Source organism: Phacochoerus africanus, chromosome 8 (assembly GCF_016906955.1).
Source record: "Phacochoerus africanus isolate WHEZ1 chromosome 8, ROS_Pafr_v1, whole genome shotgun sequence".
NCBI classification, from domain to species: Eukaryota; Metazoa; Chordata; class Mammalia; order Artiodactyla; family Suidae; genus Phacochoerus; species Phacochoerus africanus.
In genome coordinates, this window is record NC_062551.1 from 95,034,216 (window position 1) to 95,086,710 (window position 52,495).

Below are 52,495 nucleotides of genomic sequence, written 5' to 3' on the forward strand. Positions count from 1 at the left end.
TGGGCCACACCCACAGCATATGGAGGTTCCCAGGCTAGGGGTGGAATCGGAGCTATAGCTGCCAGCCTACACCACAGCCACAGCAACGCATGATCTGAGCTGAGTCTTCAACCTACACCACAGCTCACGGCAATGCTGGATCCTTAACCCATGAGAGAGGCCAGAGATCGAACCCACAACCTCATGGTTCCTAGTTGGGTTCGCTAACCACTGAGCCACGATGGGAACTCCTGGTTCTAGCCCTTGACGCTCCTGGCCCGGAACGCCCTGCTCACTGATGGCCTCATGGATCCCTCCCTCCCTCTAGTGTCTGTTCAAACTGCTACCCCTGGCCTTCCCTGTCCATCCTTTACAAAACAGCACCTCTTCCCCATCACGCTCTGTCCCCTTAGCTACCTTATTCTTCTTTCTCATCAAGCATTTCATGTGTGTCTTTGTCCAGGTGTTTATTGTCTGTCTCCCTCATTGGAAACATCAGCTCCAGGAATCTGGGGTATGTTTTATCCACTGAATTCCAGCATCTAGATGAGTACCCAGCATATAGTCAGAGGTCCCTGAGTGTTTTTTGTTTTTTTAAAATGATTTTTATTTTTTCCATTATAGCTGGTTTATAGTGTTCTGTCAATTTTCTACTGGGTCAAATTGACCCAGTCACACATACATTCATACATTCCTTTTCTCACATTATCCTCCATCATGCTCCATCATAAGTGACTAGAAATAGTTCCCAGTGCTATAACAGCAGGATCTCATTGCTTATCCATTCCAGATGCAAGAGTTTTGCATCTATTAAGCCCATACTCCCAGTCCATCCCACCTCCTCCCCCTTGGCCACCACAATTCTGTTCTCCAAGGCCATGAGTTTCTTTTCTGTGGAAATGTTCATGTGTGCAGTATATTAAAAATATGGAATGTTTCATGAATTTGCGTGTCATCCTTGTGCAGGGGCCATGCTAATTTTCTCAGATTGTTCCAATTTTAGCATATGTGCTGAGTGTTCTTATGAAGGCAGGCAGAGCTGGTTTCTGTGTCCTGAAGGCTGGCTGAGTTGATACTGACAGGTCTGAGGCCAAAGCTTTGAGGTGTAAGCCAGAGCAGTTATGGAAGCCTGGGCGCCTCCTCTGACATCTGGAAGGGGTGACACAGAAGATATAGCACTTGGTAGGCTGTAGAACTGCAGGTAAGAGCTCTGCCACCTTTTTAGGCATATGGAAGTTCCCAGGCTAGGGATCAAATGGGAGCTGAAGGCCTACGTTATCGTCACAGCAACACCGGATCTGAGCTGCAACTGCGACCTACACCACAGTGTGTGGCAATGCCAGATCCTTAACCACTAAGTGAGGCTAGGGATCAAACCCACATCCTCATGGACACTGTGTTGGGTTTTTTACCCGCTGAGCTGCAACGGGAACTCAGGAGTTTCTTAAATAAGGTTTGACCTTGGCATTCATCTGGCAAAATCTTCTGCGGCTTCCACTGCCTACAGGCTGAAGCCCAAATTCTGCAAGGGGCTCGAGGCCTTCCGCATTTTTTTTTTTTTTTTTTACCTTCTCTAGGGCCACACCCACGGCATATGGAGCTTCCCAGGCTAGGGGTCGAATCAGAGCTGTAGCCACCGACCTATGCCACAGCCACAGCAATGTGGGATCCAAGCTGCGTCTGCTACCTACACCACAGCTCACAGCAACGCCGGATCCTTAACCCACTGAGCAAGGCCTGGGATCGAACTCGCAACCTCATGGTTTCTAGTCGGATTCGTTATCCACTGAGCCACAACTGGAACTCTGCCTTTCACAATTTGGATTCCATTAATGACACTAATGGCTAAGACCTGCTGAGTGTTTCATATGACCCAGGCATTGTACAAGGGCTTTATAGCATAATCCCATTCACTTGTTACCTAACCTCAGGAGACTGTGTCTTGGCTCAGTTTCCTTATTGTCAGATGGGGACATTCCAAGAAAAACATTTAGCACAGTGTCTGGTACATAGTTCCTGCTTGGCTAGAGTTGCTAGTACGGCATCATTCCTGCTCCAAAGATGAGAAGGTTGAGTTTCAGGGGTGTTAAGTAACTGGCCCAAAGCCACAGCTCTGATAAGTGAACAGAGATGGGTCCTGAACCCAGAATTTGACTTCAGGGCCCAGATTCACCTGACTTTCACTGTCACTGAAGACAGAGCTCACCAAGGCTGACAATCTAGAGCTGCCTTCAAGGAGGCTCCCTCCCAGTTAGATGGCCTCCCTCCTCCAGGAAGGGCTTCCTCCCAGTGCTCCCCTCCCCGTGACCCTCCCACCCGCAGGCAGAGGCAGATGCTCAGCCTTCTCAACATCTTATCTCTCCACTCTTGTCCCACCAAACTGTCACTCAGACAGAGGGTGCACCTACACCACAGCTCACAGCAACACCGGATCCTTAACCTACTGAGCGAGGCCAGGAATCGAACCTGCATCCTTATGGATACTAGTCAGATTTGTTTCTGCTGAGCCGCAACGGGAACTCCTCCTCGTCACTTCTGACTCTGCCATGCCTGGCCTGCATGCAGCAGCCTCTGCAACTGCTGGATTCTTTGCGGGCCAAATCCATCAGCAAGCTCAGGGCCAAGAGCAGAGAACAAGACCTTCTGGCAGGGATGGCCTGCCTGGTCTCAGCTGTCGGTATGTGCTCCAGAGCAAGCACGCTCGTGCTTTTCTTTGGCCAGAGTCCCTTCCCTATTTTCCAAAACTTCCAGTCCCCTGGCCCCAGCTCTCACTTTGCTCTCCAGCCACTAGCCCTCAATGATGGCCAGCCGGGGATTCACCTTTAGAGGGGCCTGCAACATCCACACAGGAGTCCAGAGGATTCCTCACCTTCCCCGGTTCATTTAATAAACAGATATTTACTGAACCCTGACTTTGAGCCAGGCACTGTGCTGGGCATTGGATACAAGGCGGAGAACAGACCAGGCATGGTCGCCTGGCCTCAGGGAGCTTATGCACTGGTGGGGGAGACAGTCAACCAACAAGTGAACACACAGATGCATGTGCAACAGAAATTTCCATACGAGAAAAAAAAAAGAGTAGAGGACTTTGAAATAAATTAACTAGTCAAGCACGACAGTCACAGAAGGCCTCTAGGATGAGGTAACACTTAAGCCAAGGCCTGAGGCTGAAGAGCTGAGCCTGCGAAAGGCAGAGGAAGAGCATTGGGCTAAGGGAACGGTATATGCAAAGTTCTGGAGGTGAGAATGAGGCTGGAATCTGGGGGAAATGAAAGGAGGCCAGGGTAGTAGAAGCACACGGAACAAGATTGGCAAGTGAGGTTGGGACCAGAAAAAGAAGAGCTTAGAATTTATCTTTAGAATAACAGGGTAGTAGAGTAAGGATTTTAAGCCACAGTTGATACGATACAGTTTGCGTGTCGAAAGCCCTCTCTGGTTGCATTGGGAACTGCTCAACAAAGCAAGGTGACTTTTGGAGGGCATCGATCGAGGAAGAGGTGATGTAGCCAGACCCGGGTGAAGGCAGTGGATTCAGAGAGAAGTGGACAGGCTCCAGAGTTCCTGTCGTGGCACAGTGGAAACAAATCCGACTAGGAACCGTGAGGTTGCAGGTTCGATTCCTGGCCTCACTCAGTGGGTTAAGGATCCGGCGTTGCCATGAGCTGTGGTGTAGGTCGCAGACACGGCTCGGATCTGGCATTGCTGTGGCTGTGATGTAGGCCAGACGCTACAGCTCCAATTCAGCCCCTAGCCTGGGAACCTCCATATGTCACAGGTGCGGTCCTAAAAAGATTAAAAAAAAAAAAAGACAGGAAGTATAATCTTGGAGTTCCCATTGTGGCTCAGTGGGTTAAGGACCCAATGTTGTCTCTGTGAGAATGCGAGTTCAATCCCTAGCCTTGCTCAGTGGGTTAAGGATCCAGAGCTGCTGCAAGGTATGGCATAGGTCACAGACACAGCATGGACCCATCACTGCTGTGGCTGTGGTGCAGGCCAGCAGCTACAGCTCTGATTCAACCCCTAGCCTGGGAACTTCCGTATGTCTTACAGGTGTGGCCGCAAAAAGAAAAAAAAAGAAAGAAAGAGAACCTTGCAGAGGTTTCCAGAAGAGTTAAAAAAAACTTTATTGAATATCTGCGACAACCCCAGCAAAAGGGTGGGAGTCAAGGAGCACCAGAGAGGCTTGGGAATATAAACAGATACGAGTCCTCAACCATGGAAACCAGTACATAGAGTTGTCTCCCCCCCCCCCCCCCGGCCCCGCCCCCCAACAATCTCTCAGGGAGAAAGAACCCAAGAGCAACTAAGTTGCTGAAAGTTCTGGGCCATTTTCACCTCATTCGATGGTGTCAAACTGGGTTTCTTTGGAGTTGGGTCTTTGAAACATGAAAATGTGTTTTCCACCGTCCCACCATGAATAAATGTTGGATTCTTGGGGTGGGAAGTCGCCAAGCTGCAGGACTGGAGCACTGACCTGGCATCCTGGGAGCAGTGGGCCACCACCCGAGGTGGTGAAGGAGGAGGAGGGGGGAGAGGGAAGAGGGAGGAGGAGGAGGAGGGGAGAGAAGGGAAAGAGAGGGAGGAGGAGTGGGGAGGAGGGGGGAAGGAGGGAAGAGGAGAGGGGAGGAAGGATGGGAAGAGAAGAAGGGGGAAGAGGAGAAAGGGAGGAGGAGGGAGAGGGAGGAGGAGGAGAAAGAAGGGGAAGGGGAGAGCTGTCTTCCCGCCCCCCACCCCCATGTGAGAAAGGTGAAGTTGATCTTTGCCTTTTGCCACCTTCCTCTGTTCCCCCTCCCAGCTCCTGGGAGCCTGCTGACTGCCCTGCCCTCCCTCTGTCTCTGGCACTCCTGGCCGGTGACCCACTGCCTGAAATGACACCTCTCTCCTCACTGCCGTTCATCATACACACGGGTCCAGGAGGACAGCAATATCTGATCCAGCTAACTCCCACTGAGAACTGAAAGAATGACTTTAGTTCTCTATCCCTCCTTGAGGAATTTCCTTCTCAAAAGAGTTTTCTGGGTCATTTAAATGATCTCTGCCCTCCTACCCACTTCTCTGAAAGAGCCCTCTTTCCCCAGGGCTTTTGCAAACTCTACTTTTCGAGTCCCTGGAGTCTCCTCAATTCAGCCTCTGGGGAGGGTAGTTCCATCAAAGGGGGTGGGGGGACTCTTCCAGGAGTGACGTTAGAAGCATTTAACAACCAGTGCAGAATAAGCACCAACAACGTGCCAGCCGGAGGACCCCACAGTCCTGGGTCTGCCAGACATTGACCAGCACGGGGTCCCGGGGGGAGAAGCCACGTGGTGGGGACACTCAGGAAAGCAGGTATTTGTCAACGAGCACACAAGTGTTTCTACATTTTAACCACCATCTGGCAACACAGTGCCAGCTGTGCATCAGTCTTGGTCTGCCCATCTTGCCCAGTCTCTGCTGTTTCGCTGGGAATGGTCTCTGGGCCATGTCTTCCCTCTGTCAGACGAAAAGTGGCCTGGGCTGGAGCCGGGTAATGCAATGGCCTTTGAGCAGAGCCAGCTGTGCGGAATCCCAGGTGGACAGGATCTCAGGCCCTCGACCCACTGCATGACCTTGAAGGGCCCAGCCGCCTCTGGCCGTCCTTCCTCTCGCTCCTTGCAGTTATTTTTGTCCAGCCTGACAGCCCTTGGCGGTCTCTGTAGTCTGGGCTCCGTGAGCCGGATGCAAACCAGGCAGCACAAACGTCTGGTCCTGAATCCCAGGAGGATTCCTCCCGGGGCGCCATCATGTGGGAACACGGCCTCCGCACTGTGTAGCCGACAGGACCACACGCCTGGAAGATCGTGACCGTGGGAGAGGCAGGGAGCTGGTTCTCTGTTGCCCGGGCCTGGCTCCTGTCTGGGGGCACTGTTCGAGGCCTGGTGGTGAGGACACCCTCTCCTGGAGCCTGAAACCTCCCAGCTGTGTGCTGGGAACTGTTGGTCGGCTGGAGGGTGGGTGTCTGCTGATGGGACAAGGGCAGAAACTGGCTGGGCTGGGCTCCCAATCCCCAGCCTTGGCTGTGGTGGACGGCAGGTCTGTTCTGGGGTTTACTGTGATGGGGTGGGTGGGAGATAGGGCTCCCTGGAGACTTCGTTGTGGCTTCCGCATAGTTACTCTCTTAGGAAGTGAGACAGACACTATGTTCCAGCCCCGTGGGCTTGGGAAGGCTGCAGCCAGGCAGTCACTGCTGCTGGCCAGGGTCTGTTTTCTAGGGAAGCAGCTTGCCTTAGGCCACTGAGCCTTTTAGGTGAAAGCATTGTTCCCAGACCTGAGTTTAGTACCTACTGTCCCCACACGTCCTGGGCCAAGAGAGGGGTCTGGGCACAGCCTTTGGAGGCTCTCCTGGGACTCTCTGCTCAGGAAAGAAACACGACCAAGCCGCTGAGATCAGAACAGCTCCAGGAGAAGCTAAGACAAGGAGTGGGGAGGGAAGATGGGCCAAAAGGGAAGGGGGGGGGGTCCGAGAGGTGAAGAAAACACCTTCATTTGTGAACCAGGCCAGGAAGCAGAGCAGAAAAGGCCATGCCATTTTTAGACCTCCTGGACTGGAAAAAAAAAAACTTCTCATTCCTGGAGGCAAAATCAGCTCAAAAAGCCCCAACTTCGGTGATTTCAGAGACCCAGGAGTGGCAGAGCACAGGTCCTGCTGGCCTCCCAGCTGGCCCCGGGGAGGGGGCTCTGGGGGCAGGAACAGCCCCGTAAGCAGGAGACCCCACAACCCCAATGGGGGCTGGGGAAGAAGATCGCAGGAGGGGTGCCATGGGGCCACTCCTGGCGGCCCTGCCGCTGGCAGCCACGGGCGGGGGGGCAGCCAACCTCTCCAGGGGGCGGGCCCTCCGGGTAGAGGATACCCCTCGACCAGGCAGCAAATTCCTCCGAGCTGGCAGGATGGTGGCAGCAGCTCTGCGCAAAGGAGCGGTTCGGAAGGCCGGGATGGGGTAAGCGAGAGAGGAGGCGCTGGGGAGGATAGGGCCGGGCACTCTTCCTAGGATGGCGAGCTGGCTGCTGGGGGCAGACAGCCCTGGGCAGCTATGGAAGAAGGACCAAGGCCAGGCAGGGAAGGCCAAGGGGCCAGCAGGCGTGGGTGAAGGCTCCATCTCGGCTGCATAGCTGTTGAGGTGGGAGAGAAGGCGAATCCGCACGGGGTCCGTACGGCTGCTGGGTCCTTCCAGGACCCCCAGGTACCTGATGACCTCGGTGAGGCACTCCCGAAAACCGATGCTCCGGAAGTCGACTGCCAGGGCTCGGGCATCAAAGAATCCTGCAAAGTGAGACACAATGAGGGCCTGCCAGGCGAGGGTCAGGCACTGAGCCTGGGGTCAGACTGTCTGAGTTCTGGACCTGGCTTTCCCACTCACCCGCTGTGTGACCCTGGGCATGTCACCTCACCTCTCTGATCCATCTTCACATCTATAAGGAGGAAATAATCCATCCCTATTGAAGGTAGAGGGGTTAGGCTCTGAGGATCAAATGAGTTCACTGAACTGCCAAGCATCATAAAATGTGAAGTATTGTTTTCATCATAATTCATGATTAACTCAAAGAAGAAACTCTGCGGCCAAGATAACTTCATTTAAGTAGACCCTTGCCAGGTGTGAAGGGACTACGCACCAGGAGGTGGTGTAGGACCACCCTGTCTGCCAAGGGGGGCAGAGGCTGGGAGGTGCCAATGGCAGCCATTGGAGCTGGGAGACTCTTCAGAGAGGGAAGCACAGTGTAGCAGCGAAGGACGAGGCCTTTGGAGACCAGTGGCTTGACCGTGGACCTAACTAGCTCCCTGACTATGGACAAGTCCCTCTCTCTCTCTCTCTCTCTCTCTCTTTTTTAGGGCCACGCCCACAGCATATAGGAATTCCTGGGCTGGGGTCAAATCAGAGCTTCAGCTGCTGGCCTATGCCACAGCCACCACAATGCTAGATCCAAGCTGCATCTTCAACCTACATGGCAGTTTGCAGCAACACCAGATCCTTAACCCACTGAGCGAGGCAAGGGGTAGAATCCACATTCTCATGGATACTAGTCAGGTTCTTAACCCACTGAGCCACAACGGGAACTCCTAGGGACAAGTCTTTTAATCTCTCCATGCTTCAATTACCTTAGCTGTGAAATGGGCATATAATAGTACCTGCTGCATAGAGTTGTGAAGGTGAAGCCCCCATAGGCATTCAGATTTGTTCCCTGCCCAAGGGGCAGTCTAGGACGCAGGACCCCACGCTGGTCCTTAGCAGCCGCCCTCAGGCCTGGGACCCTGTCCCTGGCTTGATTTTGGTGTGAGATGAGCAGGGCAACTGCCCACAGAGGTATTTACACTCTCACTGCCTTTCCACACTTGCCTTTCTCTCCATCACCTTCTGGGCAAAGAGAGAAGAGCCCCAGTGAGCACCGGCCTCATGATCATGGCAGTAATTATGGGGTCCCTGGTTCATGGCTGAGGCCCCCATAGGGGGACAGCTTGGCAGAGATGATGTTTGGAGCCAGGTCTCCATGGCAATGAAACCTGGCTCTGCTGTACACTTAGTTGCGCAACTTTGAGCAAATCCCAGCACCTTTCTCTGTTCACTTTCTCTGTTTAAATGTTTTAAGCTAACATTTGCTGAGTTCTTCCTAAGCACTTACTTTGCATTATCTAATTTAAATCTCATAAAAACCTGCCAATATTCCCATTTTCGAGCTGAGGACACTGAGGAATAAAGAAGTGAAATCATATGTCCAAGGTCTTAGGACAAGGTCTTTAGAGCTAGTCAGTAGTAAAACCAGGGTTTAGGAGTTCCCATCGTGGCACAGCAGAAATGAATCTGACTAGGAACCACGAGGTTGCAGGTTTGATCCCTGGCCTCGCTCAGTGGGTTAAGCATCTGGCATTGCTTGAGCTGTGCTGTAGGTTGCAGATGCAGCTCGGATCTGGCGTTGCTGTGGCTGTAGTATAGGCCAGTGGCTACAGCTCTGATTTGACCCCTCGCCTGGGAACCTCCATAGGCCGCGGGTGTGGCCCTAAAAAGACAAAAGACCAAACACAAACAAACAAACAAAAAAAAGCCAGGGTTCAAATCCAAAGCCAGTGCTCTAAACCCCAATTTTCTGCCCTCCTGTTACTCCTCAGCCATAAAACAGTAACGACAAACAACACCCACCTTCCAGGTTCTTGTGAGAATCAAACGAGATAGCATTAGAGAAAGCATTTTGAAAACTATAAAATGCTGCCCAAATATTAGTCACTATTTTTCTTTTAATTGAATAGATATAAATGTAGCTTGAAATAGCTCCTCCAGTGGCTGATTAGAGACAGAATTCATTTGGCAGAAGGTCTCAAAGCGACTCCCTGCATCGAGGTCATCAGCCATGCTCACTAAACTTGCAGGTTCCTAAACTCCCACTGAGACCTACTGCCTTGGGATCTCTGGGGAGTGACCCATGACACTGCCTAGCCCCGCGTGATAAGCCTTACTGCACACTGAGGCTTGAGAGGCACTAGACTGGGCCACTTAAAATGCAACTGTCCCCTTGAGGGGTAGCAAATTAAGGTTTCAGGACTTAAGTCTTTGTGGCCAAAGTCTAATGGAACTTTCAAGGTTTCCCAATTGTGAAATCACCAAAACACAAGGTGGCTTCACGCAGACAAAATTTCCATTTGTCTGCATATAGTCTTTTTTCTTTTCTTTCTTGGCTGCCATGCAGTAAATGGAGTTCCCCGGCCAGGGATCCAAGCCACAGCTGTGACCTGTGCCACGCTGCAGTGATGCTGATCCTTTAACCCACTGTGGAGGGGGTTGAAACCTGCGTCCTGGCGCTGCGGAGACACCAACGATCCTGTTGCGCCACAGTGGGAACTCCTGTCCAGAAGTCTTTTAAAAGCTACAGTTCCGTGACTTTATTGTAATGGGCCAGCTCAAAATAACAGAACGAGTCACATTTGCATTCTACTACAATCCCAGTCTGATCTACTGAGCTTCAGCTGCGAGCATGACCTATCCGCCAGCAGTGCCAAGGACACAACAACCCAGAAGCCTAGAGCAGGGGGTTAGCACACCAGGAAACTGCTGTGGCTAAAAATCTCGGGCTGGTCCCTCCCTCGGAGATCACCGTGAGAATGAGCTCATTCAGGCTAATGCTTCTCAAGGCCCTAGAGAGGGAACCCATAGTCTGTGGGTTTTTTGTTTTTGTTTTTGTTTTTTTTTGGTCTTTTTGTCTTTTTAGGGCCACACCCGTGGCATACAGAGGTTCCCAGGCTAGGGGTCCAATCCGAGCTGTAGCCGCCAGCCTACACCACAGCCACAGGAACTCAGGATCCAAGCTGCATTTGCCACCTACACCACAGCTCACGGCAACACCAGATCCTTAACCCACTGAGTGAGGCCAGGGATCGAACCTGCGTCCTCATGGATGCTGGTTGGGTTTGCTAACTGCTGAGTCACGGCAGGAACTCCAGTCTGTGAAGTCTTAAGCTCCTCCACCATCCAAGGCCAGAAGGAGTGGAGTTGAGGAAAGGGCTAGGACACACGGAGCCAGCGAAAGCAGAGACAGCAATGCTGAGAAGCAGGGCACGTTTTTCGAAGGGTCCCCCTGGATCTGCTTCAGCCCCTCTGCAGATTGTAAGCTCCATGAGGGCAGGGACCACATCCACTTTGCCGACCAGTGTATCCCCAGGGCCCCACCCCAAAATGTTGGCTGGGAGAGTAGAGCATCAGTACCTGTCCCGCCAGTGGCATGGAGCATTTTCAAGTGGTCTACCGTCATTTGCAGGACCTCGGCTTTCTCCAGCTTGGAGGAGCCCTGTGTGCACAGAAGACAGAAGAGTGAAGGCCTCCGCCTCCCCTGAGCAGCATTACCAGCACTCAACTTCCTCCTCCTCTCGCTCCTCCGATGCCTGCCGGTGGGCTTCTGCTTTGACAAAAGCCTCCAGATCTCATAGGTTCTCTTCAGTTCCCCTTTTGGCCGCCTGCCCACCACACAGCCGACCATCCTTCCTCAACACCCTCCTCCCTTTTTCTGGGTTCTCCTTTCATCTTGACTCTTGCTCTAACCGTCCCTTAAGACAGTGGTGTTCTCAGTGGTTGATGGCTCATTTTTCTCGCTCTGTGTACTCTCCCTAGAGGGTCTCCTCTACCTCCGTGGCTTCATGCACCATCGCCAAATGTCACTTCTGCATATCCCCCTGCCTCCGAGACTGGCTTTCCCGGGGATCCAACTTCTACCCTCACTACACGCACTCAAGATTGAGCTCTTGGAGTTCCCAACATGGCTCGGTGGTTAACAAATCCGACTATGAACGATGAGGTTGTGGGTTCAATCCCTGGCCTTGCTCAGTGGGTTAAGGATCTGGCGTTGCTATGAGCTGTGGTGTAGGTTGCAGATGCAGCTTGGATCCTGTGTTGCTGTGGCTGTGGCGTAGACTGACGGCTACAGCTCTGATTCGACCCTTAGCCTGGGAACCTCCATATGCCATGGGAGCAACCCTAGAAATGGCAAAAAGACCAGAAAAAAAAAAAAAGATTGAGCTCTTTGTCTAACCCCAAAGCACCTGCTCTTCCACCTTTCTCTCTCCCGGGGAAGGTGTCTGAAGCCTCCAGCATCACCCGGTCTCCCAGATGAAACCTGATGATCAGGCTCTTCCTTGAGCCTCCTGAAGGTAAGTACCAGGCATAATTCGTGGCTGGGCATGTGAAGGCTTGAGTGATCATCAGTGGAATGACCGCCTTGTTCTCCCCAGAGAACACAGGGAGAATCTTTGGGGGTGTATGATTGCTTTAACTGACTCCCTACTGGAGTCCCTCCACCCCAGCAGGGTCAACGACAGAGGCCTCACTCCCCAAGAAGCCTGTTCTACTTTCAAACAGTTCTGGAAATGTCAGTAATGCAGAGGGTCAGGGCACTTTAAGGATCACATGGTCTGTGTTCCAGTTCTGCTCTCCCGCTAACTAGCTGTGTGATCTGGTGTGAGCTACATCACCTCTCTGTGCTTCAGTTTCCTTACCTGTGCAATGGGCATAATAATCCTTACCCTTCAGGGTCATTGTGAGGATTCAGCGGGATGAAAGCCATAAAGCCGCCACCCCTGAGACACCTCAGTGAATATGAATTTCCATTCCCCTTATTCCTGGCTGTTGATAGATATCAGTAAATGATATCTGGCACTTCAAGCAGCTTCCACCAATCAATAAGATGCTATAAGGAGTGAACTTTATGCTATGAGGAGCAACGTCATATACCTGCTTCTCAAAGGCAGTGGGGACCAAGCGCCGCAGTTCAGAAAGGCTGCTGTTAATGCGGTCCCGGCGCCGTTTCTCTATGATCTAAAAAAACAATGATAAAACAAACAAAACCAATAATGAGAAGTTACAAGTAGGCACAGCATCACAATTTCCAACATGGCTTGATAGACAATGATTCATTTTCCTTGCTAGTATTTCTCTGAGGGAGATACATCCATTCTTACATTATGGAGGAGGAAAATGAGGCTCAGAGAGGGGCAGTGATTTGCTTACGGTCACACAGCAAGGAAGTTGCAAGGCTGGGACTAGAACTCAAATCTCTTGTCTTGATCTGAGGGGTGATATTCAAGTGTTTAACCACTGGTACAGCAGGGCACCTACCAATTAGAAGAGAAACAGCAGCCACAGCACTGGACCCTCTCGGTAAATGGGTCATGAGGTCGGAGGAGTCCTAGGCATTGCTGTCTCCAGCTGGGAAGGCCTTTCGTTTCTACTAGCTCATTCTCATCTCACGATACTGATAGCAGAATAACTCCTATTTTACTGATGAAGAAAAGGAGGGCTGGCTGGAAGTAGTTTGGTTAGAGAATGGCAGTGCTGGTCTTTGCCAGATTCTGGGTCTCTAGACTCCCAGTGCAGAAACACAGCTGTATCCTGGGGGGAAGTAGGGCCTAGAGCAAGGAGAGGTGTCTTCTTCTGTCCCCCTTCCCCACCCCTCAGCACACTGAGAAGAAATGAAAGTTCTGGGCTCAGAGAGAATCGGGGGGAAGGCTGAAATAAATAATAAAGGCTAACCGGGGGTCAGGTACTATCCCGAGTGCATTATATTAATTCATTTCAAAACAATCCTTTGAGGAGTTCCCGATGTGGCATAATGGGATTGGCAGCATCTTAGGAGCACTAGGACAAAGGTTTGATCCCCAGCCCAGCACAGTGGGTTAAAGGATCCGGGGTTGCTCCAGCTGCAGGTTAGTTTATGACTTCAACTCAGACCTGATCCCTGGCCCAGGAACTCCATATGCTGAGGACGCCCCCCCCCCAAAAAAAATAGAAAAAAAGACAAAACAAAAAAGAAACAACCTCCGAGGAGTTTCCACCGTGGTGCAGTGGGTTTAAGGACCTGACTGCAGCAGCTTGGGTCGCTGTGAAGGCCTGGGTTCCATCCCTGGCCTGGAAAAGTGGGTTAAAGGACCTGGCAGGTGCCACAGTAATGGCGTAGTTGCAGCTGCTAGAGGCTCGGATTTAATCCCTGGCCAGGGAACTTGAATATGCTGCATAAAAATTTTGAAAAGTAAATTAAAAACCTCCAACCGTTTGAGGAAGGAAGCACCATCATTTCGGTTACAGAGATGAGAAATTGAGACACAGAGAAGTTAAGGGGTTTGCCCAAGGTCACCATGCTAGGTACTGGCAGAAATCAGGACTTGAACCCAAGGAGCTTAGCTTCCTGATGGTATTTCTGACCAGGGTTCTCCTAGGGACTCAGGGCAAACCTCTGACAGGCAACTCTGCTGAATGAAACAGACACTCACCCCTCTGCGTTTCTTCCTGGCTTGCATCTGTGAAGGGCTGGGGGTGGACAGTGGCCGGGCCATCTGGCTGGAGAGGAAGAGAAAGGCTGATTTTTCAGAGGGTCATCTTCCCGGCCTGGGCTAACCTCGGAGGCTGGGCTGTGGGCGGGCACGGCGCCCTCCCAGGAGGGGAAGAGGCACAGGGCAGGCGTGGGTGGGACTGCTTTCTCTCCCCTTCTCCCTGGGGGCTCATTTCTCCCCGGGGCCAAGTCCTCCCCTGCCCTGGGTTTCCTGCCCCAGAGTCGCAGGCTGCTGGGGGCCACGGGTGGGGATGCGGCTAAGGCTCTCGCCAGGACCGGACCGCTCCGCCTAGCCCCCTGCCCCGCGCCCTCGCCCCCTGCCCGTGGCCCTCGCTGCAGCCCGGGTTGGGCATCGAGGCAACGCAGCCGGGCAGTCCAGGTCCTGCAACCCTATCCCCCCAGGGCGGGGCGGGCGAGGGCACGGGCGGCGGCGGCGGGGGCCGGGCCGGCGGATTGGGTTTCAGAGGGAGCCGCTGGGAACGAGCGTGGAAAGAACAGATGCCGCCGCTTCCCACGGGCCGGGCGCGCCGACCGCCCGCCCTCCGCCCGGCCTGCAGCTGCCGCCGCCGCCTCCCACGCTGCGCGGCCGCGGCGAGGGGCGGGGGAGGCGCCATCTGGGTCACAGGCCCCTCTCGGACTCTCGGGACACGGCCCCGCATCGCGTCGGGCCTGGCTGAAGGATGGATATTTGCTCACACGCCAGGAGTTCCCATCATGCAGAGGAGGCTCAGCCCTCTGGGGCTTTTCCTGCTCAGACTGACCCAACTCCTCATCAGCCCAACTGCTCACCCTCTTAATGGTTTCCTGCTTCAGAGGCTCTCTTGGAGTGGAGGGGATTCGCGGGCCTTGCACGGGGGATCAGTGGGAACGTTCCAGCGGGAGATCCAGTTCCCACTGGAGACACCACAACCACAAATAACTTTAGACAAGGTGGCACCCTTGCTATTTCAGAATGCAAAATGCCACACGTCTGAACAGGGACCAAGGAGCTTGTCTCCACCTAATAGGGCTCCTCTCCCCCCTGGGTTCCCATCTCAGCCAAGGCACCCATCACCCACTTCTGCAAGGTGAATACTCACCATTGTCTTTGATTCCTCCTCTGTCCTCACCCATCCCATCAAAACCTGCTCATTCCATGTCTAAAATACCTCTGGCGTCTCTCTCCTTTATCTCCTCTGCCCATCTCAGACAAAGCCTCCATCTTTCACCTGGACCCCTGCAGGAATCTATTGTTGGGTCCCTTTGCACCCCCTTTACCTCCTACAAGCAGGCAGAGTGATCATTTAAATGTAAATCTGATCATGTCACTATATTACAACTCTTCAAGGGCTTCCCAACGCTTTTAGATCAAGGCCACCAGCTTGCAGGTAGCCTAGCTGGCCCTGTCACCTCCTAGATTCTTCTGCTCTTTGTGCTCCAGCCTGTGAATGCACTGACTCCTTCCTGTGGTGACACATACTGTTTCCCTAGCCCAGAATTCTCTGGTCCACTCCCTCTCCCCATCTCCCAAGCCTTAGCCCCTTTGTGTAGTAACTTCTACCACCCTTCACATCTCAACTCAAATGTCACCTTCTGGGGGAGCCTTTTCTGACATCACCCCTCCTACTTAATAACCCCTGCTCTACACTCTCCTGGCATCTGGCATTCATAGCATTTATGCCCATTTGTTGTTTTATATGTATGATTATTTGAGTAATGTCAGTCTTTCCATCAAGCCTGTAAGCTCCATGAGGCCATGAACCATGTCCATCTCGATCTGTATCCAGGGCTCAGCAAGTGCTTAGAACATGACAGAGCTCATGGTTGAGCTCTTCCTCCTGCCCTCATCTTTTTTTTTTTTTGTCTTTTTGTTTTTCCTAGGGCCGCTCCTGCGGCACATGGAGATTCCCAGGCTGGGGGTCTAATCGGAGCTGTAGCCGCTGGCCTACACCAGAGCCACAGCAACACAGGATCTGAGCTGCATCTGGGACCTACACCACAGTTCATAGCAACGCCAGGTCCTTAACCCACTGAGCAAGGCCAGGGATCAAACCCGCAACCTCATGGTTCCTAGTCGGATTCGTTAACCACTGAGCCACAACAGCAACTCCACCTGCCCTCATCTTTGACATCACTGGAGAACACAGAGGTGACACCATAAAATCTACATCTTTGGCCTTTGTGGAATGGGGACATATGTGGCTTACCAGGAGAGTCCCAGCCCATGTGATGACCCTCTTGGCATTAGAAGTTGGATCATTTCTTTTCTTTTCTTTTCTTTGGCACAAGGCAGGTGCTGCACCCACAGCATGCAGAAGTTCCGGGGCCAGGGATTGAACCTGTGCCATGGCAGCAACCCAAGCCACAGCAGTGACAACACCAGATCCTTAACCGACTGAGCCACCAGGGAACTCCAGAAGTTAGATCATTTTCATCAACTAGTCAAAGAGAGAAGGTTGCAGGGGAGACCAGAGCAACATTTGTCAAAGCTAGTGCTCTGCCCCTGGCTTCATCCAGCTACATGTGGAAAAGGATATCTCCATCCAAACATCAGGAGAAGAATATAAGAGGCCTGTGAGAGCTCCTGGGAGAGATGATGGCTCAGCAAGTTAGGTCCAGGGCTCAGATGGCCAGATCCAGATCTGATGGGCAGCTTGTTTACAAAGCTTAACTCTGGACAAGCTACGGGAGCCAAGGTCTCCTAAGAAACACGGCCTTTGTCCCCCCAGGCTGGATAAGGCATCTCTAGGGGTATTGGGTTAGCAATGCACACGTCACTGCCTCTCAGCCTGACTCCTCCTCAGGGACCATCTGCTCGAGGCTGACACACCCCTTTCAGAGCACGGCAGCTCAGCCAGCCCTTTGCTCACTCTCCCCGTTCTCTGTGGTATCATCCTTCTCCCCCCACTCCTGTATCGCACAGGCAAACATCACTTCACAGCTTTCTCAGCCTCACTCCGTGTATTTCCCTCCTTTGAGGGAAAGCCCCATTTTACAGATGAGGATGCTGAACACCGGGGACTTCAGGCAGCTTGCCCAGCCTACACAGCTGCGGAGGAGCAAAGCCAGCATGGGAATCCATGTCTTCTGGCTCCAAATTCAGCATTGTTTTCCCTCCTAATTCCCATTTCCTGTCTGTCTGAATAGTCCTCCAGTCCCCTTGGCCTTAAAGCTCCCAGGAGCTCAGCCAGAGCGAGCTTGCTTCCAGGCTGTGATCTGGCCCTGACACTGGGAGAGAGTGTGAGAGCTTCTTGTCTGACAGTCTGAAAACAAGGCAGATTTTCATAGACCCAGAAAAGATATGTTGACCCCCAAGATCTGCTCCGTGGGTCTCCAGGGGTCCCTAGCCAGAATTCTGGAGGTGGTCTCTGAGGGGAGGGGCAACTTTCTAGGTGGTCTGGCTGCCAGTCCTGACCACCCCCAGCGCTCACCCTCGGTTCCTTTTTGGGAACTACCCCCCTCCCCCGCCGGTGGCGCCCTTGCAGGTGACCCCATTCATTTTCCATCAACCAAAAGGCAGAATCACCGTGGCTCCAATGAAGGGCTCTCCGAGAGCACGGACCCACTCGTAAAATGAGAAAACTCAGAAAGGGGCAGCGATCTGCTCCATGCCACACAGCAAATTAGAGGAAATTCCAGAACTGGAGCCAAGCCTCCTGGCTGTTCATCCAGCGCTCTCCCTCGTGCACTGCGTACAGTCCTCGTCCCATTCTGTATATTTCATAGCCAGTACTTTCCGTCCTAGACGCCACGTCCATGTTCACCTGCCTCCTTTATATTGTACAAGAGCCCTGCGCGTGGAGTATTACTGGAGCCGTTGCACACTTAGGAAAAACAATCATTTGCTAGCTAGAATAACAGCGCCACCAAGTCCAGTCTTCAGACTTGCATGCTTTTCATTAAACCATGCTGCTTCACGAGTATAGCCCCCTCCACCTGAATAGTGACTCATGAGAGAACGGATTTAATTGGAAGTGTCCGGGAGTTCCCGTTGTGGCTCAGTGGTTAACGAATCCAACTAGGAACCATGAGGTTGTGGGTTCGATCCCTGGCCTCACTCAGTGGGTTAAGGATCTGGCATTGCTGTGAGCTGTGGTGTATGTTGCAGACGAGACTCGAGACTCAGATCCCGCGTTGCTGTGGCTGTGGTGTAGGCCGGCAGCTACAGCTCCGATTAGACCCCTAGCCTGGGAACCTCCATATGTTGTGGGTGCAGCCCTAGAAAAAAAAGTTAATTGGAAGTTGCCTTGTGCCAAAGCAGGCAGCAATGTGCCTTCGGTCCGTCACCTCATAAAAGCCTCACTCTATGAGAAAAAGTATTAACATTCTTATTTTGTCAAGGAGAAAACTGAGGTTCAGAAAGAGGTTGTCACTCGCCCTAGTGGTGGTGAGAGTCACATTCAGTTCTGTCTGACTTCGAAAGACACCATGTGCCTTAAATCATGTAGGAACCACCCAGACCCTGAGCCAGTGCCTGGCGGGTGGCAGGTGCTCATTAAATTTTTGCAGAGGGTGAGAGGGGAGGTTATATTCTCAATTCAGACCCACACGTATCAGGGGGCTGTGTTCAGATAGGAGCTGGGAGGGTGATTCCCACATCTGGGAAGATGCCCACAGTGACCATGGAACACCCCCTGCACTTTACTCTTACGTCTCTGGGTGTGGGGGATTTGTGCCCTGCCTCTGACCCTAGGGAGGCTGGCTGCTCCAGTCCTGTGGCCCTTGCCACTGTTTATCTGGCTTTCTTTGTACATGAAACTCTTCTGAGAGTTCCCTGAGGGCAGAGGCTGAACAGGACACATCTGGGCCCCCCGCACCCAACCCAGGGTCCAGGTCACAGCAGGGGTCGTTCAGTGCTCCCTGAATTGAAGCATTGATGTCTGCTGGGGGGAGGGCCTTTTGGTGAGTGTGACAAAGAGGGGTCTATAAGTCGGCCTCTGCCAGATGTCCAACCACTTTCTCTCCTCTGAGGGGGTGTGCTTGCCTCAGAATCTAGACAGTCTCAAAAAAAAAAAAAAAAAAAGGGCTTTGCTTGAAAGAACAAAATGTTGGAGAGGAAAAAACTGCCTAATGATCCTTTAGACCATAGTCCAAAGTGCCACCACCTTCAGGAAGCCCTCCCTACCACCTCTGGCTCTGCGGGACCTCTCCCCACTTAGGTGCCCTCCTAGCCCACAGTCCATCTTGCCTTCTATTTTCCATCCTATCTAAGGTCTTTGTGTGACTTGTCAGGTCACGGACCAGGCTGCACATTCTTGGAGGACAGAAGCCAGCTCAGATCAGCCTAGCTCTCTGACACCAATGTCATGCCTCTGACTCAGGAAGACCCAGTGACACTGAATTTGAGACACCTGCCCCCTCCACCACAACCACATGGCGCTGGGCCCTTCCCCTGCTTCTGGCAGGCACGGACTTAGAGAACTGATTCTCTAAGTAGCAGTTTCTGCTAAAAAATTTTAAAAGGCCAGTAAGTCGCATAGGAAATTGTATTATATACCCCAAACCTAAGGTACAGGAAATTACCTTCTATTATAAGCTAGAAATAATTGGAAGCTGGTGGTGCTTTCCTGGGACTGTGATTGAGGCAGGATCCCCTGGTCTCAGAAAACTGGAGACCAATGAAATTATGAAATGCCCACAAAAACATCCCCAAGAATGAAACGAATCCCCCTTCCAAACCTATTCTAGAGAGTCAGGTTGGAAAGAGGAGGAGGCACCAGGAAGGCCTCCCTTTCTCACTCACTATTCTCCTTTATTTTATTTTATTTTATTTTATTATTTTGTCTTTTTTCTTATTAGGGCCGCACCAGTGGCATATGGAGGTTCTCAGGCTAGGGGTCTCATCAGAGCTATAGCCGCCGAGCACCGAGCCACAGCCATAGCAACACCAGATCTGAGCCGCATCTGTGACCTCTGCCACAGCTCACGGCAACGCCAGATCCTTACCCACTGAGCAAGCCCAGGGATCGAACCCGCAACCTCATGGTTCCTAGTCAGATTCATTTCCACTGTGCCATGACAGGAACTCCCTCCTTTATTTTAATGATGTGGAAAGAGGCTCACAAAGGGAAAGTAGTGGCCCAAGGTCACATGGGAAGTTAGTGGCAGGTTTGGGGCTGGGACTCAGGCCTGCAACTTCCCAGTCTGCCCCTGCTGACATAGGTTTCAGTCAGTTCCATCATTTATACCTTTTTTTTTTTTAGGGCTGCACCTGCAGCATATAGAGGTTCCCAGGCTAGGGGTCGAATTGGAGCTACAGCTGCCAGCCTACACCACAGCCACAGCAACGTGGAATCTGAACAGCATCTGCAACCTACAACACAGCTCACAGCAACTCCAGACCCTGACGCACTGAGCAAGCCCAAGGATCAAACCTGCATCCTCATGGATACTAGTCAGATTTGTTTCTGCTGTGCCACAACAGGAGCTCCTTTATAACCATTTTTGCAGATGAGGAAACAAGCTTAGATTGCTCAAAGAACTGGGAAGTAGCAAAACAAATACAAGGCATTTGCTCGACAGGTTTGAGGCAAGATCAGAAAATGAACCGAGAGCTGAGAGTCATTGGCAGCAGGGTGGTGCAGTAGAAAAAGAGCTGGAATGGGAGTCTAGGCCCTTGCATGGACCATGGGTTGGTCAGCGATTATTTTCTTCAATACCAAAACCTTAATTCCAAAGTCCGGTTTGCTCCGGAGAGCTTTTCTTCCCCTGGAAGGTGTGTGTGTGTGTGTGTGTGTGTGTGCGTGTGTACTACATGAAAAGTACACCCAAGCTAGGGAAAAATTAAGAAAGGATGGTTACTCTGCATAGGCAGTGCATTCGGGACCAGGGGTGTGATACCAACAGACCACGAGGGTTTCCTAAGATCTTCAGGGAAAAGTCCTGGCCAGTAGCCTCACCGGGCACTTGGACAGAAAGAGATCGCCAAACGTACCGCAGACCCGGAGCTGAACTCTCCCTCCATCCCAGCATCCAGCACCTGCGTCTCCCGGGCGGTCCCAAGCGCTTGCCCGGAGCTCGCCGGCCAGTCCGGCTGCCCCCCAAGCCCGCTCGCCCCGGCGCGCCCGGTGCCCCCATCCCGTCTTACCTCAGCTCGCCCTCGCGGCCCACGTCAATCGGTCCGTCGGACTCGCTGTCGGAGCTGCTCGGCTCCCGGGGCCGCTTCATGGCGAGCGCGGGCTGCGCGGGTCTCCGCGGGGCGGCGCGGGCGCCGAGCCGGGAAGTCGGGCCCCGCCCCGGCCCCGCCCCGGGGGCGCCGCCGCCGCCCTTTCCCAGGGCCCTTTCCTGCGCCGCAGCCCCGGGCGCCCCCTCGCCCCCGCCGTGACGCGCTGGCCGAGCCGTGGGAAGGCCCCGGGCGGTCGCCGCCCCCGCCGATGACTGGGAGGTCCGGCTCCGCTCCGCTGCCTTGGCCGCAGCGCGCTGGGTGGCCTTGGACAGGTGCCCTTGGAGACTCCCCGGAGAAGCCAGGGGGTCCCCGTCTGTCCCTGGTTCTCTCCGGGGCGCCACCGGCCTGCGGAGGCGCCTCTCCGCGATGCCCCAGCTCTGCAGAGGTCCACTCACCGGCTCCTCCCTCCTCCTGAGGTTCTGGGCGCAGCAGACACGTCCGATTAGGGGAGTTTGATGGGGTGGCTATTGCCTGATCCGTGCACTCTGCATTCCCTGGAAAGGCCGCCCAGAGATCTGCCCTGTGTAATGACCAAGGTTGCAGGGACTGGCAGTGAGAGCAGACTTGCAAGGAAGGTCAAGGATTCCGTTGTAGGTATGTTCGTGTGGGATACCTGGTCATCAAAATGGAGTGTACAGATAAATAGGGGGCCTGGAGCTCAGAAAAGAGGTCTAAGCTGGATATTTAAGTTTGGAAGTCACTAGGTAATCGGTGGCACTTACACCTGCAGGAGTAGACGGATTACCCAGAGAGCAAGTGTGAGTGGAGACAGAGGAGGGGCCTAGTGAAATAGCTATCATTTGGTAAGCACTTATTATAATACCTGGAACCATTTTATAAGTATTAACTGACTTCATCCTCAACAACTCTATAAAGTGGTAATATTATTTATTAGCATCCTCACTTGACACATAAGAAAAAAGGCACAGAGAGGTGGAGCGACTCTACAGAGGATAAATGGAAGAGCTGGAATTCAACAAGGCAGTTTGGTTCCAGTGCCAAACCACTAGGCTTGACTTCCTGTATTGCTCTTACACATCTGGCTATAAAATCAAGTACTGAACCTAGAGCTGTGCCATCAGCACAATGGCTATGAGCTACATGTAGGCACTAAGCCCTTGAAATGTGTGCCTGGTCTGAACTGCTTTGTATAGTAAGTGTGAGTGAGATACATGCCAGATTCAAGGAAAGAAGGAAGAAAGGAAGGAAGAAAAGGAGGGAAGGAAAGAAAAGAAAGGAAGGAAGGGAAAGAGAAAGAAAATAGAAGAAGGAAGGAAAGAAATTCTCATATTTTTAATATTGATAACTTTTGGGGGGTCTTTTTTTTTGTCTCTTTTGTCTTTTTAGGGCTGCACCCATGGCATATGGAGGTTCCCAGGATAGAGGTCTAATCAGAGCTGTAGCCGCTGGCCTACACCTCAGCCACAGCAACGCCAGATCTGAGCCTCGTCTGTGACCTACACCTCAGCTCACAGCAATGCCGGATCCTTAACCCACTGAATGAGGCCAGGGATCAAACCCGCAACCTCATGGTTCTTAGATTTGTTTCCATTGTGCCAAGATGGGAACTCCCTGGGGGTCTTTTTTTAGGGCAGCACCCATGGCATATGGAAGTCCCCAGGCTAGGGGTCAAATTGGAGCTGCAGCCGCTGGCCTATGCCACAGCCACAGCGATCTGAGCGGCATCTGTGACCCATAGCACAGCTCACGGCAAAGCGGTGCTTAACTCACTGATCAAGGCCAGGGATTGAACCCACATCCTCATGGATACTAGTCAGGTTCGTTACTGCCGACCCACAACAGGAACTCTTGATAACATGTTGAGATTAATGCTTTATACACATTGGATCAAATTGTGTGTGTGTGTGTGTATATACATATATATACATATATATATATATATATATATATATATATATATATATATATAAATGATCACGACCAAGGACTTGTATACATATGTATATATTGGTCATGCCTGCAGCATGTAGAAGTTCCCAGGCCAAGGATCGACCTGAGCCACAGCAGTGCCCCCAGCCACTGCAATAACACCAGATCCTTAACCCACTGAGCCACACAAAAACTCCAATAAAATATATTATTAAAACTAACTCCACTTGTTTTCTCTTTCGTTTTTTTTTAAAGAAGCTACTAGAAAAATTGTAATTGTATATGCTATTCCTATTATATGCGTTATAGGATGCATATAGGATACATGTAGGATTCTGTGCATTGTAGGATGTTTAGCAACAGCCCTGATCTCTACTCGCTGCGTGCCAGTAGTACCTGCCCCAGTTGTGACAATTAGAAATGTCTCTAGGAGTTTCCTCATGGCACAGCAGGTTAAGGATCCAGGTGGTCATTGCTGTGGCTCTGGTCAAAGATGTGGCACAGGTTTGATCCCTGGCCCAGGAACCAAAAAAAAAAAAAAAGTCTCTAGATAATGCGAGGTGTCCCCTGGGGGAGAAATCACCCCAGTTGAAAACCACTGGTCTAGAGAAATTGTAAGATTTAGATGTTGAATAGAAGAGAAACACTACCAGAGGAGACTGAGAGGGAAGAGCTGGGAGGTGGAGGAAACACACAAGAAGGGCTGTTACAGGAGCCAGAGAGTGTTTCAAGTCCTTGGTCATGATCATTTAAAATGTCAGTCAGGGGCTTGGTGGAAAGGAATCTGACTAGCATCCGCGAGGACACAGGTTCGATCCCTGGCCTCGCTCAGTGGGTTAAGGATCTGGCATTGCCATGAGCTGTGGCGTAGGTTGCAGACAGGGCTCGGATCTGGTGTGGCCATGGCTGTGGCGTAGGCCAGTGGCTACAGCTCCGATTCGACCCTGAGCCTGGGAATCTCCATATGTCATGAGTGTGGCACTAAAAAGACAAAAAATAAAAATAAAAAATAAATGTCAGTCAGGGAATTCCCACTGTGGCTTGGTGGTAACAAGCCTGACTAGTAGCCACGAGGACTCGACTTCGATCCCTGGCCTCACTCAGCTGGCTAGGAATCTGGTGAACTTCAGTGTAGGTGGCAGGCGAGGCTCAGATCTGGCATTGCTGTGGCTGCGGCGAAGGCTGGCAGCTACAGCTCTCATCTGACCCCTAGCCTGGAAAATTCTGTCTGCCGTGGGTGTGGCCCCCCCCCCCCAAAAAAAGATAAAATGTAGTCAGATCACGTCACTTCCTGCTTAAAGCCATCCACAGGCTTCCTATCACATCAGAACACCACGCCTACTGCTCACCATGGCCTATCCATAGTGCGACAATTTATCATCTAAGCCTGGGGAATCTCTGAGAGTGAAAGAAGGCAACATTAAGAACTGTGGCAGGGGAGTTCCCGTCATGGCTCAGTGGTTAACGAATCCGACTGGGAACCATGAGGTTTCAGGTTCGATCCCTGGCCTTGCTCAGTGGGTTAAGGATCCGGCGTTGCCGTGAGCTGTGGTGTGGGTCGCAGACATGGCTCAGATCCCACGTTGCTGTGGCTCTGGCGTAGGCCGTCAGCTACAGCTCCGATTCAACCCCTGGGAACCTCCATATGCCGCAGGAGCTGCCCTAGAAAAGGCAAAAAGACAAAAAAAAAAAACCCCAAAAAAAAACTGTGACAGGACTGTCCAGAGAGAAGCAGATGTAGGGTGACTCTGAGTCCTGGGCCCTGCCCTGCTTTGCTCACCACTCAGCCACTAGAGCTTTCTTGCTGTCCCTGCCTGAGGCTGCTGCAGGACTTCGAGTTTGTTCCTTCTACCAGAATCTTCTTCCCCCAACCATCCCAGATTTTCTCCCTCCATTCAGTGTTGGCTCGAATGTTACATCCTCAGAGAGGATTACCCTCTATCTAAAAGAGCCCCTTGGAGTTCCTGTCGTGGTGTAGCAGAAACAAATCTGACTAGGAGCCATGAGGTTGTGGGTTCGATCCCTGGTTTCGCCCAGTGGGTTAAGGATCCAGCATTGCCGTGGGCTGTGGTGTAGGCTGGTGGCTACAGCTCCAATTCAAGCCCTAGCATGGGAACGTCCATATGCCATGGGTGCAGCCCTAAAAAGACAAAAAGAAAAAAGAAAAATAAGAAGAATCCTGCAATAGGCTGGGCAATAGGAAATGGTTTGTGGGGGACAAGCCCAGCCCGTCCACGAAATGCTGGGCTCCTGCCTGGGTGACTGAGTGGGTGAAGGTGATAGGCACCCATGGGAACCCTAGGAGAAGGTAAGAAGTTCAGTGTGGCCATGCTGTGAGAGACAGGGAGCACCCAGGAGGAGAGCCCAGGCCGACATCTGAGCTGGAGTAGAGGTTTGGGGACCGGCAGCTGAAGCCACAGTGTACATGAGATCTCAGGGAGCCAGTGCAGAGCAAGAAGGAGGAGAAACTAGCACAGAACCCCCGGAACCACAGCCAGAGAAACTCTGGGAGAAGGTGGAACCTTGAACTAGAATATTGCACCTGGGGCCAAGGTCAGAGAGAGCCAAGAACAAGGGCTCGGTGGCCAGGCCAGAGGCTCTAAAGAGGAAGATTGGCCAAAAGGAGGTCATAGAGACCTTGGCCTAAATAGAAGAAGCAGAGACAGTGGCCGTACCTCCAGGGATCTGGAAAAGTCTGTGGAGGATGCAGAAGCAGGTTTGAAGAAGGGCCGGGTCCCTAAAAGAAGGCACCACAAGCAATGCAGAGACCGCCAGGCCCTTAGGAGGAATTTGCTTGCAGGTGGAGAAGGGCTGAGGGGAGGCAGAGAGGGAAACTCTACCCTCTTCACTTCCTGTGTCCCCCTGCCCCAGAGGGAGAGAGCAGAAAGAGATTTTCAGGGGCAGGTCTCAATTCCAGTGACATTTTCTCAATCCTGGATCACACGCTAGCTCAGCACCCCCTCCATCTTCTCTCAGGACCAGCATTCTGATTATTGGGCCCAAGCTCCAATGGTTGGGTTGCATGCAGGCCATTTGCTGGAATAGGGTTCCAGAGCTCCCTGCTGGGCTAGGCACTGAGCATCTAACTGCTGAGTGGCGGAGGTATTGGGGGTGCCAGAGGAGAGGATCACTGTCACGGAGATGCTCAGGGCAGCCATTTGTAGTTATTATTTGTGCCACAACTTATGTCTGTCTCTGGGACATAAAGGCAAAAACAGGCTGTTTGCTCACCATCGATTCCCTGTGCCCAGTAGGGTTTGGCACATAGTGTTTGGTAAATACTGATGAGTGACTAGTGGTGTGGAGGGGAGCTGGGGGGTTCCTGGAGGGCTCTACCTTGTCTGTGGAGGTGGTGTCCAGCCCCCAGGAAAACAGCAGGGTGGCAATGGGCAATATCCCCACCCAGGACCAGGGGAGAGGTGAGGGAAGGGGGCAGGGGCTGGAGGACCTGGGTGCCTCTCAGCCCTCCCTCCACAGGCCCTGGCCCCACTCCTTGTATCTATGAACACTGAGACCCAGAGAGGGGCAGACGCAATCCTAGGGCCACACACGGAAGAAAGAGGTGAGCCAGGAAAAGAAAGGACTTCCTGTGCCTTGATTTTCTCATCTGTAAAATGGGATGATAACACAGCTGCTCACTCCATAGGCTCGTTGTGAGGATTTGATGATCTAAGGCACCTAATGCAGTATCTGGTGTTTAAGGTCAGCGCTTGGTAGTGTTAGCGTTTGGGCTCAGCCTCTGTCTCCATGCATTTTTTCCCTAGTGACGCATCTGCTCTCCTGGCTTTACCTCCTTTAAGCTAGTGATTCTCCAGTTTACATCTGTAATGCAGATTTTTTTTTTTTGCGTTTTAGGGCCATACCCTCAGCATATGGAAGTTCCTAGGCTAGGGGGAGAATCAGAGCTTTAGCTGCCTGCCTACACCACAGCCACAGCAACACAGATCCAAGCTGCATCGGCGACCTACACCACAGCTCATAGCAATGCCAGAACCTTAACTCACTGATCAAGGGCAGGGACTGAACCCACATTCTCAGAGATACTAGTTGGGTTCTTAACCTGCTGAGCCACAAAGGGAACTCCCATGCAGACCTCTATTTTCTGAACTTCAGACCCATCTATCCACCTGCACCAGCACAGTCTTCTCCTTACACTCGGGTTGGTTCACCTATGTGCCAAGACCTAGCCGGGTGTGCCAGGCCTGCCCTGAACCTCCCCAGGCTCTCTTTGCCAAGGCCTCCAGCCCAGATGTCATGTCAGGCGACCCCATCACCTCTTTCCTGCTCCGTGTTCCATCCTGAGAACAATCTGAACCTCCTTGCCTACCCACCCCCCACCACCACCACCCGACTCCTGCTCCTTCCAGGCCCTTCCTGTCCTCCCCTTGCCCTCCTCCCCTGCTCCCCTGGGACCCATCAGTGCTCGCTCCCCACCTCCCCAGCTGCCACCACAGCTGGTCGCTGACGGAATGTGCAGCTGCTGAGAGCCACATGTGCAGAACAGGCGGTGCACAGCCACCCCTGGGGCTGGCAGGGGTGGAGAGTGGGACCATCTGTCTGTGTCTGTTTGTCTGCCTACAACACACACACACACACACACACACACACACACACTCTCCACAGCTCCTTGTCCAGGGGAAGTGGTGACAGTATTGCTTTGGTTCCCTTCTCCATCCCTGGACTGCAAAGTTCACAAGGGTCTCGCTCCATCTGCAGGGGTCCGGTGGTCCCAGCTTGGGACCCTTGCAAGTGGATGGGCTGGGCCGGGCCAACTGTCTTGATGCCTGTACTCCCGCCCCCCCCGCCACACGCTTGTGTGCAGGCAGCACAAAGCTCCACAGAGGCTTCCCCGGGGCAGAACGGCGGGCTGGGTGATCAGAGCCTTCCTAGATTTCCCAGGCCCTGGAGAGTGGCCTGCAACAGAGGAAGCCAGAGGCCTCGGACACATCCCAAAGCCCCCTTGGCAGCGCCCAGAGGCTCTGCTGCTGGGGCAGCGCCAGTAGCATCTGTCCTGGTTCCCACACTCTGGCCTTTCTGGAATCTCCACAGATTTCTCCTCCATGTGCACATGATGTCAGTAGGACAAGGACACTGGGAGTGGAGGAGGGGAGGTACTGAGGACGCCATGCTCCCTAAAGTCAGACAGTCAGGAGGGAGCGGGCTGGGGGAGAGCCTGGTCCTTGGGACTGTCCACCCAATCAGGAGAGGATGGCTTGGCCTCTGGCTCCCAAGCCTGACTGTGTCCTGACACTGCCCAGGGCATTCCATCAGAGCCCTTCATGTCTCTGGGGGCCTCAACTTCCTCATCTGTAAAATGGAGCTGAGACTAGCTAGCATCTACCTTCCAGGGGCAATGTAAAGGCTATAAAATCCTCAACCTTGCTGGTTGTTGATCCTTCATGGTCTGGGCATAGTTCACTCTCTCACCACTTTCCTGACCTCCACCCCAGTCCTGCCATTTCTCTTATGTTTTATAACACAAAACATATGTTCATGCTTCTGAATCTTTGTATTCTGTCCATCGTTTTTCTTTTTTTTTTGTCTTTTTTTTTTTGCTCTTTCTTGGGCCGCTCCTGCGGCATATGGAGGTTCCCAGGCTAGGGGTCTAATCGGAGCTGTGGCTGCCAGCCTACGCCAGAGCCACAGCAACGCAGGATCCGAGCCGCGTCTGCAACCTACACCACAGCTCACGGCAACGCCGGATCCTTAACCTTAACCCACTCAGCAAGGGCAGGGACCGAACCCGCAACCTCATGGTTCCTAGTCCGATTCGTTAACCACTGCGCCACGACGGGAACTCCTTCTTTTTTTTTTTTTTGTCTGATTTTTCTTTTTTTTTTTGGTTTTTTTTTTTTTTGCCATTTCTTGGGCCACTCCCTCGCATATGGAGGTTCCCAGGCTAGGGGTCTAATTGGAGCTGTAGCTGCCAACCTACACCAGAGCCACAGCAATGTGGGATCTGAGCCGTGTCTGCGACCTACACCACAGCTCACGGCAACACTGGATCGTTAACCCACTGAGCAAGGGCAGGGATAGAACCCGCAACCTCATGGTTCCTAGTCGGATTCGTTAACCACTGCGCCACGACGGGAACTCCTATTCTGTCCATCTTGAAAACCTTTCCCATTTCTATCTGGAAAACTCTTACTCATCCCTCAAAGCCCAGCTAGGAAGCCCATCCAGCTTCCTTGGGCGCTGGTACTGCCTCCATGTACTTCCATGGTTCCCTCTGTGGCAGCCGGACCTCCCCATAACACTACTGTCTGCTCACCTCCCCTGACTGTGGCTTCTCATGGAGCTGTCCTTCCTTGGGTGGATGGCCACTCTCAGGCACAGTGCTCCAAAGTCTGTGGGTGTCAGACCATAATCAAGACATGGCTCTAGGTCTGGCCCTGCCCTGATGCTTCCTGGTAGAGCTTCCCACCTGTACCCTCTGGCCTGGTCTTAATAAGCAGAAGAAGGAGCTTAGTCCTCCTCAGCTGCCAAGGCATTTCTTAAATCCAGAAAACAGCCACTTTCCCTCTTCCCCTACTCAGGCCAGCAAAGCCAAAGTCCCCCCTGTATGGATGGGGAACACTGAAGCCTAGAGAAGGAAGTTAGCGGTCGAGACTGGATCAGAGCTCTGGGCTCCTACCCCGAATCCAAGGCCCTGAGGCCCTTTTCCTGGACGGAGGATCTGGAGGCTGGGAAGTGTTGCCAGGGTCAAGGAAAGGCCTGGGTTGTATGCAAGCGCTAGACTTGGAAAGCAGCCATCCCTCAAACGAGCGCTGACTTGAAATGGATTTCACCATGTCCATGGCGGTGACAGGGGAATGACACTTCTATTCCATCTCTCAGTAATAATGGGGATTTTTTTTTTTATGGCCACACCCACGGCATATGGAAGTCCCCAGATTAGGGATTGAATCAGAGCTACTGCTGCCAGCCTATAGCACAGCCACAGCAACGCCAGATTCAAGCTGCATCTGCCACCTACACCACAGCTCACGGCAATGCTGAATCCTTAATCCACTGAGCAAGGCCAGGGATCAAACCCACATCCTCATGGATACTAGAAGGATTTCTTATTTCTGAGCCACAATGGGAACTTCTCAGTGGAGAATTTTAAGACCATCAGACACAAGCTATCCTGAGGGGCAGATAGGTGTGAGGCCTGTGGCTCAGAGAGGTGTGATATTCAGGTCTTCTAGTAGACAGATGCTAAGGTGAATTAGAGATGCAAGAGATTTATTGAAGAAAAAGGGTAAAGAGAGGGAGCAGACTAAGCAGGGAGAGCCTTCTGACCACAATGGGGGGGTCTGACATCTGTGAGGGGAGGGAGCAGGAAGGACTGAGGAGGAAGAGCCTCAGACTGCAATGCAGCTCTGAGAAAGGCTTGGGCAGGCCCAGGTAAAGACTATCCATTAGAGGAGCCCCATGTAGGGCAGAAATAGCCAGGCTCCCGTACCCCCACTGTACCCAATGGGAGCCGCCTGGGGAGCCCACGCTATACGAAGATCCACAGGGACAGTAGCTGAAGGAGTTAATGACTTTCTTTGAAGCCAGTTCTCTCTTTTTATTAAAAAAAATTTATTATAGTTGATTTACAATGTTCCTTCAATTTTCTCTGTACAACAAAGTGACCAGCCACCCCTGCAAACCCATTTTTTTCCCCCATCAGGTTCTTACCCAAGAGACTAGATACAGCTCCCTGTACTGTAAGCAGGCCCCCAAGACACTGATGAAAGAAATAAAAGATGACACAAACAGATGGAAAGATATACCATGCTCTTGGATCAGAAGAATCAATATAGTCAAAATGACAATACTGCCTAAGGCAATCTACAGATTCAATGCAATCCCTATAAAATTACCAATGACATTCTTTACAAAACTAGAATAAAATATTTTTAAAAATAGTATGGAAACACAAAGGACCTTGGATAGCCAAAGCAATATTGAAACGAAAAAATGAAATTGGAGGAATCAGGCTCCCTGGCTTCAGCCTATACTACAAAGCTACAATGATCAAAACAGTATGATACTGGTGGAAAAACAGAAATATAGATTAATGGAACAGGATGGAAAGCCCAGAAATAAACCCAAACACCTATGGTCAACTAATCTATGACAAAGGAGGCAAGGACATACAGTGGAGGAAAGATAGTCTCTTCAATAAATGGTGCTGGGAAAACTGGACAGCAGCATGTAAGAGAATGAAATTAGAACATTCTCTAATACCATACACAAAAATAAACTCAAAATGGATTAAAGACCTAAATGTAAGGCCAGATACTATAAAACTCCTAGAGGAAAACATAGGCAGAACGCTCTTTGACCTAAATCACAACATCTTGTTGGATCCACCTCACTGAAAAATGACAATAAAGGCAAAAGAAAACCAATGAAGACAAAAGAAACTCAAAAGCTTCTGCACAGCAAAGGAAACCATTAAAAAAAAATGAAAAGACAACACAAAGAGTGGGAGAAAATCTTTGCAAGTGATTAAACAGACAAAGATTTAATCTCCAAGATATACAAACAACTCATACAACTCAACAACAAAACAAACAACCCAATCGAAAAATGGGCAGAACTCCTAAGTAGACTTTTCTCCAAAGAAGACATGCAGCCAGTTCTCTTGAAGGCAGATATGAGTGATGTACCCTCCTGGCAGCTGCAGAGGGTACGTGCTTTGCAAGGTCACTCAGCCCAGCAAGCAGGTGACAAGTTCACACGCCTGGGCCATGGCTGCACTATCCTAACATGGAGGTACGTTTTAAACCACTTGGATCCTTACAGAACTTCTAAGGGCGACTTTGCCAGATGAATGGAAGAAGGCAGATTTAGGTGAAAATGGGTGAAATTATGGTGTTTCAGAGGGAATTGCACGAATTCAGAGCAACAGCCCGGCATTAAATTTCCTTTTTGCATTTACAGTTGTGTGTCCTCAGACACGTTGCTTCTTGTTTCTAAGACGGGTTTTCACTTTTTTCAAGATGTAGATGGAAGTACCTCACCCATGCCGCTCCTGCCCAGATCCAAAAACCATGGAGCAAGGGGAACCAGTAGTCTTATCTTTGGAAAGATGGCTCGGTTTCTTATTGAGGTGCCCATTAAAGACCAATCCTCAAACTTCCCCTGGAGTAACCCAAATGGCAGAAAATTATTTGTACTACCTGGAGGTTCAGGGGGCATATCCCAAACTAACAATGTAAGCTCAATTTTTCTTATGTGTGTTTAATCTTAAAATATACATGATCGAGTCAGTACAGGTACTACTTAAGATACACAGGCTGGAGCCAGACAACTCAGGTTTAAATCAAGCTCTGCCGAGTTCCCACTGTGGCACAGCAGAAACAAATCCGACTAGTATCCATGAGGATGTGAGTTTAATCCCTGGCCTTGCTCAGTAGGCTGGGGATTCGGTGTTGTGGTGAGCTGTGGTGTAGGTTGCAGATGCAGCTCGGATCCGGCGTTGCTGTTACTGTGGTGCAGGCCGGCGGCTACAACTCCGATTGGACCCCTAGCCTGGGAACCTCCATATACTGCATATGCAGCCCTAGGAAAGGCAAAAAGACAAAAAAAAAAAAAAAAGCTTATAAGTGGAAAAGGAAGGGCACAGAGGAGGAGAAATAATTGTGTCCCCAGCTTCTCCATCCCATTGCCCCTTCTTTTTCTATTCTAAGCCACAGTCACATCCCTACCATGTTACGGTGTTTTTTGCTTCCAAATCTAGTCCAGGATCTTGTCAGAAAACAGGAGATTCAGTTATGGCACCAGAGGGGTCTGTTCATCCAAGGTCCAAGCAGGAAAGGGTGTTGGGCCACCCCCCTCCCCCCCCACCCCCTTCCTCCCCCCACCTCCTCTGCCCTTGCCCTCACCTTAGACACGGTCCATTGGCTACAAACCAGTGTAAGCAGCTCTGATACAGCTGGCCTTTCGGACATTATAAAAACTTCACAGTGAGACTAAGACATCTCAGGACACAAAGTTTCCATGACGTTCCCAAGGAGGTGACCCCAGGGCCCCTGAAATAATCCACTGGGTGGTGGGAGGTATAAGGCCGTCACATGTCTTTGTAGCCCTGGTGACCCAGTGGGAAGTGGGGGACTTCAGGTTGGAGAATCAAGGAGGCACATTTGGGTCTAGTGGGTTTTTTGTTTTGTTTGCTTCATGGCTGCACCCATGGCAAATGGAAGTTCCCAGGCTAGGAACTGAAATGGAAATGAAGCTGCAACCTATGCCACTGCTTTGGCAACGCCATATCCTTAACCCACTGTGCTTCGGTGGGAACTCCATGGGTCTAGTGGAGGTTTGGGGTTTTTTTAAAGTTATCTTTTTAAAATTTAATTTACTGTTTTGCATTTGAGTCTAGGCCTAACCAGAGGCCAGGGAATGATTAAGATAAACTCAGAGGCTCTGAGTTATACCAGCTGATCATAATATGTGGGAGTCAACCTCCAGGACTTCCCCCATTAGTTCCACCTCTTGGTGTTTCATACCCTTGTGTAGTCTCCTCCTGCATTGTACAAGGTTGGTCTTTGTGATCAAGAGAATATGGTAGAAGTGATAATATATCACTTCCTGAGGCTAGGTCATAAAAAAGACAATTTTTTTTTTTAGGGCCACACCCCCAGCATATGGCGGTTCCTAGGCTAGGAGTCAAATCAGAGCTATAGTTGCCGGCCTATGCCACAGCCGCAGCAATGTGGGATCTGAGCTGTGTCTGTGACCTATACCACAGCCACAACAATGCAGGATCTGAGCCATGTCTGCGACCTACACCACAGCTCCTTGCAATGCCAGATCCCTAACCCACTGAGCAATGCCAGGGATCAAGCCTGCGTCCTCATGGATACTAGTCAGATTCATTTCCACTGAGCCATGACGGGAACTTCAAAGAACAGGTTCTTAAAGCAAGTTAGCCTTGGAGTTCCCCTTGTGGCTTAGTGGGTTTTGAACCTGACTAGTATCCATGAGGATGCAGGTTCGATCCCTGGCCTCACTCAATGGGTTAAGGATCTGGAGCTGCCACAAGTTGTGGCATGGGTCGAGGATGCAGCTTGGATCCATTGTTGCTGTGGCTGTGGTGTAGGCTGGCAGCTGCAGCTCCAATTTGATGCCTAGCCTGGGAAGTTCTAAATGCTGGCCCTAAAAAGAAAAGAGAGAGGGAGGGAGGAAGGAAGGATGGATAAAGAAATGATACTGACTGCAAAGAGATGGCCTTGTCCTATCGGCCCAGAATTCAACCATGCAATTACAGACATGTTGATTGACAGCCACTTAGACTCAAGATGAAGATGGAGACACCCCCTTGGGGAATGGAAGAAAGAACCATGGACCTCAATACTGTTCAAGAGAGGAAGTGATCTGTCCCTCGTGATATGTAGACTCTTGGGGGAGCCTAGCTGAGGGAGCTGTGTTTAAGATGAGCCTTGAGGGTCTCAGCAGATGTGAGGTGGTGGACAGACTGGAATAGAGCTTTTTGTCCTGGGGTGGGAGGGCTGTGGGGAGGGGCTGAGCTGCAGGAGGAAGGGCCACAGGAGGGCTGACACTGGCGTCTGAGTCACCCCCTCCCTCCTCTGTCTCACGTGCTTTCCTGGTTCCTCCTCTTCCTCCCACTTCCCCACCCCTACCCCTTGGTAATTCCTCATGGGGACGTTTTGTGGCCATGCCAGGAGCACTGCTTTCTGACGGACTCAGGCTGCCATCCATCACCGGATCTCCCCTCCAGGTGGTCTCCGTGTGGGTGAGGAGGGTCTACAGAGAGACAATGGCATCCATGGATGGCACTGATCCCAGGCCTGCTCCCTCCATGTGTCCCCGCTGGTATTTCTTTCTTTCTTTTCTTTTTTTTTTTTTTGTCTTTTTGCTTTTTCTAAGGCCACACCCACAGCATATAGAGGTTCCCAGGCTAGGGGTCCAATCAGAGCTACAGCTGCGGGTCTACACCACAGTAACAGCAACGCCGGATCTGAGCCGCATCTGCAAACTACACCACAGCTCATGGCAACGCCAGATCCTTAACCCACTAAGTGAGGCCAGGGATCAAACCCGAAACCTCAGGGTTCCTAGTTGGATTCGTTAACTACTGTGCCACAACGGGAACTCCCCCCCATATCCCCCCATTGGTATTTCTTGAAGGGACCCTAACCCAGTTTGTGAAGGGGGATAAGAAGACAACATAAGCTTATTTTAAAAGTCTCCAATTTATTTGAATGGCTTTTAAGAAGCAGAAGGCCAGGTTGTAACATGAGGTGTAGGACAAGCATGAGCAGTGAGAGGGATCCACGCTGACAAGCGCGTAGCACCCTTTGTCATGGGACTGGGTGAACACGCTAGGAAAAGCATGGGCAGTCTCAGCACAGGCAAAGGAAGTCCCTAGATGAAGAAGCACAAGCTCCACCTGCTTAAGGAGGCACTTAAGAGGTTTACCGTGGAGAGCAACCCAGAGAAGCTAGATTAGAAGGAAAACCAGGGCAGCCCATGTTTATAAAAGACAGAAGTAGAGCAAATGGTATAAAATAGGGCTTCTGACAGGTAGATACAAGCACATTAATGTGTAGAGGTTTCATCTGACTTGTTTTTTTGTTGGGGGGGGGACTTTTTTTCCCCCATATCCATGCATGCAGAAGTTCCCGGGACTTCAAACCCCCACCACAGCAGTGACAACACTGAATCCTTAACCACTAAGGCCACCAGGGAACTCCAGAGGCTTCATTTTAAATACTGTTCTAAATTGAGGGTACCAAGATGCTTTTCAGTAGAAACTTGAACTTAAGGACATGTGTGCTATTAGGTTAATAAAGAAGTTTGTCTGTACACAGTTTAAAACAGGGGATGAACGTGGTTATCTCCAAGGTCTCAAAAAGATCAAAACTCTGTGAGTCTGAGTGTAACATCCTCACCCTCAGAGTTGCTTGGGTCTGAAAAACCCGATTCACTGGGCCTGGGCCAGAGGGTGCAAACTGGAAATTCAAAGGCTGGATTTAGCCTGCAAGATGTGTTTTATTTGGCATGCACAGTGTTTTCTCAATTCAAAATAGTTGCCAACATTGAAAAGTCCAGATTTCCAGCTTCTCTTGGAAAACGGGGTGGAACATCCGGCAACAGCAGCCCACGTTCCCACACGGCAGCAACCGTGTCAGACGACAGCATGTGTGTTGTCTGTTTTGCAACTATCCTTACCTAATCCTCTTTGCTCATTGACGTCTCCTGCCCGACACCAGAGTTTGTGGCCTGGTCAGGGTGTCCAGTCTATGTGGATCTCATGATTTTCTACCTGGTGCAGCTACAAGCCTAGCCTTGGGGCTTTTACCCTAATTCTGTAGCTGACCCATCTTAACAGTTGGCCCATGTAGGTGCATTCACCTGCAGGCCAGGAGTGTGGGAGCTAAGGGTCCCATCTGCAGAGTTTTGGTTTATCTTACAGTAACTGAAAACTTGCCAGTTCGATTTCAGTTTCATAAACTGAATCCCAGAGGCCTCTTGGGGATGGCTCATCAGGCAGATACTTCCTGATCAAGGCCAAGGGTAAGTCACTTCTGGGCCAGACTAGAACACCCAAGCAGAGGAAGGAATCCCAGTCTAGGCTGGGCTGGGCCAGGAGGGCAGGAAAGAAGGCAGCTTTCCTAGCATGGCCATGAGGTGACCAGGGCAGCTATGTACAGTTAGGTTTTAAAGGTGCCAAGGAGGTGTCACTCACACCTCCTTGATATGGCTCTATTTGCATTTGCACAGTGCACTGTCTGCTCAACTGTACATGTGGGCCCCAAGACTGTCAAAGGGAGGGAAGAAACAAATAGAGATGGTGAGGCAGGTGCAGCCAAAAGTGATTCTACCAGTTTGTCCCCAAGGCTGCAGGGATGAGGGGTGGAAGGCAGAGGGTTAGAAGCCAAGACCCTGCTGGCCAGAGACTAAAAGCTGGAGAGATAGAAAAGGGGCCTGGCCTCAGAGGGCCCCACAATGCACATGTGTAAATGCCCATGAGATGATAGGAAGAGCCAGAAGTAATCCCGGGAAGCAGGGCTGGCCATCAGTACGTGGGACCCAGGACCCTTAGTTAACAGAGATAACCGTCCTGTGCTTGCACACACACACACACACACACACACACACACACACGCGCGCGCGCACACACACACACACAGAGTTATCAGCAGAGATATCTGCCTATTACACACACCCACAAAAACATGCACACATGCAGTTTTTACCCTGTTGCACACTCATATGAAATGTGCCCATACAAGCAATCACAGTGATTGTTGGTAAGAGCAATCAGCTCACCACACAGGTATGTTAGCAAACATTTTCAGAGCACCGAAAGTCCTTTTTGTCCAAGCTACCTGCAGGCGTCCAGCACAGCACCAAGTAACATGGAAGGAGAGAAAAATAACAACCAGTGAAATATAACTGTTACTGAAGCCAGCAGCTGAGCCTTGGCCTGCAGCGCCACCTACTGGTAGGAGGGGTACTTTGTACTTTGCTTGAAGATTGGGTGAAACCTGGGACATTGCTTCTCAGGCAGCTCCTTCTAAGGAAGTCACCAACAAGATGCTCTTCTCCTTCCTCTTTGTGTTCTGTCTGAGTGGGGTGAGACCCTGGAATCCTCGGGGTTGGAGCCCAGCAATGGAGAATGAATTTTCAGGGCCTCACACACTGCCCCTGGAGAGCAATATCCAACGCCAACAGAGACGGCAAATAGGCTTTTCGTCTCTCATGCCAGCTCCAACCCACTAGTAGTGGCTGGCTGGAATGCTGGGTCAAGGAGGATCCTGAGGGCAATTCTGGGCTTCACATGGAAGAGTGCCATGATGGAACAGCGCCAGCCACCACGGCTGTGGGCAGGACTACTTCTACATGTGCCAGTCCCTAAATCTGATTTCTCCAGATCCACACTTCCACCGTGATGGGGTATGTGTTTATTGCTCACTCCCTCACAGCACAAGAAAGCTGCCATTTCTGACTTTACAAGAGTTTTACCTCTCACTTGATCGATAACTTCTGAGCCGGCTACTGTCTTCCTTTGGGACCATATTCGTGAAGAGCTTGTTTTTGCTTCCATAGGGAGCATATGGATGACACGTTAGATCTGAGTCCTTTTTTTCTTTTTTGTCTATTGGGCTGCATCCATGGCATGTGGAAGTTCCCAGGCTAGGGGTCAAATTGGAGCTGTAGGTGCCAGCTTACACCACAGCCACAGCAACGCCAAGATTCAAGCTGCATCCGCAACTACACCAAAGCTCGCGGCAATGTTGGATCCTTTAACCCACTGAGTGAGGCCAGGGATGGAACTGGAATCCTCATGGATACTAGTTGGGTTCTTAACAACAGGAACTCCCAGATCTGAGCCCGTAAGTCCACATGGGGCACTTCACTTTATCCAAAACTAATATTTAGCTAAGGCACATCCAAAAGCACATATTACTTCCCAAGAGGCCCTGAGAGGGCAATGACGAGCTGAGAACAGCAGAGCCATGCCAAGCAGATGCTGGACAGCATGCTAGGCTCAGCCCTCGCCAGGGGTCCCACTCCCTGCCCCTCACCCAGCAGCTTGGGAGAGCACACTCAAATCAAATGCATGCATCAACATTCCAAATTACAACGGGCCACAGGTCACTTGAACACCATCAAACCTTGAAATCTTCAATCCCCAGATACCAAGGGTCTGCTGTGTTTAGCATCAAGGTTCTCAGTTGGTGCCTGTAATCCCAGCCTGCAGATGGGCACGGAACCCCCTCATGCTGCCCCCTCTGCAGCTGAGCCAGCCTCTACCTCCAAATGTTTAGGTGGATGGAAGCTGGTTTCCCCACAGGTGGGGGATGTTTGCCTTAACCCAGGGGGTCAGCAGACTTTTTCCGCAAAGAGCCAGAGAAATATTCCCAGCTCCTTGGTCTCTGTTGAAACAGTTCAACTCTGACACTGAATTCAAAAGCCCAAGACCTATGTAAACAAATGGGCATGGCTATATTCCAATAAAAGCTTCTTTACAAAGATAGGGGTGGGCTTGATTTGGCCCAAGGAGCCACAGTTTGCCAAACCCAGCATCAGCCCAGTATAAACTGGGGTTTTCTGGAGGTACTTCAGGGCTCTGCAAAGGTTTGGCCTTCGTTTCAGTTCTTAGCTCTTTAGGAAGCTGGTAACAAAGATGTACCCATTTAAGTCTATCATAGCATTTTAACATACGAGAAGTCAACATGTTGAGAGACTGTGAGCTGAACACCTTTGCTATGAAGCTCTTTTGGCCACTTCTCTGCACATGGATGGGCCATATGGTGGAAGAGTTGAGCAACTGAGTCTCAGCATCAGACACACGTGAGCTTGAGTCCTCCTGCTGCCACTTATTAGCTGTGTGACTTTGGGCAACTGAAGTTACCTCTCTCAACCAGCATGGCCACAGGGCACCACCAAACAGAGCAGACACTGGCCACCATGCTGGCACGGCCTCCTGGAGGCCCTTTGTTCCTGGGTTGTAGGAAGATGGAGGGGCCAGGTTGGCTGAGGCTGTGGGGGTAGGGGGTCCTCAGAGACTCAAGCCAGCGCTACTTACAACAATTATGGAGGCATTTCAATATTTTAATCACTCATTTGGCTGGACTGATGCACACCAGTTGAATAGCATTAGAATGCTGGATCCATCTTGGATTTAAACTTCTTGCTGGTGTTGACTTCTTCTGGCATCTTCTGCTGCTTCCCCATCATTCTGATTGGGCTCTCAGGAAGGGGATGGGGCTGTTTTGCAGTGACCTTGGCAGTCTCAGTGCATAGTAACAGGGCTTCTGTTTTCCTAAGTGGCAGTTTCCATTGGGTCTGGGACTTGGTTGGCAAGCATTTCCTGGGACGTGTTGTGCAGGAGTCATTGCGGTGCGAGGCTTTGGGTTCAGCATGTCAGGAGCGGTGGCTCCTCTGCCCCAGTGCTGCAGTCTGCAGCTGGGCCTGGCACTTTGGTGCACCTCTGGTTTTTTCATTTGCCTGCTGATACAATAAACAATGTCCTTCTCCCCAGGACGCCTCCTCACCACTTGAAACAATCAGAAGGTGTGTCTGGCAGCTGCCTGCACCTGCCCCCAGGACTTCTGGCCTTTGATTCCAGCCACTGAAAGCTTTCCCCCCCACCCCCACCCCCAGGGCTGAAATGTTCATTTATGGTTTCAATAATAGAGTTTGGACACTGGTGTCTCTCACGGCCCAGGGCTGTCCAAATCTATTAACAGTGCTCCAGTGAAATACACAGATTTGCTACACCTTATTTTGCTGCTTCCCACATCATACTCTCCTGCTTCCTGAGACAGCCGGCAGAATCAACGATGTTTCTTGAGAGGCCCCTGGGGGCAGGACCTCTTGGTATCTGAATCTCTGGGATTCATCTTAATTAGGTGACATCTGGTACTGCCCTCACAGTGCATGTGTCCACCCCAGGGGTTGAGTTTCCTCTCTCACTTCCTTTTCATTTCCTCGAGGCTCTTCTTAAGTCTTGCAGCATCTCTGGCCAAGCCTAGAGCTTTGGCAGAGGGAAGATCTCCCAGCCAGGCCCTCTGCCTGAGGCCTCCTCTGTTGGCCAGAAGGGTCCTGACTGTTGATGGCAATGGCCTTGTGCAAAGGCATCCTTGTCGCTTGCACTTCCCCTGATAAGGTGTCCACAGCCACGGCCTTTGTCCAGCCACCCGGCACAGCCTTGCCCACCACAACAGCCAACCTCTCGGTGGCTCCAGCACTGACAGAGGAAGCCCAGCCAGGGACTCTTCTCACCCAAACTGTTGCTCATTTCGCTTTGTTCTCCCTCCTGGACTGTCTTCCTGACACGACCATCTGCCCTACACTGCCCAGAACCTGTGCCCCTTCAGACCCTGGGCCGAGTCCTCAAAAGAACACAGGTCAGGCCCCAGGTAGCCAGTCAGCCCTTCTCCTGTCCCCCGCCAATGTTCCAGCTCCCCTGCACACACCTCCAGGCTCCTGCCCCCTCCGATGATAACTTTGGCTTTCTTCATCAAGATGTCACGGCTAGGACCAGATGTCACAGCTAGGACTCTCCAAGGGCACTGGGCAATCCGATCCCGTCACGACATCTGCTCACCCCTTTGGGTCTTCCTGAGGGAGCCGCCTCCCTCTGAGAGAGCCAGGCTGGTCAGCAAAGGAGGAGGCTGTCAAGCAGTGAGAATCCTTCCCTGCAAGTGGTGACAAAGGGGCTGCAGGGGCTCCTGCAGGGATGGAGAGTTCGCCAATGCACCGCAGGGGGAGGTCACCTCTTCCTGGAGTCCCTGGCACAGCATCCTAGTGACAAACAGCTCACTACCGTCACCCACAATTCCACACATTTCAGCTCCTTCCTCTCTAAGCGGTCATTGCCTCAGACCAGACCTCCCCATGCCTCCTTTATCTCTCCAGGCAGCCCTTCCCTTGAGCTCAGCCTGAACGACCTCCCATTTCAGCCACTGAGCTTTCTTCCCCTGCATTTGAGCTCACAACAGTAAACCCCAAGTCTCTACCCCCTCCCCCGCTAGCAGAGCTGCTTGGCAGTCCAGCAGGGTGCAGTCACCGAGGGAGTGAGGGTTGAGGTGAGGGGGTTGGCTGGCAGGAACAACTGAACTTTGGCTGAAAAGCAAAAGCAGAGGAAGCACTGAGCAGGCCCACTAAAGCTCCTTCCCAGGGAGGGCCTGCAGTGCCCCCTGGTGGCCAGAGGAGAGTTTGCATGCAGGTTAAGTTCTTCCATTCCCCCCACATCCCCCCGCCCCCGCCACCCCGCACTAGGCAGCGGACCCCTGAGGACTCAGATGAGGGGATGGCAGGAAGCAGATAGGTCATCTTGTCCAGTGGTTTCCAAACGTGTAAAATTGTAGGGAAGGTTGCTGTGGATGACCGTGCGTCTTGCCCATTTGACAAAGGCCTCTGGGCTGAGGCGTCAGTAGGGGCTGAAATCTCGCCTATGTCCTGCTAACCAAGCTGGGTACCCCAGCATGGTCTGGGTCACCCAGAGGAAGGGCCGTCTTTTCATGATCATTCTGGAGACAGTGTCCTTCTGTAATTTGTACCAAGGTGCCAATATACCAGGAGCAGCCCTGGCCCAGAATGCTTCCTCCCAAGAGGGTAATCTTAGAAAACCAAGCTTCTGTAGCTAAAGGAGAGTTTGAAAACCACCTAAAAGATGGGGAAACTGACTCATCAAGCAGTGAGAGTTCTCCCCTGGAAGTGGTGACAAAGAGGTTGCAGGGGCTCCTGCAGGGGTGGAGAGCTAGCCAGTGCACCACAGGGAGAGGTCACCTCATCCTGGAGTCCTTTGCAAGGGAACTTAAGGTCATGCACTGAATGCCAAGACAGAGCTTAGAAGCCAGATCCCTTTTTTCTCCAAGCAGCGTTCTTTATACTACACTGAGCTAGTCTCATAACCCCCCTTTTGAGGCATCCTGGCTGCTCTGACCCTCCCACTCTCAGGCCCATCAACTTCCCCCTGAAACCCAGCTACTCTGCACAGTCTTACTTTCCTAGCCAGGATCATGGCACAGCGTTTGCCTAAAAGGAGGGCTGGTGACAATGCCGGCTCAGTCTGCATAATTTCCTACAAGTACCTCACTCTCAGCGATGCAGGCGGACATGCAGACAGGCAGGGTGGTGGGGAACTGGAAGGGGCCACTGGATGACACATGTGACAGGGAGCCATGCCTGGAGCCATGTGGTCAGTGAAGCTGGTGGCTCAGCTACTGGGCAGAGGGGCCCTGCTTCGTAGGTGTGGTCCGCCGGGGGGTCTGCGCCACGCCATAAGGCACATGGGCCGCCACGGTGCCCATCTCCTGAGCCCCAGCCACGTGGAACATCTGGTCGTCAAAGAAGATGTGCGGGCGGATCTTCTCCAGGAGGGGGCCCTTGGGTGCTCCTGCCAGGAACAGGGCCTCATCCGTCTCCAGGCCCCAGCTGCGTAGGGTCTTGAGAGCCCGGGCCCCAGAACTGGCTGCACTGCGGGCCGTCACCAAGTAGGTGCGGATTGGACACTCCAGCCGCAGGCCCTTGGAGTAGAACTTCTTCTGCAGCCTGCCCAGCGCCTCCAGAAAACCCTTTAAGGGGCCCTAGGAGAAGGCAAAAGACCAAGTGAGCTTACCCCTCTCCCAAACATTCGCCCCCTTTCCAGCTGGGCTCCCCTGTAAAGCACTAGCGTCTTGCTATTTGGGGCAGGAAAGCTTCTCAGGATCCCCAAGTCTCTCAGTGCTGCTATGCCCGCTCTGGCCACTGCATGCATCAATTAAGCTGGAGGTACCTCTGTGGGTCTGGGTGTCCACACGGCTGTGATTGGGGGTGTCTGTGTCAGAATGACTGTACCAGGGCCACTGTGGCTATGTGCCCACCAGGTACATGGGAGTCTGTCCTGCAGCTCTGTAAGTCTGGCCTTTCTGCTAATTGGCAGGAAGGATATTAAAAGTATTTACTAACAATAAAGATTTTTTAAAAATATTTAGTAACTGTGGCATGGGCACCCTTCAGTCAGAAGGAACTCAAACTGCAAGCAACTGGGACAGACAGACCAATGGGTCGCGGCTGCTGAATATTGACCCTGTCCCTGGGGCACATGGGTGGCTCAGGATGTCATGCTCCAGCTCTGCGGGGTCAGGGAAAGGAACGGGGCCTCTCTCTACAGGGTCTGGAACGACAAAGCTTCACGAGGATGAGTGAATAAAGAACCAGATGATGATGAAGAAAACTGCCGCAGCATCTGGAAATTGGGAAAGGTGGGCTTCTAATCTTAAAGACCCCCTCACTTCTTGGGTGACCTGGAGTGTGCAGGGGTCCCCTGGGGCTCTCCCTACCCCTTCGTGGAAAAGCTGTCCTGGGCTGGATTCCTAAGGATTTCAGAGGGAACCAAAGAGAGGGGACATGAAATGAAGTCAAGGGCCACCACCGAAGCCTTCTGCGTTCTTGGTGAGGGGGCTCTGCGGTTAGTGAGCGCCCAGATTTTTGTTAAAAGCATGGAGAGGAGCTCCCAGGAGGGCTAGAGAACCCCAACAGCTCAACCCCACAGAATTTCCACCAGTCTGGGGAAACTCCAAGCTGCTCTGCTCCTGGGAGACTCCACGCAGTTGGAGGGTGAGTGTAGGTCCCTGAGAGCCCCCCCTTCCCACCTCCCACCAAGGGATGGATGGCAGAAGGTGGGAAGGGCTGGGGTGGCCCAGAGCTGATGAGCTGCCCCAGACCCCACGCCAGCTGGACCTCCCTGTCCTGCTGAGGGGTACTAGCCCGGTGCTTCCAGGGGGTGGATACAGGGGCTTCGTGAAAAGGTGGGGGCCCTCTCAGAGGGGTGGGCACATCTCAGAGAGGGGACAAGGTTTCCAGAGAGGGGATGGCAGCTTCAGAGAAGGGATAAGAGCTGAGAGGGAGGAAAGGGGCTTCAGGGAGCCGATGGGAGCCTCAAAAAGCAGCTGCAAGGGAGAGGTAGGGGCTTCAGAGATGAGATCAAGAGAGAATGGGGGCTTCAAAGCGGGGGCATGGGAATGCGGTGAGGGGGTGGGGGCTCAAAGAAGGGGTAGAAGCTCACAGAGGAGAGCTAGGGGTTGGGTGGAGGGGAGGAGTGCTGGAGGCCTAAGGAAGGGGACCTGGCTGGATTCTGGGCTGAGCTTGGGGTTGGGTTCTGGGCTGGAGGTTCCAGCCAAGAGCAGTTTCTGGGGAGCTGCCTTACTCTGCCCAGGGGTTCTGGGGTGTGTGTGGAGCACCTGGGCCAGAGGTTTGTTCTCATGGGCCTTCTCGTGCTCGAAGAAACTGTCCAGCCCGTGGGCCTTCACGATGCGCTCCGACTCATCTGAGAAGAGCACGGCATCCCCGTCGAAGGCCACGCGCAGCTGACTCTGGGAAACAGCCACGTCCCTGCTGGGGCTGAAGATGGTGGCGGCTGCGATCCCTGCGCAGAGAGAGGCAAGCACTGTTTGCCTTCATCTAGGTATAAGAGGCCCCCAACACCTGCTTCAGCTACCTGGGGGCCAGAGAAGGGCTGACTCAAGCTCTCCTTGCTGCACGTGCCTCAGCCAGGGCCCGGGGCCCGGCTAATGAGGGTTAGTATTCAGAATATTTCAAAACCGGCCAGTAAGAATGGACTAGGCTTTTGCTCAGAGTAGGGCTCTGAGGGTCCTGGCTCGCTCCAGGGTTTCCCCTTTAGATGCTGGTTTTTGTTTTGCTTTGTTTTTAGGGCTGCACCTGCAGCATATAGGTGTTCCTGGGTCGAATCAGAGCTACAGCTGCCAGCCTAAGGCACAGCCCCAGCGCAGGATCCAAGCCACAGCTGTGACCTACACCACAGCTCACAGCAATGCAGGATCGTTAACCCACTGAACGAGGCCAGGGATTGAACCTATATCCTCATGGATACTAGTCAGGTTCGTTACTGCTGAGCCACAATGGGAACTCCCCTTAGCTGCTGTTTTGAGAGGGTTGGGAGGACACTCGGGGGACTCAGGGAGGAGCTATTTATCAGTCAGTATGGGGGAATTTCTATATTTTAATATCTAGTAAGGACATGCTGGTATGGATAGCCAAACACCAGTCCCGGCTGGAAGGGAGGGTCCCCATGGCCACTGCTGTCCTTCCTGGAGTTCCACAGGCCCCTGAAGTAGAACTTGGCTGGGTCAGGTACTCTCTTGTTGACTCTGGCAAGTCCTCACCCTTTCTGGACCAAGGTAGAATTGAAGGTGGCTCATCTCTGTTTAGATTCCCGACTGCAGTCTGGGGTGGGGTGGGTGTGGGCACCCCCTCAGTCTAACACAATGGCAACCAGGTAGGCCCTGCTCAGAGCAGCCTGGCCATGCAGGGTTGCCTGGAGCAACATGCATGGCCATGGGAGAGAGCCCTAGTGACACTTGGCCTTGTGCACAGACTCTGGGCTTCTCCAGAGGGTCTAGGATGCCTGTCGGGAACCCCGACTCCAGACTAGTGCTCACTGGACAACAGAGCAGTACCAGGAGACTAGAGACACAGGCAGCAGGCTCAGTTCATCTGCTGTTCTTCGTCTCTCCAAAGGCTGCTGCAGGCCTGGGCAGGGGCAGAGCTTTGGGAAGAGCAAGTGATGCCAGCCTCACTAGCTTGAGGATGCTATAAGCAGGCATAGGCCCTGGACATCAGACCAGGCACCTTCTTAGCTTTGGCAGTTGGGGAGCCAAGAGGAACCAGAACCACTTGACCTTGGGCAGGGCCTTCCTCCTGACCCTCCCCTGCTCCCTGGCCCGGGGTTAAATTATAGACATATAAAGGCACGTATGCTGGCCAATGCCAAGGCCCCAACCAGAAGGTGTAACATCTGCCTAGGGAAATGGTTTCTGGTTTCTGGTTAAAGAAAGCCTCTTGGGAGTTTTTGCTGTAGCGCACCAGGATCGGTGGTGTCTCTGGAGCACTGGGATGTAAGTTTGATTCCTGGCCCAACATAGCAGATTAAAGGATCCAGCATTGCCATAGCTGCACCATAGGTTGCAACAGCAGCTCAGATCTGATCCCTGGCCTGGGAACTCCATATGCTGCTGGGGAGCCAAAAAAGAAATAATAATAATAATAATAATAATAATAATAATAATAATAATAATAATAAGAAAGCCTCTTGGAGCCCCAGGCAGCTTAGAGGTGTGAGGCATCAGTGGAGAGAGACGCCAGGCTTCTGAGCAGGAGCCAGCATGAAAGAGGAAGAGAAAATATATTTTTGGTTGATAAAGGAATCTGCCAGTAGCATTCAGCCTGGGGAGCCCTCCCAGGCAGTGGGACAGTCTTTTCTTCCCTGCATGCCTGTTTTCTGCCCTGAACAATAGGGAAACACACCCTGTCGGGAGACCATGTATACATACCATCCCCAAAACTGCCCCTTGAAAGGGACACATGGAGAGAGTTCTCACTGTGGCTCAGTGGGTTAAAAATCTGACTAGTATCCATGAGGACACAGGTTCAATCCCTGGCCTTGCTCAGTGGGTTAAGGATGCGGCATTGCCATGAGCTGTGGTGTAGGTCACAGATGTGACTCAGATCCTGTGTTGCTGTGGCTGTGGCATAGGCCAGCAGATGCAGCCCTGATTCAACCCCTAGTCTGGGAACTTCTACATGCCTAAAAAAGAAAAGGGGGAGGGGGGATGAAAGAGACACATGCAAGGAAATCTTTTCATCAGCCTTGCAGCTGGGTCTCCTAACCTCACCACAGCATTGGCCAGCCCAGCTGCTGGAATGCTGGCCATTTCCCAGATCCCACTGCTCAGGCTGGACCAGGTACTGTGTGTCCCTCTCACTGGCCCAAAGAGGGACAGAGGCTGTCCTTTGTCACACAGGAATCAGAACTCCTACTGACCTGGAAGATTTTTAGAAGAAAGCAGCTTTCTGGGTTGTAAGGAGGGTTCCCATGGAAACAGAAGGCTGGGTGGTGTTGATTAAAGCATTCTTAACATGGCAGGGCAGGAGGTGGGAGAGTGGAAGAGATGGGCAATAAGTGGAAGAGGTAGGGCCTTGTTCTTAGAGTTTTGAGACCAGGTCATAGGAATTAAGGAAGGTACACCCCTTCTGGTTACAATGGCAACCCCACCCCCACCCCTAGCACCTGCTCAGAGCTTTAGGATCTCGTGTCTCTGGGACCCCTTTGCCAGACTCCCCACACTTCCTTCCCCAGTTTGACTCACCTTCATCAATGGCTTCCTGCACTTTTTCTGCATCAGCCGACAAATAGAGGTTAGTGTGATAGGCCTTGAGGTAGCAGATGGGGCTGTTTCCTCCTGTCATGCAGAACCTCTCGATGAACAGGTCTGGGGAGGAGGTAGAGATTAGCCAGATGATGCCTGGGTCAACCCCCAGCATCTCAGAGTGGTCCTTCCATGTCCAATGGATGCCATCTTGGTTCTGAGCAGTGGTTGGGCAGCAGAGTGAGTCTCTTGAGTGATTTTAGGCCAGTGTTCCCCCTCTCTGAGGCCCTCCATCCTTCAGTCATGAAATGTGATGATCATACCTCTGGAGGGGTTGCCTGGCTCACTGTAATATCCCCTTGGAGAATCACAGTGCAGAAGCCCCAGCCATGAGGCTTTTGGTCCCTTCTGGTCATAGCTGATTGGCTAGGAGTAGGCACCTGACCCAAGCTGGGCCAGTCAGATTCTCTCCTATCCCAGGCTGATAGTCACCTAGTACCTCTGTTGGCGCAGGTTGTAAAACTTTGCATGTTGGTAAATAGCTTCCGCTCTGAGCCCACTGAGTTACCCCATCACTGCTCCAGCCCCTCACATGGGAGAATCCACAGTAGGAGGGCACAGCAGGGGTCCTTCAGGACCCTGCCCCAGTACCATAGTCCTGATTCCTCAGTGCTTGTTCACCAGATAGTTAATTTTTTTTTTTTTTTGTCTTTTTAGGGCCGGACCTACAGCATATGGAGTTTCCCAAGCTAGGGGTCAAATCAGAGCTGTAGCTGCTGGTCTACACCACAGCCACAGCAATGCCAGATCCGAGCAAGTCTGTGACCTACACCATAGTTCACAGCAATGTGGGATCCTTAGCCTGCTGAGTGAGGCCAGGGGTCAAAGCTGTGTCCTCATGGACTAGTCAGATTCGTTTCCACTGCACCTTGATGGGAATGCTGGTTAAATATTTTGAATATCATCCTTGCTCCCAGCAATTTTAAATTAGGATTAAAAAAAAATGCCAACTGGGAGTTCCTATTGTGGCTCAGCAGTAACAAACCAGGTTAATATCTAAAAGGATGTGCCTGGCCTGGCTCCATGGGTTAAGGATCTGGCATTGCTGTGGCTGTGGCATGGGCTGGCAGATGCAGCTCTGATTCGACTCCTAGCCTAGGAACTTCCATGTGCCCTGAGTGTGGCCCTAAAAAGCAAAAAAAAAAAAACAAAAAACAAAAAACAAAACCCAACTAGATTCTCTTGGTTGCTGAAAACAAGGACTTAATACATTTTGGCCATATTCAGGAAAAGCAGAGAAAACTGGTTTGAGGAAAGAGAAGAAGAAACAGGAAAAAAAAAAAAAGCAACAGATTTGCTCAGAGGAGCAGAAATAAGGGCTCACATGGTTCAGAGAGAAGAAGAGTCCTGGAGAGATTTCCAGTATTTGGATTTAGGCCATTATGGGCCCAATTTTACTTCCTTCCCTGTGGTTCCAAGAAACACTCCATAACCTAATAAGAAATCATTCTCTCCAGCCTGGAGGGTCTATTACTTTCAATCCTATTTCTTTCAAGAGTTTGGACAGGAGTTCCCATTGTGGCCCAGTGAAAACGAATCTGCCTAGGGATGATGAGGTTGCGGGTTCGATTGCTGGCCTCACTCAGTGGGTTAAGGATCCAGCGTGGCCATGAGCTGTGGTGTAGGTTGCAGATGCAGCTCGGATCCCATGTTGCTGTGGCTGTGGTGTGGGCCGGCAGCTGTAGCTCCGATGTGACCCCTAGCCTGGGAACCTCCACATGCCGCGAGTGTGGCCCTAAAAAGAAAAATAAATAAATAAGAGTTTGGACCAAGACACGAAGTCCCTTTACTCCGATGACTGTGCCTGCTTCCCCCAGCAGCTTTGTAAGACCCATCAGCCCCACTGCAGAGAGGGACACTGAGGCACACAGGCAGCAAGAGCCCTGCCTGGTCACAGAGGGAGTGAGGCCCATGCAGGGGTGTGCTGGAGCTGGCTTGTAATGGCTTGTGAGATCCCAATAGTAAACATTGGGGGATTGGGGGAGCCAGTTCCCCCAGTTGTTCAGTGGTTCATAGCTTGACATCAACACCTTTGAAAGGGCCAGTTTACCAGCACCACACTGGGCTTGAGGTTCCGGGGGTATACGTGCACCCTGCAGAGGTGTGGTCCCATCCCCGTGTGTCCAGCAGGGTCATGGTCAAACTCCTTCTGCTCACCATAGTGGTTGATGCTATTGATGAGACGGACGCCCACTTGAGCATGGTTGTTGGTCACAAGGACGATGTCAAAGAGGTCCTCGCTCTCGGGGTACAGCTCCCGCAGTCGCTTGTTCACAGCCTCCAGAGCCTGGATGGGAGAGGAGATCCTCCAGCTCAAACCCTCTCCCACTGCCACCCCCAGCCCCGGGACTGATGCCTGGAGGTGGTAGCCAGGGCTGGGGAGGAGGGTGAGCTGGGATCCGATGGGGGGAGATGAGGGAAGCTCAGGGGCCAGGCTCAGGGTGGGATCCCTAGGCATGGAACATCTCTTCCTAGTCTCTGCCATTGTGCAATTAGATTTTTGCCCAGGGGTATGTCACTAAAACGGTGAGTGGGAGCCAAAATCTAGCCCCAATAATGTACCAGGCTGGTTACCTGGAGTGGGGCTGCACCAATCCAGAGAATACGGTGGCCTCTTCTTCCCACAATGGCTCTGTCCCCTGAGCAAGCTGTGCTCCTGTGGGGTGGCATCTATCCAGAGGGGACCCCTTTTCCTTACTCAGACACGTGTGGAAGTGCTGTTATCTAATGCCCTCGAAGGCACGTAAGGGCAGGGGTGCGACAGCCCCTCACCTTCACAAAGGGAAAGGCCGGCCCGGGGCTGAAGGGCTCATTTTCGTGTTCCAGCTGGTAGCGCACGTACTCCTCCACGCCCTGCTCCATGTAGATCCGCTGCTCCTCGTCCATGCGGAACAGGGCCCGGGAGGACACAGCAATGGTGACTGCATTCTGAGGCTTGGGCTGCAGAGATGCCGGGGAAGGGGCCAACCCTCAGACTCCACGGAGGCTGGTCTCATGGGCCAGCCCCTCTGGGGACTAGGGACACGGAGAAGACCCAGACCCAGCCTCTGCCCTAAGGACCTCGGCCCTGGGCAGACCTAGATCAGAACCCGCTCTGTGCAGGGCCCCGCTGGGGACTGAGGGAGATGATGGCTCCCCACCGGGGAGGGCAATGGGATGGGAGGCACATGCCCTCAGGGAGTCTGCAGTCTAGTTGGACACCATCTGGACACAGCAGAGAAATGGATACGGTGTAGGCAGCCAAGTACAACGGATGCTCAAGATGGTCTCCAGATGGTTTCCATTATAAAATGAGAGCTCCACGCCCTTAGGAAGAAACGGTACCCAGAAGCATGACAATGATATAAGAACATTTATCTCCAGCTCAGATCTTTCTCCTGAGCTCCAGACTCACATATCTGCTTCTGTTGACTAATAGACACTCAAACTCATCATACCCGAAGCTGAACTCTCCACCTCTAAACCGGGTCCCTCCCTCTTTCCTTGTCTCAGGGCTCAGCACCACCATCCACGCATCACCTTGGCCAGAGTCACCCTCAGCTCTTCCCTCTTCCTCAATTCCCTTCCCCCATCAATTAGTCACCCAAATCTGTCAACTTTACTAGAGCCCATGCACTTCTTTCTGTCTTCCTACCATGGGCCAGCCCCATTACATCTCTCATAACTTTCAAGCTGTGGTCTACATGTTGTCAGGGGAATTTTCTCAAATTCAGATCTGATCATGTCCATCCGCACCCTCTCTCAGTGGTACCCACTCTCCTGATATTCTGGGCGGCAGCCTGATGTATGGAGTCAGGAGCCTTTCACGACAGACCCCTGCCTTTCTCTCCACTGTCACCTTCCCATACCTGGCTTTGCATACTGCCGCTCCCTTCTCTGAGCCTTTGCCCATGTTGCTTCTCTGCCTGATCTGTCTGTTCCTTGACTTTCCTCCAGCTAACTTCTACCCAACCTTCTGGTCTCAAACCACATGTCCCCTCTAGGAAGCCTTCCCCTAGTCATGGGCTTGCTACCTCTCCTATGGATTTCCTTTTTTAGTAAAATTTAACCCTAAGTTATACTTGCTTATTTAACTATTTCTATTTCTAGACAGAGTTCTTTTTTTTTTTTTTTTGTCTTTTTAGGGCCCCACCCCTGGCACATAGTTCCCAGGCTAGGGGTCGAATCAGAGCTGTAGCTGGTGGCCTACACCACAGCCACAGCAACACGGGATCCAAGCTGCGTCTGCCACCCACACCACAGATCATGGCAAAGCCCGATCCCTGACCCACTGATCAAAGCCAGGAATCAAAACTGTGTCAGATTTGTTTCCGCTGAGCCATGATGGGAACTCATAGACAGAGTTCTAGAAGCAGGAACCATGCTTAAGTTCTGAGGGAGCAGGAATCAGCACTATCTTATTCATTTATTGTATCTCTAGCGCTCAGAATGGTGTCTAGCACATAGTAGGTGCTCAGTAAATATTAATGTCTCTGGAATTTTAAGCCATGTATTTTAATGAGAAACAGTATTTGCCCTGAGAAACTGAACATGAACAAGTATCTCTAGCGCAGTGCCCTCACCTGTTCATACTGCTTAAAATATAGTAGGTGCTCAGAGACTCTTGCTCTGGTTGATGGGAATTTGACAAACATTTATTTGTTCTTTGTGCACAGCACCTGGGCTCTGCCTCGGAATGGTCCTGGTAGAGACTTGGGCTCCTACCCTCAGAGTCACATGCTGATAGTCAAGAAAGATGGGTAAACAGAGATGCAGAGGGGACTGAAATGAGTGCTAGAACACAGGTGAAAGCAAAGTCTAGGTGACAAGGGTTCCGAGGAAGTTACTGTGGGAGAGGAGATAGTTTTGTTGTTGTTGTTGTCTTTTTGCCATTTCTTGGGCTGTTCCCGTGGCATGTGGAGGTTCCCAGGCTAGGGGTCGAATCAGAGCTGTAGCCGCCAGCCTATGCCAGAGCCACAGCAACTCGGGATCCAAGCCGCGTCTGCAACCTACACCACAGCTCATG

The 52,495-nt window shown here is 51.9% G+C and overlaps 2 protein-coding genes and 1 pseudogene across 3 annotated transcripts in view; all 3 read right to left on the minus strand.

Moving 5' to 3' along the window:
- Positions 1-900: 900 nt before the first annotated feature.
- LOC125134715 (uncharacterized) lies at positions 901-1,000 on the minus strand (annotated as a pseudogene).
- A 3,078-nt stretch (positions 1,001-4,078) lies between these two features.
- On the minus strand, positions 4,079-20,990 carry HEYL (hes related family bHLH transcription factor with YRPW motif like). Of its 2 annotated transcripts, none has more exons than XM_047793467.1 (5): positions 20,861-20,990; positions 13,736-13,802; positions 12,201-12,284; positions 10,683-10,764; positions 4,079-7,255 (listed from the first exon to the last, which is right to left on the minus strand). In XM_047793467.1, exons 1-5 carry the CDS (start codon positions 20,938-20,940, stop codon positions 6,582-6,584), a joined length of 987 nt encoding a protein of 328 aa, XP_047649423.1. In that variant the 5' UTR covers positions 20,941-20,990; the 3' UTR covers positions 4,079-6,581. The 2 variants fall into 2 exon arrangements, with proteins under 2 accessions (XP_047649423.1, XP_047649424.1); XM_047793468.1 differs by having other exon boundaries at positions 13,736-13,798; positions 20,861-20,924.
- Positions 20,991-41,542: 20,552 nt separating this feature from the next.
- The window catches only part of NT5C1A (5'-nucleotidase, cytosolic IA), a 17,134-nt gene continuing 6,181 nt past the window's right edge, over positions 41,543-52,495 (minus strand). Inside the window, exons 2-6 of the mRNA XM_047793471.1 lie at positions 50,263-50,430; positions 49,648-49,777; positions 47,431-47,553; positions 44,506-44,690; positions 41,543-42,870 (exon numbers count right to left, since the gene is read on the minus strand). Of these exons, the coding sequence (XP_047649427.1) occupies positions 42,505-42,870; positions 44,506-44,690; positions 47,431-47,553; positions 49,648-49,777; positions 50,263-50,430 (972 nt within the window). The 3' untranslated portion in view covers positions 41,543-42,504. The remainder of the gene's footprint in view (positions 42,871-44,505; positions 44,691-47,430; positions 47,554-49,647; positions 49,778-50,262; positions 50,431-52,495) is intronic.

What these genes read in the sequence shown, in the direction of transcription:
- HEYL (XM_047793467.1), bottom strand. Translation starts at nt 20,940, where the DNA reads ATGAAGCGGCCCCGGGAGCCGAGCAGCTCCGACAGCGAGTCCGACGGA. An exon ending in CCAGGAAGAAACGCAGAGGG is followed by an intron (nt 12,285 to 13,735) that starts GTGAGTGTCTGT and finishes TTGTTTTTTTAG; the next exon opens with ATCATAGAGAAACGGCGCCG. An exon ending in CCACTGCCTTTGAGAAGCAG is followed by an intron (nt 10,765 to 12,200) that starts GTATATGACGTT and finishes CTGTGCACACAG; the next exon opens with GGCTCCTCCAAGCTGGAGAA.